The 68,822-nt window shown below is 51.6% G+C and overlaps 3 protein-coding genes across 3 annotated transcripts; 2 read left to right on the forward strand and 1 right to left on the reverse strand.

The window, feature by feature from the left end:
- The first annotated feature begins 271 nt into the window (after positions 1 to 271).
- On the forward strand, positions 272 to 27,800 carry RAD18 (RAD18 E3 ubiquitin protein ligase). Its single transcript, XM_062500696.1, has 13 exons — positions 272 to 325; positions 490 to 571; positions 2,515 to 2,576; positions 3,473 to 3,543; positions 7,212 to 7,558; positions 8,774 to 8,873; positions 11,139 to 11,323; positions 12,405 to 12,481; positions 13,135 to 13,195; positions 15,475 to 15,609; positions 18,697 to 18,853; positions 25,699 to 25,761; positions 27,373 to 27,800. The coding sequence occupies exons 1-13, from the start codon at positions 272 to 274 to the stop codon at positions 27,473 to 27,475; spliced, it is 1,497 nt and encodes a 498-aa protein (XP_062356680.1). The 3' UTR covers positions 27,476 to 27,800.
- A 7,587-nt stretch (positions 27,801 to 35,387) lies between these two features.
- OXTR (oxytocin receptor) lies at positions 35,388 to 40,501 on the forward strand. The gene is made up of 2 exons (XM_062500697.1): positions 35,388 to 36,318; positions 40,260 to 40,501. Exons 1-2 carry the CDS (start codon positions 35,388 to 35,390, stop codon positions 40,499 to 40,501), a joined length of 1,173 nt encoding a protein of 390 aa, XP_062356681.1.
- Positions 40,502 to 44,382: 3,881 nt separating this feature from the next.
- CAV3 (caveolin 3) lies at positions 44,383 to 47,515 on the reverse strand. The gene is made up of 2 exons (XM_062500843.1): positions 47,402 to 47,515; positions 44,383 to 44,724 (listed from the first exon to the last, which is right to left on the reverse strand). The coding sequence occupies exons 1-2, from the start codon at positions 47,513 to 47,515 to the stop codon at positions 44,383 to 44,385; spliced, it is 456 nt and encodes a 151-aa protein (XP_062356827.1).
- Positions 47,516 to 68,822: the final 21,307 nt, after the last annotated feature.

The raw sequence follows: 68,822 nt of genomic DNA on the forward strand, positions 1-68,822 counted from the left end.
ATCCCCGTTCCCGGCCGCCCCCGGAAGCGCGGGCGGAAGCGCGCGGCGCTGAGCGCGCGGATCCGGGCCCGCCGCGCTCGGAGCGGGGCCGGGGCCGTGGGGCCGCACCGCACCGGGCCGGACCGGACCGGACCGGACCGCACCGCACCGGGCCGGGCCGGGCCGGACCGCACCGCACCGCACCGCACCGCACCGCACCGCACCGCACCGGGCCGGGCCGGACCGCACCGCACCGCACCGCACCGGGCCGGGGCCGTGGGGCCTCACCGCCATGGCCCTGGCGCTGCTCGAGCCGCCGTGGCCGCCCAGCCTGGCCCCGCTGAAGGTGCGTGCGGGGCCGGAGGGCGGGCGGGGGTCCCCGGGGCGGTTCCGCAGCCGGTGCCGGCACAGCCCCGCTCAGCCCCGGGCCCTGGAGCGGCCGCAGCGATCCTCGCTGCCGGGGCGCCCTGCCCGGCCCCGCTCACCCCGCTCACCCCGCTCTCGTTGCAGGCCGTGGATGACTTGCTGCGCTGCGGGATCTGCTTCGACTACTTCAGCATCGCCGTGATCATCCCGCAGTGCTCGCACAGCTGTGAGTGCCTAGGGGGACTCGCGTGTGAGCTGCGAGGAAAGGCCGGGCCCGTCGGGGTCGTTCAGCCCGGCCAAGAGAAGGTTTTGGAGCCTGTAGGAAAGATGGACAGAAACTATTGACAAGGGCCTGGAGTACCACCGCAAGGGGGAATGGCTTCCTGCTCACACATTAGAGATTCGGGAAAAACTGTTCCCTGGGAGGGTGGTGATGCTCTGGCACAGGGTGCCCAGAGAAGCTGTGGCTGCCCCATCCTTGGAAGTGTCCAAGGCCAGGTTGGACAGGGTTTGGAGCACCCTGGGATGGTGGAAGGTGTCCCTGCCCGTGGCAGGGGGTGAAAGTGGATGCGCCTTAAGGTCCCTTCCCACCCAAACTATTCTAGGGTTCTGTGATTCTCTTTGTGATGGGAGCTGGGAGGAGCAAGATGGAGGGAGCCAGAACCTTCCCTTGTGTAGTTCCTGCTGTAATACAAACATGTGGCATCTGGCATTCTTCATTTAAATATCTTTCTTAACATCTTGAGGGTGGTAAAAATGCAAAGCTCTATGTGGAGCACATTAAGAGCTCAAATTTTCCATGCTGCTCTGCCTGCCCTGGGCGATATCTGCTGAAACTTGGCCCCAAGTGGTCTGCTGAAGCCAGATTAGGAGGAAGTACCTTGCCTTTTCTTCCGTTAAAATAAATGCTTGTGATTGTTTGGTTCAGAAACTGTAGCACTTCCTTCCCTGAAGGGGGAGGGACATTGTAGTTTGGCAGTGAAGTTCAGCTTGGCAAAGCTGTCACCATTGAAAGCAGTGTGGGGAGCCACAAAAGTGGGAATTCTCTGTGCTTGCTGGTGGTGCAGCCTGCCTGGGGCACAGTGGCTCCCAGCAGCAATCACTGCCCAAAGAGCCTGGACCATGGAAGGTGCTGCTCTGTCAGATGCTGGCAGCCTGGATCTGCCACTTCATTCGTCTTCATATAGTTAAAGTTTGTTTCTTTTTTTTTATGGGTTTCTCACTTCTTACTATATGTGTAGTAATTTTTAAGCATTTAGATGGATTTGTGATTTTAAGTGTTAATTGATGTGTTAGACCAGGTTGGATTTGGCTTGGAGCAGCTTGGTCTAGTGCAAGATGTCCCTGCCCTTGGCAGGGGGTGGGATGAAATCTCTCCCAACCCAAACCATTCTGGGATTAATTAATGCTTCTGCTCCTTTTCAGAGGTATTCCCAGAGGGGCTGTGAAGTATAGATCTCTTTCAGGAGCTGCTGCTGTGTGTGTTCAGTGCTGAGACTCTGACCCACCATGGTCTAGTGAGGGAATGTCTTTTCCTGGAGCATGATGAGACTTTTTAAATCCTTAGTTGGCTGTGATGGTGGATGGATAAATGGACAAAGTGTAACAAAAGCACAAATTCACTGTGACAGTGTGAAGCTCAGGGAGTGTTTCACCACCCAGTCTGTTGAGGCATCCTGTGATGATGAGATGACATTCAGCTGTCTCTCAGCATTTCAGGGCTGTCTCCCTTCCTTTATAACCTCTTCTTTCAACAAGTTGATATTGTTTTGGAAAGGGGCAGAAAAGCCTAGGAAGATGAGGGGGTTGAGTTTGTCTGTGCAGGTAGATGCCAGTGGTGAACATTAGTCATGTCAAAAGGCCAGCCTGGTGAGGGAGTGAGCAGTGCAAACCCTGCTGGAGTGGTGGTGGCTGACCAAGGCTTTCTTGGAAAGGAAACAGACATCCGCTGTAGGTGGAGAAGCTGATACTTGATATTGAAACATGCTTGCATAAAATACAGGTTCTTTTGTAGCAATGATAATCTCAATTCCATGTAAAAATAGTATCTTTTCAATATTTGTGTGGTGTGGAATAGCTTGCAGGTATTGTACAGTAAGGAAATACACAAGCAAGGATGTAGAACTGCATTTGGAATAATGCTCAAAATCATTCTTTTCCCTTTTTCAGATTGTTCCCTTTGTATCCGCAAGTTTTTGTCCTACAAAACGCAGTGTCCAACATGCTGTGTGGTAAGTGTGCTTTTTGTTTTTTCCCCTCAGTTTATTTTTTATCTCTTTTCAAATCTCAGGAGCTTTTCCCTTTGGACTGTGCCAGATAATCAGTTCTGGTTCCACGGCAAAGCATGGTGCTCTTGTGTCTGGAATTCTCCTGTTTCAGAGGTGCTTTATCAGTGCAGGCAGAAGGGGATGGAGCATCAGGCCCGGGCTTTGGCTCGGGGCTGTGAGTACAATCTGTTACAAAACATTTAACATTCATTTGTTAAAATACTCCAACATTTAAACCAGAAGTGCTGGAACATAAGCGCTTAATTTTCTGTGTGTGAGTGGCCCCATTTAATCTCAAAATAAAAATAAAAAATAATAAAAGCTTTGTTAAAAAGAAGGGCAGAGAGAGTTGCAGTGAGGTTAAAATCAGAAATTGTGTAAAAAGAATGGGTTGGATGCACAAAGCATCTCATAATTCATATTTTCATTCCACAACCAGAAGATTAATGTTTCCCTTCATCAGTTTTCATGCTTTGTTGCTTAAGGTTCTCACCACCTTCAGAAGATCTTTGGTTTGGTTTTCAAAATTATTAGACCTGTGCTGCAAAAAACCGTTGTTGGAGCTTGGGCACACTGGGCTTTGTTGTTTTAGCTTTATGCTTTGTTTCTACCTATTACCCTTAATATCCCAGAATTAAGTCCTCAGGCAGTGATTTTAATATGAGATATTCTTGGGGAAGAAGTGTTTACCCTTTAAACATCTTGATTCCTGTAGCACTTCAGTGGGGGAGTTGAGGCATGAGCCAAGAAGCAAGTTATTGATCACTTGAACATGCTGTTTTCACTGCATTTGAATGTTTGTTTGGTTAGGTTTCTTGGGTTTTGTTTGTTTATTTTTCTTTTCTTTGTTTTTTCAACAGGCAGTCTCAGAATCTGACCTGAGAAACAACCGACTTTTGGATGATCTAGTGAAGAGCTTTAATTCTGCAAGGTATTTATGTAATTTTATGGCTACTCTCTCTGTTTTGGCATCTGGAAAGGTGTGACTGTGTGTGACCAGCCCTGGAGAGGAGCACTGTGAGAATTGAGCAAAAAAAAATTGTGGTGTTACAGAAACACTGGCAAAGATGAATGTTTACACCGTGGAAAAATCCTGCAGTGTTCTCGCTGTGCACTCCAGTGATGTGGAGGTTTTAAAAGCTTGTTTTGGGTCTGCTTCTGGTTGTTACTTGCTCTTTGGGCTGTTCTGGAAGTTACTGGAAGTCTCTGCCAGTGTGTAGGGTCAACAGATATGTCAGGATTCTGTGTCAGGGTGGTGGTAAAGATTTTCTTCAAGATCCTTCCTGTATGTGTAGGGGGGATTGTGAATAGAAGGTTTTGTCAAGTGGTAATGCTCACCTTGCAAGAACATTCTTTTGGTGAAGTCACTGGCTAGGAAAAATACAGGTACTGAAAGACTTAAAAATGGGACTTTTCTTGAGTAAGGAAATTAATAGCATGCAGTGCTTTCAACTCAATTTCTTATCTGCTTTTCTGCTTGTCTTAAATTAATTTTTGAGCTTCACATCCCTTTAAAAGAGACGAACAACCAAATAAATATGACTCGGTAAATTCTCACAACACTAGATACATGAAGCTCCTTCTATTATCTGTCTGTTTTCTTTTGATGAGAAGCTACTCAGTGATTTTTGGGGAATTCTATGGGTGTTCCCACCTCTATAGGAGACAAATGCACTTTCATCTTTTTCTCTGAAATTAACTTGGAGCTGGAATCGGTGAGACTCTTGGCTTCGTAAGTGACAAGAAGCACAGTTCAGCTGATGGCTTTGTTTCATGAGAGAATTTTTCTGATGAAGATCATAGAATGCAGATAGATCTAATCTTCTGTATGACCACTACTAAATTTAATTGATTTATTTGAGTAATTTAAATCCTACAGTTCCACTGTTTCAGTTTGAATTCTGGTGTTTCCTTGTGATAAATGGATTACTATTTTTTTGTTAATGCCTAATTTTGTAGGGAACAAGTAGTGCTGACTTGGATCCATTATGATATTGAATCTTAAATGTTAAATTTTTTTTTGACTGCTTTAATGGATCAGTATAAATCTTACCAGTGAGAGTAGTTCAATAACCTTTCCTTTTGTGACTTGGAGTTCAATCAATTCCTCACATGGGGCTGGATTGGGAGAGCTGTGGAGCCCAGTGTGGCCTGGGTGGAGGGGAGCAGTGCAGGGTGTGGGTGGGAAAGGTTCCCTGCTGACTGCTTGATGGCACAGGCTGCTCTGGGAACGCAGGAGTGCTCAGTGAGGTGTCCAGGCTCTGTCCCCTGGGGCTGCATGTGCCCTGGGCTGAGGGGACACTGCTTATGTATCAAAGATCATTCACTCAGAGCACCAATGCTCTTGGACAGGAAAATCTTCTGTCTCCCCACTCCCTCTCCCTCTGCTTTCTTTCCTCTTGGCTGTCCCCAAAAGCGAGTCCACAGTCCAGGGGCTGAAGAGCTCAGCGTGTTTCAAAGATCAAGTATGTTCTAACTTGACTTTGAGCCTTGGGTAGTTTGATGTTTATGAAAATTAGGCTTTAAATCTTCTCAGCATTTCACGAAGTGCAAACCCATTTCTTAAGTCAGGCCTGGAGGGGAAGAAAATGGTAATGTTGGTGGCACTTAGCAGAGTGAAAGCTGTGCTCCAAGGTCAGTGCATGCAGGGAATGGGAATCATTCCAGCCAGAGCAAGAGCTGATCCCATGCACACTCTGCTCAGCAATGGGTGTTTGCAGGGTGAGCTGTGGTGATGTGCTCAGGGGATGTGTGGGACTGCAGCTCCCTCCCTGTACAGAGGGTGGGCTCTCAGTGGAAGTGGAGATGTCCTGTGCTTCCTTGAGGCCGTGGATGTTTGCGTGAAATGGAGAGGAGCAGTTCTGAGCAGGCTGCCCTGGTGTGAGTGTGCAGTGCCTTGGTGAAGGGCAGCCCTCACCCAGCAGCTCAGGAGCTTGGGGGCATTGCCATGGGCAGTCTTCTGTCCCCTCACCTGTCTGTGCTCTAGGGATGAATTCATGGCTCTGGCCAGGCCAGGAGAGAAGGGTGAGGAGCAGTATTTGCACCAGCTGTCCTTAATGCAGAGTTCTCTTAGCAGTTGCAGTGAGGCCAGTACCTTCAGAAATAACGGGAAGTTTTGTGTGACGTGTAAAGAATTGGTCTCATTGCCCTCTACTAAAGAGATAATTTTGAGAAAATTTGGCAGTTTCTGCATCACCTTGTTAGAAAACTTAGCAATAGAAATTAAGAGTTACACTTGCTTAAGTAGAAAAGTAGTAGTCCGTGCTGAAAAGAATTTCTGCTTTTCTTCATACATAGGGAAGAAAAATGGTTTTACTGTCAAATTTCTCCCTGTTGCCTAATCAGGGTTACTTGACAGGTAGTGAGTCAGAGGAATAAACACATCGATTTTGGGTGCTCCAGAGAGCAGGTGCTGTCATTGCTGATACACTGATTGAGCCTCCAGCAGGAATGCAAGAGGAATTTCAAGGAGATCCATTGCCTTTAGTGCAGTTGGGACTGTTCTGTGTGAGTTGTTCCTAGGAAGATTCACAGCTCTGCCTCTTCCTTGGAATTTATTTATGTGGAAGCCCTAGATTCCCAACAACTCTGCTTCATTGCTGCTTCAGCAAGAGAGAAGTAAATGGAAAATGGGAATTGTAAGATGGGAACCAGGAGCCTGATGAAGGACACTTGGTTTTTGTGAGTGTTACAGATCTGAAGAAAAAGATGTGGGAAGCCCTTTATGCTGTTGTTGAAGCAGAGGGAGGGTGCTGGAGGGAAGGATATGAAGAAATCATCCATCTTTAAACAGGTGGTTTTTAATGCCCTGCCCCATCTCAGCATCTGAAGAGGGTTTGGGTCGTGGTGTTCTACTGGATCTGGGCTTGCTGACACCTGGTTGATTCATCTCTCAGCCTTCCAAGGGAAGGATGCTGCTCTGCTCATAAACTGAGCATTGTCAGCTGTGCTGCAGTTACTCCTTTGTGCTAGGAAGGTAAAATTCTGTCAGCTCAGAGCTCACAGCTGCCTGTTCAGTTCTTAGAAGGATCACAGATAAGAGACCATGCACAGTGCACAGAGGTTTTTGAACATCGTGTAGAACTGATGTTTGCTGTAGGATCAGCTCCCAGGTGAGCTGGCCAGGCTGGTGCTGCCAGGGGCTGGACCCTTCCATCACTGCCTGCTTTCTCTGGGCTTGCTGAACAATAGATGAGCTTCCAGTCTACTTGTGCAAATCTCTGTAATCACACCTGTCAGAATTTCTGTGATTAGTGAGAAATTTGAGTAATTCACTCTGGTGCTGAGGGAGGGGATGGTAAGTGACAAAGTGCTGTTGGAGAGCCCAGGGCTGTGCCAGGAGTGTCTGCTGTGCCCTGGCTCTTCTGTCCCTGGGGCTGGGGCGTGGGACCATGAGATGTCATCACCCAGCTGCTCATGAGCCTAAGAAACCACATTCTGGGAGAAGCCAGTGTGGGACTGCTCCCTTCTCTTCTGCCCTCAGTCCTAGCATTTTCTGTATTTTCACACCTAAAAAAGAGTGTCTGTTGGCAAACAAGTTTCTGGGTTCTTAGCACCATGCAGTGTACTAGCTGAGTGTTTTCCTGTGGATGCTTCCAGGCAGCAGCTGCTGCAGTTGGTGTTGGATGCTGCCCCAGCTCCATCCCCGCTGGCCCCTGGCCAGTGTCTGTCTGCAGAGAGCCACAGGAGTCCTGGTGCTCAGCCAGAGCCTGGAGAGGGGCCAGGGATTGACAGCCTTGTAAGGAAGGACAAAATCTGCACCTCCACCAAGACAGGACTGGCATGGACTGGTCAGAAGAATTTCAAAACTGAGGGGCACCATGACCTTCACAGCACTTCTGCAGAGGTTGGTGGTGAAGACAGCAGAGTGGGGTCAGAGGAGATTGCTGGGTGCACCGAAAATCATGAGAAGCCTTCTACATCTGTGGTGAAAGGAGACAGGAAAGGTGAGGTGCTTAATTTCTGGTTCTGTCCTGCTCTGTTCCCCACATGTGGCTGGCTGTATGTGCTAGAGGAGCCTCAGTGTGTGGCACTCATCCTGTTTCTCTGAGTGGTTCTGATCTGTGCTGGCACATTCAGCTCCTGCTCCTTTAACTGGCCTGTGCTCCCTTCACATCACTGCTGGTGTGGGACTGCTCTGCTCCAAGCATGTTCTTCACAGAAAGCTTCAGCTGCTGCCAGCGAATTCAGTGGAATTCAGCACTTAGGGATTCCTTTGCTTTGTGTAACAATACTAAAAAACATTAGTTGTGCAACAGTCTTAGTAAAAGTGAAGTAATTTCTCTTCTCCTTCCCCCTAATGACTAGACAGACACTGGCATTTATTCTGCTCTCATATCCTTGAGTAACCAGATGCAGGTTATTTTATAACATGTTTGTTACTTGAGGGGTGAGCCTGAACTCAAAATGAGCCTGGCAGCAGTTCTGTTAACATTTCTGTTCACACACTCTCCAGAAGAATCATTTGCTTTATTCTTTTGTAATTCTAGAGACTTAGGGTGAATTTACTTTGAACCATGAAAATATCCATTTGTACTAATCACAATAAAATGGCAGAATCCTCTTAGTTCTGACGTGCTGGCAGCCATCCTATTGACCCAGCTAAAAGCCTAAATTTAAACAAAACACCATGTAGGGATACACCCCTGGCTCCTATTAGTTCAAATTTAGCTGTTGTTTTGTTTAATTATTTATTCAATCTGGAACTCTGAAGTTCATGTGTATTCATTAGCTGGATGAATCCTCCTTACCACAGTCAGGAAAGGAGCCACAGGAAACCTGCTGTGGTTTTACACATTAGACCTGCTTGCATTGATAATTTAAAACTCACGTGACATTTTACTGCTTGTTTATTTTTGAGCAATTAAAGCTTTCACCTGCTTCCTATTTTATGATCTTTTTTTGAATCTTTGAGCATGCATCACGTGGAAATTATTTTGACAAATGCAAAGTACTTGGTCAGACAGTATGTGTGAATCACCTGCAGTGAGAGGGTTTAGTGTTATTTGTTCCTGTTTTGAGAACTCAGACGTAAGTTCAGTACAGTAACAGCTCGGGACCATTGTGTTTTGTTTCTGTCCCAGCCATTAGTTTCTCAGAGGAAAACATTCGCTCTTTGCTGTAATATCCACACTAGTAAATTCCTTCTCCCTTGCTTTCAGTGGAATGTCCTGTTTGTGAGGTTGCTGTTCTAGAGCAGTATATCAACAAGCATCTGGATAGCTGCTTGAGCAGAGAGGAGAAGAAGGACAGCCTCCGAAGGTAAGGAGCAGCTCTGGGAGCTCCCAAATGCCTGTGGCAGGTCTGCACTGCTGAGCAGGGAATGCTGGCTCTTAGGGTGTAGTACTAGTGCTTTGTGTTTGTTTCTGGCTTCCCTGCTCTGTAGAGCACTCTGAAATCACTGTGGGGATCGGATCCCCTTGGGAAAGTGTGTGGATTGCCAGTGGTAAGAAAAGTGGCTAATGCTTTAAAAAATTCAGCACAAGAAGAGCTGAGTCTGTGCGTTGTTCTTGTCACCTTTCTGCTCCCTGGCATTAAAATTCCCTTCAGGTATCACTGATTCCCATTTTTCATTTGGTGAATGAATTGCTTCCTTTGGTTCAGGTGTGCCAAGAGACATTTGCTTCAATAACTGTCAAGTTAAAGAATAAGAATTGCACCTTTCTCTGCTCTCTGTGGGGCTGTTGAAATTTCCTGAAGATCTCGATTTCCATAAGATGAATGCATGCCTTTGGCTTTGTGCCCCTGCCCCAGCATTGGTCACGGTCACCACATTCGCATCAGAAGTGGAGTTTCAGTTTGTTTTACTTAAAGCAGAAATTGAGGCTGTTATTTCTGACTGATCAGACTGAAGAACTGGGAGGATCTGTACTTCAATGCTTGTTTTTCCGATTCCCCTGAACCTTTAATTAGAAAGTAATTTTATGTTAAAGCTCTTGTTTTACCCAGTCATGCTTAGAGTGCAGTCTGTAAGCTAAAGGACTTTCAAGATGAAAAAAGGGTAAATGAATATTGAAATCTGATGTTACATTTGATATCCATTTGGAGTGGTTTAATGCTTTCTCTATTCCTAATAAATGGGAAAATAAGCCAGATCTGTCCTCGGTGTCACGCCCATGTCCCCAACAGGATTTTAAGTTCTGCTTGTTGAATCTCTAGAGTGCTTAGGCCTTCAGCAGCTGTCCCAGCAGGCACTGCCTCTGGGCACTGGCACTTCTGGGGCATGCTGGCCCTGGCAGTGCCCAGCTTGTGGCACTGGGCTTTGGTTCCATGGCAGCACATCTCTGGTTATTCTCAAACCCAGGCTGTGTTCAGGTTCAGCAGAACTGAGCCCTAACTGAGCCCCCCAAACCTCCACTGGGGTAATTACAACATGGAATGTGTTTCCAGAGAACACTGTTTCTCAAGCGTGGGGAAACCCAAGTAGCACTGGGATTTAAACCTGTTGGGAGCTGTTTTCCTGTGCCTGGCTGCTGGAAAGCTGTCAGCACACTTTAGGTCATGCTGCTGGTGAGCTGGAATATGCACCAAGCTTCTGTAGGACTTTCAAAAGGTTTGATGTAATTATTCAGTGAAGTTTTTTTCTATTTCCCAAAAGAATCTAAAAAAACTTTCCCTGAAGAGTGTACTGTGGTAATCCATCTTTTTTTTTTTTTTTTTACCAGCCATGCTACAGAGCTGGATGAAAGTAAATGAATTATTGACAGTTTTTGTGTGAGACTTTTTTTTTTTAACCTTGACATTTTCCATGGGACAAGTCAAAAGTGCTGAATAGTTTTCAAATAAATCTCTTATTTTCACAGTGGAAAGCTGTTAACTGCTCTCTAATCCAGAGTAGTGCAGCTGAGCTTTATTTTGCCGCAGAAAGAAAAATGTCTAATTAAATGCTGTTCCTCTGTGAATTACTGCAGTTGCAGGGGATGAGTGAGGCAGTAGATGGGTTTTTGGCCCCTTTGTTTTTCCTAGTTTGAGAGTATTTCACCAGGAGGTGTAGGGAAGCCTGAGCTAATTTGACAGGAGGAAATGTTCTGCTAATTTTAAGTGACAAAAGTTGTACTAGGACTTGAATTTTCTCTGGCAGTTTCCTGTAATTAAGATGTTTTCCCCATCTGTGCCAGGAATGTTGAGTGCTTCTGACAGAAAGCAGTGGAAAGCAGTAAATTTTGGCTTTAGATGCTATTCCTCTGAGGGCGCTGGTACTTATCTTAAATGTCTCTGTCTGTATCACCAAACCACCCTTCTGTCAGCTGGGAACTGCTGCCTTCAGGTACATGACCATGTTTCTCAAAGACATTTTTCCAGAAAGCTGACGGGTTCTCCTAATTCAAGTTTTGGCTTGATGTTTTAATGCTTTTAATATTTCTCCAGCTGATTTAAGTAAGCCATGGTCAGGACTGGGGTGGAAAACCCAAATTTCTTTCATGTGCACGTTATCCTGAGTGGGTGAAGTACCCTTAAGTGATTGTAAATACTTTGATTTTCATTAAGACTGTTAATTAAATGAAGTCTCTTGTTTTCCTTTGGCAGTTCTGCTCACAAAAGAAAGCTGATGTCTAAAGTTGTTTATAACCTGCTGTCGGACCGGGACCTGAGGAAGAAGCTCAAGGAACATGGTCTGTCCACCTCTGGGAGCCGCCAGCAGCTCATTAAGAGACACCAGGAGTTTGTGCACATGTACAATGCTCAGTGTGATTCCCTAAATCCCAAATCAGGTAAGTGAGACGCTGCAGGGAGGTTGCTGCCATCTCAAACAATCTGCATTTCCCCTTCTGCTACCTCTTGGGGTAGGTGTAACACTGACTCTTAGGAGAGCTGGAGCTGGAAGAGTTTATCTTGTCTAAGTAGAGATCAGTGCAAAATCCTTCTTGAAGCAGCTGGGGCACTGGGGGTGAGCTGCACTCAGTGCTGTGATGGGGTGGCAATGAGTCTGCCTCCTTCAGCCAGAGCAAAGGAGGAGTTCTGGGCTGTGTGCTGTGCACTCCTGCTGCTCTCCCTCAAATAATGCCCAGCTCTTCCTCTGTTCAGAACCTGTGCGCAAAAGGTGAATTATTAAACCCACATTTGAGATGCAGACGTGCATTTTGGGTGGTAGCAGGGAGCCTGAGGTCACTGTAATACAAATAGCTGAGCTGCTGAGGAAGCCCAGGTGCCAAATTCCTGGAGTGTGCTTAAACCAGTTTGGAGCAGGTTTTATTCTTTCATAGCTTAATAAGCTTCTGTTCTCTCTGCTTCTCTGTATGGTGAAGTGTTTGTTACAATAACTGCCCACAGCTGCCTGGCAGTGCAGTGGAGATGATGAATTGCAGAAAAGGATTTGTAAAAGTAAATGTCAAAGTAAACTGTGCAGGGTTCTGCACAGCCGTGGCTCTAGTTAAATGTTAGTTATGTTGTTTATAGGCTTTGGATGTGTCTGACAATTGTTGAAGTCAGTTGTAATTCCTCTGTGGGCTTTGCCTTTGCCTGCACATGGTTCTGTTGCCCTGGAAGGTGGTTTGGGGGACAGAGTAAGATAAACAGTAGATGCAATTATTGTCTTCCATTGAAACATCCAGTGTAAAATGGAAAGTCTCTGAATGATGGCCTGTGTGCCACAAGCACAGTTGTGTGCAGGAGGGAGGTCTGGTAGGATTTGGAAAGACAGCAAGTTTGCCTGGGATTGGAGCCTGAGCTTTCCCTCTCGGAGAGCTAATGCTGTTTGTGTTTTAAATTCAGGGTAGCTTCAGTTTTCAGCTGTTACCGCTTTTTATTGCCCAGCTCCTGTCTCAGTGATCCCTTTCTTGTATTTCCAAACAGTTGCAGAGGTTGTTAAAGAGCTGGAAAAGAATGAGAAGATTCGGGTTCAGCTAGAGTGTAATAAACCTGGTGAAAATGTAAGTGACTGATCTTGGGTCTCACAGAGGGGTGGCCAGCAGAAACTGCAGAGTGGCCACTGAGAGTGTCTGCCTATTGCTTTATTGTGTGTGTTAGAATTCACATTCAGCATCCTGTGATTTTTCTCACACCACACATTTGTTGTGGGCAGTCCTGGGTGCCCTGCTGAGCTTCATGCCCAAACCCTTTTAATTTGGAGCAATTTTTGACTGCAATAAAAATCTTTGAGTCATGTTCTCTTTGGCCATACTGGAAGATTCTGTCCCTCCATGGCAATGTGGGGAATGTTTTGTTTCCTAGAATTCTCTAGGATTTAACTAGCAAATTCCATGCTTGCGTATGGGCAGTAGCATGTTCCTTTTCCCATGACACTTGATCCTTTGGTGACTTTTGGAGCCTGTTTGTTGCACAGTGTTAGGAAATATTTTATGGCCCACATGTGCTGGGTGTATATGGGGTGGCTTGGTCCTAGTGACTCTGTGGAAGCAGGGCAGGACACTCTGGATATGTTCTGTAAATGTAGATTAAAGTGATGAGGTACTGAAAGCTTCGGGGGAGAAACAAAGAGTTGCTTCTTCCAGTTTTAAATAACAAAACCTGCAGCTTTATCATCTTTTTGTTTATGTTAAAAACATTTGTGTGTTTTCTGTAGAGCTTGACCTTCACAAAGGACCAGACAGAGGAAGAAATAGATGATATCCACACTGAATATCGTAAGTAACATGCAGATTTCACCTCATTTTGCTTTTAAATTCTTTTTCTTTGTGCTAAAATGCACGCACTAATTTCCTCCAAAGGCATCTCTATTTATGCACTTGTTTTTTTCTGTGTCCTGCCACGTTTGCTGGACATGTAGACAGTAGAGCAGGGTGTGGGATATGCAGTTGTGTGGTGTCACTGGAACCCTCTGCAGCAGAACTGCTCTGAAAGGCTTTCCTGAGCCCACCAGGGGCAGGACTGACCTTCCTGCTCCTGGTTTTATTTTCTTGGCCTGTTGTACACATCTGGACCAAAAATATATTAAATACTGTCTTAATCAAATACCTGTCCTTAAAAGTTGAGTTTAGATTACTAAATGGGCGTGGCTACAAAACTAGTCACTTGGAGATTTTGATAGTCTCAAGCAGATTAACTGAAAATTGAACAGTTTAAAAAAATAGGAAAAAGGGGAAGATATGGTTTTAAAATTAATAAAAAGTACTGACCAAGGAAGCAAGTGGTAACTGGTGTCAGGTAATTATTTCTCATAAAATAATAAGGAAGAAATCATAAGCATGAAAAAAGAACTGTGTGTTAAAATTCAAGAACAGTTTGAGATTAAAGAACTCTTACCAAATGCCATTATTTCACTGTAAAACAGATGGACTTTAGAAAGCTTTATTACACAATTAAGCATTTTTTTCCCTTTTATTTTATGTCATTTGCACCCCAGACCCTAATTGCCAGCTGAATGAATGAACTCTGGTGTAAATTCTGAATAAAACCCCCAAATGTACTTTTGTTCTTTTCCATATGAAAAAACACACAGGACAGGGAGTGTGAACAGCCTTGGGGAAAGGCAGGACAAACTGTTTGGGAGAAAACACTTTTCTGCTTCTTTGCACATTCCCAAGCTCTTGGCAATTTGCACATTGCACTGTTGGCATTTTTTTGCTGTTTATGAAATGGCAATTAATACTTAGGCTTGATGAAGCTGAGGATGGGAGCTGGCTGGGAGCTCTGCCTGGCAATTACAGCCACTGTCATTTCCTTCAGCTCTGCAGGACTTGGGGACACCCTCAGCCCACTCTGCTTTTTTCATGGTCTCTATTTAAAGAGTTAAAAAATCTACAGGAAAGGAAATACATCTGTGAAGAAAAAATATTCAGTTGCCTTTTCTGCTTATAAATCTTTTTAATTTGCCACGTTCTTTGGAGGTCTGCTGCTTTGTCTTGTGTTTTAAATATTTGTCCTTGTGTCTGGGGCTGGTTTACGTTGCTGCAGTTTGGTGGGATGTGCTTGGGGTGTCGTTTCAGCACCACACTGATTTACAGTGTAGCTGAGCAATGCTTTATGCCAGGACATATCTTTTCAAAAAGCTTTGTAGTTCTGCCATGAGCCAGAACAACAAAAGATAATAATGCTGGAAAAACTGAAGCACCAAAGGAATTCTGTAATGAGAGTGCAGCGACTCAGACACGACATCTGGGACAGAACTTGCTTTTTATTAACAGAATTTTTGGCCTTATGTGGTGTTTTCAGCTGCTCAGGGAAAGGGAGTCGGTGTCAAATCTGTTTCCTTCTGTGGGGCAGAACTTGGTGTTGTTTTCTCATAGAATACATCAAAGAATTTCTTCACTGAAAGGGTGGTCAGTCACTGGAACGGGCTCCTCAGGGAGGTGACACAATGCTCGACAGTCCTTTCTGAGAGGAAATTCTTGCTGATGTCCAGCCTGAGCCTCCCCTGGCAGAGCTTGAGGCTGTTTGCTCTCCTCCTATCCCTGTTCCCTGGGGCCAGGGGTGACCCCCACCTGGCTGTCCCTCCTGGCAGTGGGTTCCCTCCCTGCCTGGCCAGGGCTGGGTGATCCACAGTGTCCTGCTGAGGACATTGGGTGTTTTCCTAGCCTCTGAGTAAAGCTTTTGAAGTGTCGAGGTTAAACAATTCCATTGCTTTGGCTGAGTACCAGAGGAGTGCTTAAAACATGATTGAAAGGGCAGAGAGTATTTGCATTATTAACTTGCTTAAAGGATGTGAATCCCAGCAGTGTAATGGGCATGGCACAGAGCATGGAGTTTTTATCTGTGCCAGTGCTCTGGGCTTTGGCTAGCTCTATAAAAGCACAGATTTGGATCATTGATAGAATGTGGGACATATCACAGTGCTAGGTTGGTTTTACAAACCAAAATGCTTCCCATTCAGTTTTGTGTGTCCCATTTCTGTTCACGTCCTCTCGGTGGTGGTGCCATACCTTAGTCCTGTGGGGGTGGTCAGTGATGCTCTGTTACCTTTCAGGAAACAAGCACAGAAGTGAATTCAAGCTCTTGGTGGATCAGGTAAATAAACGGTGGAAGAAGATAGGTGAGAGGAAAGCAGGAAGTGCTCAAAACAAAGAGGAAGTTGCTGTCAAGGAGCTGCCAGCAGCCACAGGTCAGTGACATTTAGTATTGTCCCCTCTTGGAGCACACTAAGGAGTGTGGGATTCCCAGAGAAATGGTCTTTCATCTGTTGTTCTTCTAGAACCTTTAAGGAGAAAAAAAATCCAACAAGCATAAAGATCAAACAGACCCTAAAATGATCTACTGCTATTGATTTTAGTGTGGAACATAAGCATGAGCCGTAATAAATATTTGTTTGGTTTCTGTGTGTTGTGTGTGGATGTGTCTGGGGCACATTCCAGTTGGTTGAAAAGAGTTGTCAGGTTCTGGTCCAGGCTTGCTGGAGGTGCTGAGGGTGGCCACATGCCCACTCTGGAATGAAGCTGAAGGTGAGTGCTGCTTGCTGCCTTTCAGCCTTCCAGCATCCTTACTGTGAGGGGGGTTTGTAACTGGGAACTGCAGAAGTATTTGTGGGGATTGGATTCAGGCATTATTTGTCCTGAGACTGAAACAATAAAATCCTTGGGCTTGTTTTAGGCAGTTCATGTATGATGCTGCCTCTTAACTTTAACTTGCTGTGTTTTGAGTTCATGTAGTGGAGCACAGGGAGAAGTGTGAATGCATGGCTGCAGTTCCTCACTGCTTGGGGCAAGGAGCAGCCTCCAGCCTGTTCATTCTCCTTCCCCCCAGCCCCAAACACCACCCTGGTGTGCCCCAAGCTGCTGCCTGGGGGACCCTTTGGTCTCCTTTGGGTTGTGTTTCCTGGCTGCTTGGGCAGGGAACATCTGTCTTTGAATGTGGGGTTTAAACAAGCATTCCTCAGCCTAATAGAACTTGTGGATTTCTAATCTAAGAGTCTGAGTGTTGGCCAGAATCCCACTGGCCAAGCTGGGACATGCTGTGCTGTTGTCTGTGTGCTCAGGAAAACATGGCAGAGTCGTTTGTCCCAGCTCTCCCAAATCCCTGTGCTCTTGAGCTCAGTTCATCTGTGGCTCTCTCCAGTGCTGGCTCTTCCAGCAGAGCTCTGAAGAATAAAAAGAAATGAAGAAAACAGTATAATAGTATGAATTTTATCCTTATTGTTTCCTGCAGACCTCAATGCAGTGCATAATCAGTTCTGTGGGAAGGGTAAAAGTTAAGGAGTCTCAAGGATGAAAGATTTTAAGCTGTTCCTCTTCTATAGCAGAAGCAAAGGCAATGTGTTATTGGATAGTGGGGTCACAGCCTTGATTTCCAGCTCTAGAAGGGAGGGATGGGCTGCTGTGGATTTTGGGGTTGTCTCTTGTGTGAGCTGTCCTCTGTGTGTGCTGCCCTGCAGGCTCTAAGAGCTGAAGTGAAACCATGAAGTTTTTCCAAAAGAGTGATCAGGTAGAAAATAACTTGGACCAGATGTATCATCCTGCATCATGTTCAGAATGTGGCAGCACCTCGTTTGGTTCTGGAAAACCTGCACAGTTTCCATTACACTTTGTTCTCTGAGCTTCCAATAAATCCCTGGAATTTCAGTGTTGAGTTTTATACACAACATCTGCAGGAGGATGACTGTTTGTAAACAACTGAAAAAGTAAAAAGGTGATTCACAGGGGAAGGAATAGATGCCTGAACCCTGTTTCCCAAGGGTTCCTTGTTACCAGCACTTGCCATTGTGTTACAGTGGGAATTGCAGCATGGCAAAGGAAGGATCCAGTACTGGCCTGATGGTAACAGCTGGTAGAGCCGAGGCTCTGTCTGCATTCCTTGCCCACTTCCCTTGGCTTCTCATGAAGTGGTGGAATTGTACAGAATTAAAACAGATCATTGGTTTGGTTGGGGTTTCGTTGGTTTGTTCATTTGTTTTAATTTCCCCCTCCATCTCTTCCATTTCCCTCTACTTTACTATTGGTTGATGTAATTTAACCTTATTTTGTTTGTGGTGACATTTTAATATTACATCATCTTGCCTTTCATCTTTAAGCTTAAAATATCTGTTTCCCAATCTTTATAACTTAAACATGGGGTTATGCTTTGCCTAAGGGGAAAGTTCCATAAGGATTTGTTATATATTGGTGCTAAATAATTTGATTTGGTAAATATTAACTATGCTGGGCTGCATTATTGCACAGGCCTTTGCTATTTTTACCCTGCTAATTTCAGAGTTGTGTTTCATTAGCTGGACAACCGACTCACTGGGATCTGGTGGTTGTTTTCAGCAGACAAAAATATGCCCCTGATATTTAATTGTGCCAGTTAGCAGGAGAGAAAGGGCAAGCTGAGCTGAATTCCAAGATTGTGAAGGCTCTCCACACTCTAATTAAAGTTCTGCCTGGCCATTTCTGTCCAAACCATTGCTGGAGGGGCACGAGCATGGCTTGGGCCCTGAGATGGAGGCAGGAATGTCTGTGGCTGTCACCATCAGTTAGCAGTGAGATGGAGCTGGGGAGTTTTTGAATTAAGTAACTCACTTGCAAATATTCGTGGCTATGGCATGAGGGCAGTCTTTATTCTCACATCAGATTTTTTAACCCAAATCTATTTTCTCTTTGGAGGGGCAGAAGGTGTCTTTTCAGAGAACTGTTCATCTTTTCATTGAACAAAACACTTGACACAAAACCAGCAGAATGGTTTTCAGTTTTTGTTTGTTGTGTAGTCTAGAAATTATTTTTCCTGTTGAAATGGAAATGTCAGTGCATTGACCTTGTCTTAGCTGCATAAGGAAGTAAATCACAGCTGAAAATAAACCTGTTAGCTGGATCTGTAAAACTTAAAGCTCAAGCTGTCTGATGCAGGGGCTGTAGGGAATTGGTAGCATAAGCAGCCAACAGAACACATTTAAGTGTTTGCTAATTTCTGAAATAAAGTTCCATCTTATGAAATGCATAACACATCCTCACCCTTTATTTCACTCCTTGTGTTTGAAACTCAACAGTGAAGCGTTTCTGGTTCTCAAGGAGTTGTTGGTTGGTTTCTTTTTTTGAATATACAGGAAAAGTAATTCAACCTTTGAAACTGTCAAAGTTTTGGAAAGCAAGTATGTGGGAATGAGATGTTGCTATTTAAATGTTTATAACTTACTTTTTCTTAAAAATATCTCTCAAGGCTGTAGAATCCTAAATAGTATTTTTCATTATCATTCCTTCCAATCTGTCTTTCCTCTTGGTAGAACCTGGGGAAGAGCATCACACATCTGTTGTCCCTGGAAAAGCCCAGACACTCCAACCAGAAATTCTTGATGGCCAAAGAAGTGGATCTCATTGCTTGAAGGAATACCAGAGATCAGCCTCTCCTGAATTCTCCCTCTCATCTGGCTCAACAAGCAGGTTGGTGATGGAGCCACTTCTGTCTGTGAGCAAAGCTGTGGTAGGAACCTGGAGCAGTGCAGGCATCCAGGAGAGCTGCTGAGCTCTGCTCACAGATTCCTTCTTCGCCCTGTTCCTGGGGGTTCAGGAGCTCCAGGAATAGAGCTCAAATACATGGAGAACTCACGTATTAGTCTGTACTACCTTCACAAGGGACTGCTGGTGTACATGTTCCTTTTGACACAGAAACAGGGAGTGGAATGTCTGGGGAGTCAGGACAATGTTTGGTGAGTCCCTTCCACTGCTTCACCTTCCCATCTGCTGGAAGTTTTATTTAGAGAGGTTCGAAAAATTGATATGGTCCCAGTCTTTTAAGTAGCACAGCTCTAAGGACCTGTGGCCCCAGTTTCTGGAGCAAAGGCAAAAAGTCATTGAAGACAAATGCAGAATAATTGAGTTTTTCTGTGTGTCTAAAAGCAAGAGAGCTAATCTTGCTATCTTGTTGATAACAGAAATAAGAGGAGAATTCAGTTCTGCATTACCAGGAACAAAAGGGTTTCCTATGTTTTTAGAAGTGGGAGATAATCAGAAGAAGTAGCTGAAGGTCACCAGCTAGGCTAGGAGTGGCATTTCTTTATTTCCCACCCCTTAGACCCATAGTATCTGCCTCTTCCTCCTTGTTCTGCAAATACTAAGAGTAAAGTAGTTCTTGGCTTCATTATTGGTTATTAACAGAGCAATCTAATTGAAATATTTCAACAGAAACCTATTTTCCTAAAGTCATTTTGGTTCACAAAGAGCTTTTAAAAGCCATGATGAGGGTTAAAGAGATTTAAAAGCGTGATGAGGGTTAAAGAGCTTTTAAAAGTCATCATGAGGGTTCCTTATCCCAAAGGGAAATGTTGAACTGTGAGTGAAAGCCTAGGGAGACTTTGGAACGGGGGAGTTCAGCTCGGGGGATTAGGGAGCATCAAACAGAAATGTCTTTGTTTTACAGGATCAAGCTTTGCTGCCTGTTTCCATTTACTTGAATGAGTGGGAGCATACAGTAAATATTTGTCAGTAAACAGCAATATGCTGGCTGGCAGAGCACTTGGAGGCAGGAGGGGTCGTTGTTGCCCTTTCAGAACATCACTGCATTTCTGTTTGACTTCATACCTGCCTTACAGACCAATAAAACCCTTCCCCTCCTGTGGCCTTTCCCCTCTGTGCTATCTGTGTCTTTCTGCCTGAGCTGGTACTGTAAAACTGATAAAGGCAGCAAATCAGTTTATTTGCTGTTCCATGTGTAACGAGCCTTTAGGGTGAGCACTGGACTAGATTTATCTCAGTTTCTCAGGATGGAAGTGATGACAACAGTTTTTCCTTCCCTGTGATCAGGGAGCTGTTCTCCTGCTGGTTTCTTGGTCCCTCCCAGTGCTCTGGGTTCACACAGAACTCACACATTGTCACGCTGGATGCTGGAGTGTCTCATCTCCAGGTGTGGTGTTAGAGCAGAGTCCCCAGCTCCCAGTGGGACACACTGACCTGCAGGGCTTGGGTGACCCTCTGATCTGCCCCTGCCCAAGGGCAGCTGGAGAGGTCCAGGAAGCCTTGGGACATCCCACCCTGCAGCTTCTCCTCCTCTGCATCCAAGCCCAGCGTTTGGACTGCACCTAGAGATGAGAGCAGCAGCAGAAATGCAGTGCAGGCTCAGCTGAAGTGCCAGATGCTGCCTGGGTGATGGAAGGTCCCTCTTGTCTGACCACAGTGTCCCTCATGCCTACCTGTGGCTTGCTGAAGAGCACTTCAGAGTGTTTTCCCATGTCATCTGTGATATAAAGAAAGGTTGCAGGGAATCTCCCCCTTTCCCAAGGCTGAGGCAGAGGAGCACTCACTGAAAAGGGTCAAATGTGCTCTTTGTCTGGGCTGTTTGTGCTCCTGGTCACTGCTCTGGAGGGCTGGGAGGGCTGCTGGGCTCAGTGCAGTGCCCAGGTCCTGCTTTTGGACCCTCTGGGGTCCTGCAGTGCCCACGGAGCAGCTTTGGTCTGTGCAGTTCTGTCTGGGACTGCAGCTCTTGCTCCCGCAGAGCTCTGTGTCCAGAGGGGCCCTGGATTATGGCAGCAGTGGCAGGGGCAGCAAGCAGGTGTAGTCATTCACAGTGCACGAAAAAAAGACAATTTATCACTGTGTGCTTACCGTGGGGCTGGTATTTTGTTAATTGTAGTGAAATAAATCCAGCACAAATCAAACAAGAGTGATGGTTTTAGTAGCATTGTGGTATTGTATCAAGTAATGGATTTCTGAGGCTTGTGTTTTTCTGATAACGAGAGGGTATCCTCTGCCAAGAGTAAATGTTTTTCACATTGAAATGTCAAAACTGGAAATATATTTGGTATTCCAAATCTGCATGCTGTGCTCCTGTGAGGAGGGCACTTCTAAATGGAGGGCTGTTGTTCTGATGAATTAAAACAAAATGAGAGTGTTGAGTAGCATATAAAATATAACAGAACAATCTGTAACTCAGAGCTGAAGTGTTTGTTCTGCAAAAAGATGGTGCAAACAAATCAGTGATTCTTCTGTTTCCTCCTTCATAAGGTTTGTCCCTTTTCAGTCTCATGTCAATACTTCTAAGGGAGTAGTTGGTCAAGACTAGAAGCTTATCCATTGTACGCTGATCATTTATGAACTGATATTATTCAAAGGTCCATGCTAAAACTGAGAAAATGAGAATTGTAGTCCTGCTGGAGACCAGATCCAGGCCACGTGTGGAGGTTGTAGCAGTGCCCCAGACATGCTTGTGCCTCAGAGGGATTGATGATCCCGCCAAGAGAGCACACTGTGTGTTACAGATAAGCACTAAAACACAGCCGTGCCTTTGAAAGGGTTATTTTTCAAAGCTCTGAAGTCACAGTTGCACAAGGCTTCCACAGGACTGCAGTGCTCCATATGAATAGTCCTGTGGTTTTCTTTGACTTTCTGGAACTGAAGCCAAATTTTACGCAATTACTTAAACAATAGGAAAATTAGAAAAGAAATTAGGAGGAACAACGATAAGCTAGTTAGTGAGCTATGTAAAGGAAATATTCCATTATAAGTATTTTATATAATGGGGATAATACGCAGTTTTAAAAGCCAATTATTTTTTCTTAGAACTGTGTTCAACACAAGTGTTAGTTCCTGATGACTAGAGTGAGCCTTGAACAGCAGACAAAACCCAACATTTGCCTTGTCTGAGATGCTGAAGCACAGTCAGAATTTTGAAATCCTGGTGGGAAGGTGCTGTATGCACAGCCTGTATAAATCCCTGTGCTGCTGGAATACCCAGAGTGACTGCAGTGTCTGCCAGGAGGGGTTCATGCCCAAGGAAGGGACCTCGTTTGCAACATACGGGGTTTTTTTTGGCAGTGAGTTTAGGAGCCATTGATCAGGATCCAAGATCTGGATTTAGCAGGTCACTTATCCTTGGATTGATGTGCTTTAGTTCATGAGCAGCAGCAGAGATAGCAACAGGAGTGCACTGGATGGCAGCAGCCCTCTGCAGTGGGTGACACGGGCTTGGCACAGCTGGCAGGATGGAGTGCTTGGAAATGCTTTGTGAGCTCCTCCTGGGCAGCTCCTCAGCCTGAGTTTGAAGGCAGCGTTGTCCTGTGCCCTGGCCATTGCTGTCAGATGAGAGAAGTGTATGAAAATGTGTTGATCAGTACAATAATTGCCTTTTTTAGTTCTTCAGGACTTTTTTACTTAATAAATCCTGCAGTGCTTTGGCTCAGGGATGATGTATATCACAGTGTTAGACAGGAGTGTTTGATCTGTGAATTTTGGCCTCAGATATGGGTTCATTGTGAAAGGATGATGATACTTCTCTGCTATGCTGTTGATTCATTCTTTTCTTCCCCAGACTGTGAGCTGTAACCAATGGCAGGAGCTGTGAGGCTTGGTGGTGAGAGTCCTGGGGACACTGTCAGGTAGGGGCAGCTGGTGGTCTTGGCTGTGCATGGTGGATGCTCTTCCATACAGCCTGTGTCCAGGAGAACGTCTGGCCCTGGTCAGGAGCTGTGGGGTGTGGACATCCCTGAGCCCTGAAACCAGGAGTTGTGGTAGGGAGGTGATACAGCCACCACATCCCACTGCTGCCAGGCTCCTGAGAGAAGCAGTCCAGGTGGATGCAGCAGATCTTTGCCTTTTTACAAGTCACAGCTTCCAAGCTGTGTTCTTGGGCTGCAGAGGGGGCTGTGGAAAACTAAGGAAGGCTGGAAAGTCAAGGAAAACAGCAAGACAGTGGGACCTGTGGAGGGTTTGGTACAGACGTTTGCCCTGGGGGCCTGGGCAAAGCCAAGGCTGCAGACTCTCCAGAGACAGGAGGGTGAAACCGTGGGGTCTGAAGAGGAGGGTGTGGATAGCCAGGGCAGATGTTGTTGCACAGCTCATCTTGGACGTGGCACGGTGCCTGGGCTGCTCCAGCAGCGAGCTCATCCTGTTTGCTGTGGGGGGAACTGTGCAGGCAGCATTGCAAGGGGGAGAAAGCTGCTTCCCCTCCCTCCTGGGGACTGGCATTCACTCCAGGTGACGCTGGTGAGTGGGCTGGGGCTCAGTTCTTGTGCCAGCACTGAGGGAAACGTGCCCAGAGCCTGGTCCCCAGCACATGGCAGGATGGATGGATGGATGGATGGGAGGATACTGGCTGCTCACACGAGGCCAAGGAGGAACTTAATCTGCCTTAAAATAAACCAATTCAAAGAGCAGTTTGCTCCTCTCAGTTTTGGAACAAGACATGTCATCCACACTTACATCAGCTTTTTTCTCTTTGTTTTAGGGTGGTGAGTTTATCTTAAGTGAAAAGATAAGGGGAGTGGTGGTAAAGAATTGATGGTGAAGAAGGGAAGAGTTGGTGCTTGGTTGTCTGTGTGTAAGGGATCAGGGAAGCCAGTCCTGCAGGAATATGGACTTGGACAATTGCCTGAGTCACTGCAGCTGCATTTTTCCCACTGTGGAAGCATGAACAAGTGCATGGTCACCCTGCCACAGGATGCTGGCTGCATCTTGAGCAGTTCAAGTGAAGAACTTTAATAGTTTTGCTCTAAAATTGACTCATCTGGAAATGATCTGTAAGATAATCTGTAAAAAGATTAGTGACCTTTAGTTAAGAAAAGGACAGAAAACCTGTTGTGGGAATTTGTCTTGAATTTGGAGTCTGAATAAAGTCTGAAGGGGTGTTTTGCTGTGCCTGGATGCAATGTAGGTAGATACCTCTGGGGCACTGAAAAGGCAGAAAACATTAGACAAGTGAACAAAACAAAAACTCTAAATTCTGTGATCTCTTTGGCCTCTGTGGGATAAAATTTATAGGAAAAGACCCTTCAGAATGAGGCAGCTGTTTCTCTTATTTAATTCACAATCTTCAGTTCAAGGGTTAATCATTTGATGCTAAGAAGAGGGAGGAGTTTTCTTCAGAGAAGGAAAAAGTTAATTTAAAATACAAATTCAGTTGGTGGTCAGAGTTGCTTTTGTTTAGTCAACAGTGGTTTTTTTATAATTGTTTGTTAACTGTGGCGTATTTAAGGTTCTTTTTTTTTAAATTTTACAACACTTTTGTCCCCTGGCATGTGTCAGAAAGGTGTATAATTACTTCAGCTCCAAATCCAGCCTTGCTCAGGCTCTGGAGCTGAAGTTGGTGTCTGGGAGAGCTGGGATTCAGAGATCTGCTTGGGTCAGTGGAGCAGTGGATGCTGGAAGAGATCCTGGAGCAAAGGGCTTGTGGCTGCAGCTGGAAGTTGTGAGCCCTGCTTTGTTCAGCTCCTCAGTCCCACTGCAATTAGGGCACAGGAGTTAATTGGGGTCTCTGGGGACCGTGGCTGTGGCGTCAAGGGCCCCTTCCCAGCTCCATGCGCAGGCCAAAGGTGGAACCCACTCCAGGACCTTTTGTACTTGGTTTTGAAGAGCTTTGCTGGGCCCAGCCCATGGATTCCACATGTGAATTCTGAACGTGCGTTACTGGTTTGAGCCTTGGCCAGATTTGTTCAGTTTTATTGTTTTGCGGTGACAAATACGGCGGGTGATAAATGCTGCAGTTTTCAAGGCAGGGAAGTACATCATGTTCAGGCCTCAAACCTGTTCTTCTATTTTAGGGGACTAAAAGCACATAAATAGCCCTGTGTCCTCCCCAGTTCTTTTTAAAAATGCAACTGGAACATCAGAGTGGGGTTTGGAAATATGATAATTCATTCCCTGGGCGTCCACTTCGAGCACCGAAAATGAGCTTTTGATGGACTTCTAATTCTGCGAGTAAAAACAGTGTTGACTTGCAAAACATTCCCCATCCATTTTTGGTATCTTTTTCCTTTTTATCTGTATGACTGAATGTGCATGTGTTGGAGGTTACTCTAACCTGGTGTTATTTGTCCAGCCAAATTCCTGTTGGTTCTGTAGTTATCTCCACAGTAAGAACTGAGGACTCTCACTTCACAGGAGACAGAATGGCAAAGGGTGAAAGAAAATCCTGCTGTCTTATAGAAATTTTGTGTCACCTTGATTTATTTAAGAGAGACTTTAAATAAAGGTGGTACACTTTACTCCCCAAAACATCTTGCAGATCCTCTCCAGAGAAACTTTCTGGTGCCTGGGAAGACAGAGGTGGTGTAGTTACCACCTAGCAGACATAAACACAGAATTGTCTTGTGTGTTAAATAATGATAATGGGACGCCAGGAATAACTAAAAATGGAGTGAGACAGAGAGAGAAGTTTCTGGACTGTGCTGTAGGTTGATGTTATTTCTCATTGCTGCTGCTGGAGGGGTTGGTCTCATCCAGGGATTCTGCTGAGTGGAGCCCTGCATTGCTGTAGGTGTTGCTGAAATAATTTCCATCCCTTTTATTTTCTCCTTCAGCACCAATTCGGACATTCTGGCAGATGTGGAAGGGTCTGAGACGTGTTCAGCGTCCTCTGACAGGTGAGTAGAATATCCAAGAGCTGAGGTGGGTTTAGGTCTGTAGTTTGCAGTTGGTGGAATCCTGGACAAGCAAATGCCTCAGGCAAGTCAGATCCTTGGAGAATCCCCACAGTTCTGGGAAGCACAGTTTGGTCAGTGAATGTAAATGCCTGAAAAATGATACCTGGGTCCTCCGAGAATCCACAGATGCCCAATTGAGTATCTTTATCTTAAGGGATATGTAAGTATATATTTTAATTTAAAATGAAAAATAAAGAGGAAAATGCTTTTTTATGGAAAATTAAATCTGATCTTCTAGGACATTTGAAAATTCCGTTGTTGGCATAGCTGTAGGTGAGGTGACAAGTTGAACACGCTGGAATCAAGCATCTGTTTTGATTTACTTCTGTTTGGAATTAGAAGAGCACTTCCTGGTTGTTAAAATCTCACTGTCTGCAGGTCTCAGTCATGTTTCTGTTTCCCATATGAAAACCCATGTGAAGGGACTGGGGAGAGCTGCAGAGGGCCCTGGGGATGTGTGTTCAGTCCCACCACCAAAGTCCCAGCTGGCTCTGCCTGCTGGGATTCACAGGGATCTCAGGATGATGAGCTTTTCCAGGGGATGCAGGAGCTCCATTTCCATGGTGGTGCAGCTCTGAAACACAATTCCTTCCTGCCAGTATCTTCAGAGTGCATCTGCTGGCAGTCAGCAGATGTGGACTTGAGCATCTCCGGGTTTTGCATTGTTATTTTCAGTTGTCAGTTCTCAGTTGAAGACAAATGAATAGTCCCTGCAGGATGGATTCAGCCTAGCAGATAGTATAAAACAGAGTGCACTTAAAAGGAATGTTTAATTAGCAAAAGCTGTTGACAGATTAGTGGCATCTTTCATGTCAACACTTTGTGGAATTTTCAGCTCCGAGGCTGAATGATGGAAATCAGCTGCTTCATTTGCATACAGCTAGTTTACGAAAATTTTCTTTAAAATTAACTGTGACTAAAAATAAAACAGTTGTTGAGTTTTCTGTGGAAAATATTTTGTCCATAAATGAGGAAAGTGCCTGGCAAGGCTGCAGGCCCCAAGCACTCCTCTGGAGATTATGCTGACCAGCCTCTCATCCTGCTTCTAGGTGCTGTGCCCCAAACTGTCTTTTCTGATAGAACATCCCTATGGTTTTGTCACTGCCTGGGCTTGTCCTCAGTTATAAGGAATCTGGGGGGTTGCTGCTGTTCCTTGGGTTCCAGACTGGTCTCTAGGGACAGAAGGAGAGGCATTGTGATGACCCTGTTCCTTCAGGCTCAGGGGCTGTGGGATGATTTGTGCTGCTGTCACCTCCTTCAAATGAGAAAACAGAAATATTGCTCCCCCCATCCTTGGAAGTGTCCCAGGCCAGGCTGAACAGTGCTTGGAGCACCCTAGGGTAGTGGAAGGTGTTCCTGCTGTGGCAGGGGTGGGATGAGATGATCTGTAAGGTCCCTTCCCACCCCAACCATGCCATGATTCCATCACCTGTAACACGTACGTGTGCAGCATCAATGTCCTGCTCACAGTGCTTCTGCACAGCGTGGGTGTGTGCTGTCTTCAGGGCACTTGCAAACCCCTGTTGCCCTTCTTGTCTTTTCTCCCCCCAGCAGCAGCTCCGTGGCTCTGACAGGGAACAAGAGGAGGCTGCGTGGGTCACGAATGGCCGGGAAGGATGGAGTGATGCCCCAGGGCAAGCGCAAGAGGAGCTAGTGCTGGGAGCATCAGTGCTGGCAACCACCTCCTGGCCTCTCCCCGTTCTCCGAGTACCTGCCTACTGAGTAAAATGCTCCCTTTTCACCTCACTGCCATTCCAGCTGCCTTAATGACCAGGCTGGTGCGTTTGCCCACAGCCCTGTGGGCCACTGGTGCCTGAGGCTGGGCAAGGAGTGTCAGAGCCCTGCAGGAGCCTGGCCTGGCTCCTGTGCCCCGGTTCCCTTGCTGGTGCAGCACCTGGGTCTGTGTGCTGCCACTGCTCCTGCCTGCACCCCCTGGAAGCCTCATCTGGCCTCCTGGAAGCAGCTGAAGGACAGTTTTGTGGGGGAGTGGGCAGGTACTGGTGCCCCGGTTCTGTCAGCCAGGGGAGGGAGGGACTGAGGAATGGGGGGAGATTTGTCCTACACTAATAGGCTTTTTTATATATGTCTGTGTAAACTTAGCATTGTCTGTCATTATTTCAGTTTGAAGTCCTGAAACTAGAAAGAAATCAGAAGGTTGTTGGGCATGAAGTATTCTAGCTTCCAAGCAAATAGTTATATTGAAAGGTCTGGTCTTCTTTAGGAGCTGGTGGTATTTTGTGATGCAATAAAGCAGTGCAAGAAAATGAGGGAAGTCCAAGAAACCTGAACACCAGGGAAGGCTTTGTAAAATAAAGCTCGTAAGCAAAATATGAAAAATACTTCAGGTGCTTTTGCTGAGCCCTGAAGTTTTGGTCAGAGCCTGTCAGTGGGAGCTTGGCAGAGAAGGCACAAAATCTGGGTAAGATTGAGAGTTGTTGTGTCTTGACTTCAGACTGTAGCTGGGATTCAGAAATAATCCTCCTCAAGCCATGGTTCTAAGGAATATTTGTGTTTGGAGCAGGCTAAATCGTGGCAGATGTAAACTATCATAAGTGCATGAGGCGGAGAGCTGCAGAGGCAAAGCAGGAGTCTGGTTGTGTTGATTTGGTTCTTTTTTTTTACTGAACCAAACCTTTTGAAAGACAAAAATTATTGATGTCTGCTTTAGGGCTGCCCTTTTGTCACAGCAGCTCACATCAGGCATTGGAATTGGTTGCAGTTGCCAGTGAATGGTGATAATATTGGAAATCAGTACCATAAGGGGCTTTCTCCAGGTGCCTGCAGAGCAGCTGCTGTTGTGGTGAGGGGACACAGGGCTGCTGTGGCTGCAGGTCCTGACATTTCCCCTGGGTCTGCAGAGCCACGCTGCCATGGGAGCTGTGGCAATTCCATGGGGCAGAAGGGAGACAGCAGCTGACACTAGGGCCTGAATCAGACTGGTTTGCTGACAGCCTGTGAAGATTGTTTTTGTATCACTTGTTGTCATCACCATTTCAAGTCCAAACTGGTGACGTTTGCCTGAGGTGGAGCTTTTCCCCTCCCTTTGTAGGGGCTGTGGGTCGGTGCCAGAGGAGGACAGTGGCATTTGTGGAGCTCACAAAAGAGAGTGGGGTGTGTGGCCATGAGACACGGTGGCCAAGGTGCAGGGGGGAGGCTGCATGGAGCAGACACACTGGGCAACGTGGAGGCTTAGGGAAAGAAGTGGATTTGATGGTCTGATGCCTAACAGAGTGGGTGCCTGGGCAGGATCCAGCCTCTCCTGCCAGACCCAGGGCCGGCTCCAGCCCCAGGCAAGTTGCCAGGGTGCTGCCAGGTCCAGGAGTAGCTGCTGATCCCACGGTGCCCTAAATTATGCTTGCTGCGCATCTCACCAACCCAAGATTCACAGGAACTGCATAACATAAGGGAAAAAAACAACAGGGAAGGAAACAGAGTGTCCTCCCCACGCTGTTCTGTCCCCTGCTCCCCTGGGCAGCTCTGCTCCTCCGTCACTGAGTCAAGGGGCAAGGGGGAGCAGTCAGGGGCTTGTGAGCAGCCAGGCTGGGGGCACGGGTCACAGCCACAGGAGCCCAGGCAGTGCTGACAGTGCTGATGCACAGGGTCCGGCTGGGGCTGAGCACGGCCCACAGCCCCATCGAGGGGGAAACCCCACCACTGTGTTCTCCAGTGAGTATCATGAAGTTACTGCATCCTCCTGGCACCTCCTCATGGGGCTGATTGTGGCTGACGTTTGTCACATCACCTGCAGCTGCTGCCTTGTGCTGGGCTTGGCAGTGCAGGGGTGTGAGTCCCAGGGACCCTCCATCCCACCCTGCAGTGGGTCCAGCCTCTGCAGCAATTCCCCGAGTGGATCTGAGGCAGATTCCCAATTACTGTGGCTCCCTGGAGAACTGGGAATGGGGCAGAAGCTGCCAGGGGGACTGATACTGGCAGCCAGGGTGGTGCTGGGCTGGGCTGCCCCTGGGAAGCTTTGGGAAGGGCTGCTTTGGGCAGGGAATCCATTCAGGAGGAAATGAATTTAGTCACGGAGCAGTCCCTCAGGCCGGGGCAGAAGGGCAAAAGTGGAAACAAAATAATCAGAAAGTAAAAATGTCCTGATTCCCCAGCCCAGCGGCAGAGCCGTGAGAAAGGCAGAGATCCTGGGAATGGGGGAGAAGCAGGAGCAGAGTCACCCTGCTGGCCATGGACCTCCCTGCTGGCTCCCAGCACGGGCACCTCTGAAAGGAGCAGCCGGGGCTTGAACAGGAGTTTGGGATGGGAGGGCTCACCTGGTTTTCTGTTTGGCTTTGCAGATACCAGGGAGCTTCTGTTGGATTGTTTTTGCCAGGCAGAAATGCCTTTGAAGGCAAAGGGAATTTGCCCAGACTGTGGTGGCTGTTCCTGCCTGCTCAGTACAGCTGCTGCTGTTTCCAGACTTTCCATGGTGGTTACTGAGTGCGCTGTGTCACCCAGATGGGCACGTGGTAACTGTGTGCCACCCAGATGGGCACACTGGGCTGTGTCACTGTCACCCAGATGGGCACATGGTAACTGTCACACCCAGCTGGGCACGCAGTGGGTGAGCTGTCAGTGCTCTGGGCTGCCCTGGTGCTGCCCTGGCTCTGCCCTGGGCTGGAGAAGTTCCCACAGCCAGGACCAGACAGTGTGAGCTCAGGACACGGGGTGGGCTGAGCACCCCTGGCATGGACCTGGGGACAGGCAGGTGTCTGGGTCTTTCAAGGCCACTTCTCCAAGGGTGCTGTGTTTGCTGGCAGGAGTAAAAAATAAAGAATCTTTGGTTGGAGGGTCTGTTTTGATAGAAGAGCGGATATTCTGGAACTGGAACACCTCACACAGAGCAATTGAAGATGAATCTCAGTTACCTGCTGGGCAAGCCCAACACCAAGATCTGTTCCCAGAGGAAAGAATCATCGTGGTTCTGTCCCACACCTGGCATTGGAGGAGCCAGAGGGCCTGAATTCAAAATCATTTGGACAAATTGGCTCCAAAACGGCCACCTGGATTTAAATAAAGAAGAGGATGAATTACCAGCTTCATAAAGAAGAAGGTAAACACATTACTGCAAATGGGAAGTAATTAGTGAGGCAGAAAAGTATATATAAATCTAGCTGGGCTTCATTTCTACTGTGAAATTTCACTGCTCAGGTTAATTATTTGGTCCCACAGAGGTATTCCTGGAGCCTGGGCTGGGGGTTTCATTGCAGGTATTCAGTGGGACAGAAATGGGGGCTGTGTGCAAGCACCCTCACCTGTGTGAGCATTCCCAGATACACATTGCTTAGGTACTCACACATGTACTGAATTTTCCTGAGGACTGCAGCCTCCTTCCTATCACTTGGCTGAGATTTTGTTGCAGTGATGAGCACCAAACGATTCACTTTCCTTTATATACATGTGTAAATAAGTGTAGAATTTGCACATGAGTGTATATTAAAACAGACTGCGTTCTGGTTTTGTTGTGGCTCTTCTCTCTTTACCTAACAAAATCTCAGATAGCCCTTGCTGTTTATATTTGGTTCAAACAGAAAAGTGCCTCACTTTATTGGACAGAAGCATCAGTGTGTGTGCAGGGGTTGCAGGCAGGGCTGTGCATGGGTGCCTGGCATTACCCGGTGCCTGGCTCCATACCTCTGGCTATGGAAGGGTTTAGTTAACATCCCAGATGCCAGGAGGTGACACAGTGTGTCACTTGGGTGTGCAGGTCACTGCTGCAGGTGTGAATCCCAGCCCCAGGGCTCTGGGTCTCACCTGCTCTGCTTGGCTTTCTGCTCCTTGATGGTGAGTCAGAGTTAAGGGCGCTGCAATGAACACCTTGAAGTTACACACAGATGTAGTGATGCTCCCCAAAAGTATCAAAATTATTGGATTGTCTCCCAACAGCTTGAACCTGAAGCATCTTTATTAAAAACCACATGGATACATATTTCAATTTTATTATCCCAACTTGTTACTCCCAGGGTCTGGGCAAGCTCCATTGGTGTTACGGGCTTCGAGGTCATAATGGGATGAAGCAAGGAACATTTTAGCACAGAGACCTTGGGAGCCCTGTACAGACCTGGCTCCTCAGGGAGGTGCCTGGGGAGAGCCTCTGCCAGCCTGTGCTTGGTCTGGATGTGCAGGGCAATGGGAGTGAGGGAATTCCCTACAGAAACCACGGCCATCCATCCACCCTGTGGGCTCTGCCCAGCCTGAGTGGGGCTGCGTGGGGGATAGGACCAGCTGGATTATGGGGTCAGCAGGTCCACATCCTGCTCTGGTCTGTGGCTTTGAGCTGGTCGGTTTGATCACTGAGCTGTGATCATTTGAGCACTGCTGCTGTGTCCCAGCTCAGCCCAGGGCAGGGGTGGCAGCCCAGCGTTCTCTGGGATGTGTCTTCAGGGGCTCTCATGTGGAGGGCCAGGGATGGTGGGGATGGAAATGTGTACTGGCTTAATGCCAGGAAATTCAGGCTCTTTTTACAGGATTTAGCTCCCAAAGCTGCATGAGCCTGACTCAGGCTCCAGTGCTGGTGTGGCTTGGAGGCCATGGGAGCAGAGGCCAATGGATTTCAGTGAGTTGGGGATTCAAAGGAAATGGTTTGAATCCCAAAAACCTTCCATGGACATGAGGTGAGAGGTTCTCTAACACTGGGTAAGGTTAGTGTGTTCCCAGATAATCCAGGGGAAGAGAAATGAAACGATCTTTATGTGCATGAACTTGTGTAAATTCTCCTTCTGCTGTGAATGCCCTATAGAGCTCAAGACTGCAGCATCCAAGTTGTTTAGGACCAAATAATTCTGTGCATTTCTGGTATTTCCATGTTCTGTCTCCAAAGCCTTGTTTCCTTTGGTGCAGAACATTTTAAAATATTGGTTCTATATTTTCCTGGAAATTGGCACACCAGCTGATGAGCCATGGAGGAACTCAAAACCAGACTTGAGAATTTACTCATGTGCACATTTAAGGAAGACATGGAAAAGTTGAAATTTACTGTGTTCCCAAGCCTGATTAAATGCCCACAGCATTCATCAGCTCTGTACTGAAGCACAGATCTGCCTTTTCCATGGAGATATGTCCATGGCACTGCTCATCTCTCTGCTTTTAGTAGATTTACCAAAGCTGGGCTTCCAGCAGGCTGAGTGCAAGAGGAGAGGACTAGGAAAGAATTCCAGGATGAAGAGAAATTCCCATTCAAGAGCAGGCAGGTAGCACATCCAGGCTCTCCAGCCTGCAGTGCCTGCTCTGGGCTGCAGCCATGCACGAGTTCATGGGCAGCTGCAGCTCCATCTGCAAAGCTGTGGCCTGGACTTGACATTTTGCCAGACCTCTTCTGTCCTGGGGACCATAAAGTTGTGATTCCAGATAGCTATTGGAAAACCAGCTATTTCAGATCCAGCAGTAAACCAAAATGCAATTAAATTTAGCTTTATTTAGTGTTTGTGCTTTTGATTATCCCAAAGTATGTATTTTTAAAATAAAAATGTTTCCAGCTCTATGGCATCCCTGAACATTTAAAGCTGGAAAACGTAGGGGATGACTCAGAAAACCCTTTGGTTCTCACAGGATTCTTTGCTGCAGAATCACGTGTGTTTGGGTTTTAGCTGTGGAGCAGCTGCAGCTTTGCCTGAATAAGGACTGGGGGCTGCGAGGGGCTGTGAGCACCTCTGGCCCAGCCCCAAGGGGCTCACCCAGGGAAGGGCACTGGGAGCTAGATGTTATCCTGAGCTCACCCAATTCCCAAATGTGTGATCCTCCCCTAGCTGCTCCTGCACTCCAGGCCAAGGCAGAGCATGTCAGAGGATGGCCCTGGGAGCCACATTGTGTGACACTGGCATGGGCACAAACAGGGTCAGTCTTGGGCCAGCTCTCCCCCAGCTGAGCTCCTGTGCCTCATTACTGACCCCAACAACACTTCAGAGCTGCACACCAGTCCTGCAGGTGCTCAGCTGCCATGGGGCTGCACGAGGGACCCTGGGCCCTTCCCCAGTTCATGTCGGTTCTGGAAGGGACCTGGGTTCTGTGCAGCCATGAGTGGCACCTCAGCCAAGGGCACAGAGGAGCAGGAGCTGCTCTGCCTCACCTTGGGCACATCTCACAGGTGCTGCTGCCACACCTGACTCCCCAGGGACATCCCTCAGTGCCTACAAGATGCTCAAGGTACTGAGCAGAAGCCATGGATAAATCTTTCCTTGCCTTCACTGGAGTCAGAGTTTCAACCCAGTCACCTCCTCCCTTAGAGCTCTCCCAAAACCAGCAGAACAATAAAAAAAGCACTGCACATGGTGAGCTGTGCTCCACAGCAGTTCCCACAGCAGCTTTAGTGCCTGATGGAGGAAGAACGTGAACCCTGGAGGGAAGAACGTGCCAAAGTATTTAATATTTCTACATCTTGCATGGAACTAAAGCTTCCCAAAAATCTTTATAAATATCTGCAGGGATGTTTGTTCAGGGCCTAAGGCCAGCCTGAGGAGGATTAGAGATATGACTTGAAGTGGTGATGCTGGGGGACTTCAGAGCTACTGGACTGAGGGGTGAACTGGGAAGGTTCCATGCTCTTCTGAACATCCCACCTGCTCTTCCAGGTCCTGGATCCCTTGTAGGGATCCTGAAAGTGGGGACAACCATTGAGCTGCGCTGATGAGCTGGTGACAAATGGTGTCACTCGTGGCCACTGCTCCTTCTTTTATAGCAGTTATACTCTGCAATCTTCCTCCTGGAAGACAAGGGAAGCTCGCGGTGGGTGTGTGACCAACGCCTGAGCCTGCTCCTTGGACGAGGCCGGGCTGGCATCTACGGGGGAACCTTCCCTGGGCGTCCTGCTCCAGCAGCTCGGGCCGGGCCGGGCCGGGCTGTTCCCCCTCCGCTGTCTGCTCAGAGACGCGATGCCGGAGGGCTTTGGGCTATCGGGGGCGCTGGTCCCCTCGCCCATCACCGCAGCCTCGCTCCGCCGCTCCGCTACGGAGAACCGGGACACGGGGAACCGGGACACGGGGAACCGGACACGGGGAACGGGACACGGGGAACCGGGGCTGCCCGAGCGCAGCGGGACACGGGAAGCCGGGGCTGCGGGGAGCCGGGGCTGCGGGGAGCCGGAGCCGCCGGTCGGGTGAGCTCCGGGGAGGGCGCGGGGGAAGATGCTGGAAGTGCTGGAGATGCTGGAGGTGCTGGAGGTGCTGGAGATGCTGAGGCGGGTCCGGGTGCGGGGCCAGCGGCCGCGGGCGGGCCCCGAGGGGCCGGGCCGGACCCGCCTCTGCCCGCCGCCCCCGCCACTCGGCCGGCCCCTGCGCTGGGGCTGGGAACGGGGCAGCAGCCGGCGGAGACACCGAGGGACCGGCGAGGGGACAGGAGCGGCCGCAGCCGGGACGCGGGGACAGGGAGCGGCGGGAACCGAGGGGCGCGGCGGGGAGGGAAGCGCCGGGAGGGGACACAGAGCCGGGGGGACACGGAGAGAGGTGGAATATTGAGAACCGAGGAGACACGGAGAGAGCGCGGCGGGGACGCCCAGCTTCTGCACAGGAGCTTCGGCGGAGGCTCTGCCCGCTCTCTGCCCTCACCTGCCCCAGGCTCGATGCGGGCCGGCGCTGGCCATGGAGAAGCTGTACCTGGCGGGGAGCAGCACCTGGACCATCAACAGCTCCCTGGGGAACGGCAGCCTCCGGCTGGAGAACCTGAGCGCGGGCAGGAACAGCAGCGCCGACCCCCTGAAGAGGAACGAGGACATGGCCAAGGTGGAGGTGACGGTCCTGTGCCTCATCCTGTTCCTCGCCCTGACCGGCAACCTGTGCGTGCTGCTGGCCATCCACACCACCCGCCACAAGCACTCCCGCATGTACTTCTTCATGAAACACCTGAGCATCGCTGACCTGGTAGTGGCCATCTTCCAGGTGCTGCCCCAGCTCATTTGGGACATCACCTTCAGGTTCTACGGGCCAGATTTCCTCTGCCGCTTGATCAAGTACCTGCAGGTCGTGGGAATGTTCGCTTCCACCTACATGCTCCTGCTGATGTCCCTGGACCGCTGCTTGGCCATCTGTCAGCCACTGAGGTCCCTGCACAGGAGAGGTGACCGGGTCTCTGTCCTCCTCACCTGGCTGCTGTGCCTGCTGGTCAGCATCCCTCAGATCCACATATTTTCTCTAAGGGATGTGGGGAATGGGGTTTATGACTGTTGGGCAGATTTCATCCAGCCCTGGGGACCGAAAGCTTACGTTACCTGGATCACCCTCATGGTCTATATCATCCCTGTGTTGATGCTGAGCATCTGCTATGGTTTAATCAGCTTCAAAATCTGGCAGAACGTGAAGCTGAAGACGGCCCACGGGCCCAGCGTGGCTCTGGGCTCAGGCTCCCACGGTGGGATGGTGTTTGCCAGGGTCAGCAGCACCAGACTCATCTCTAAAGCCAAGATCCGGACAGTCAAAATGACCTTTATCATCGTGCTGGCGTTCATAGTGTGCTGGACTCCCTTCTTCTTCGTGCAGATGTGGTCTGTGTGGGACAGCAACGCCCCGCAGGAAGGTACAGCTCCCCTCCCTCGCCCTGCTGGGCTCTGCTCAGCGCCCCGGGGACACTCAGGGCAGAAACTGCTCCAGGCTGGGCTTGGGCAGGTGGGAGGGACATGGGACAAAGTCCTGGGCACCGAGAAAGCCCCGGCAGGCGGCAGTGGCTGAGCTGCAGCTGTCCCGGGTCAGCTCTGGCAAATGCTGGGCCACTGCGGCTCAGGGCTCAGGCGGTGCCGATGGTGGTGGCTGTCCCTGGGTGTGGCTGTCCCTGGGTGGTGGCTGTCCCTGGGTGGTGGCTGTCCCTGGGTGCTACTCCCAAAGATTCACTTCCCATCCTGGGTGCTGGGACCTGCTGTGGGCTGTGTGGGAGCTCAGGAGAAAGCTGCACAACCTGACTTCCTTCCTTTCCTTTGTTATATTGGTTTTTTCCCCTCACTTTTTACTTTCTACTCTTGGCCTCTTCTTCCTCTCCTCCCTTTCCGTCCACCCTGGACTAAGCTGATGTTATTTTATCTCTGACTGGAGCACGGTTCCTGTAGAGAAACCCTGATTTATGAGCAAAATCTTTTCCTAAAAGTGTGGTGTCACAGATTTGCCATTTTTAATATTTGAGCTGGCTGCTCCTGTCACCACTGAGGTTGCAGAGAGAGCAAAAAGTATCACCCTCCCTGGTGTGACGTGGCTGGAGCTGTGCAGGTCTGTGCTGTCCCCCAGCAGATGGGAGAACCACCTGGAACACCTTAAACAAAAACTCTTCACGACTGTGAGGTGGGAGAAAGGGCACCCAGGGATGAGAGTGTCTTGCATAGACTGACCCAGGCTCAGCAGAAGTGCCAAGTCTGGGGGTGCCAAAGGCCCAGGAGGAGCTGCTCCCTCCTTGCCCCACAGCCCTGGCATGGCCAGGGCTGGGCACAGGGCAGCTCACAGGGCACAGCTGCTCAGCCCAGCACTCGCCCTTCCCAAACCCTGCCCTTCCCAAAGCCTGCCCCAGCTGCACAGTGCCCTGTGCAAAACCCACAGGATGCCTCTGTTCCCTGGGCTGGCCAGGGAGCAGCCAGGCAGGCAGGCTTTGCCTCTCCTGCTTCTCTCTGCTCCATTTATTTCGGGAGAAGTGGAATGTGGCTTTTGCAGCTCCCTGGGTGCTCCAGGGGTTTTCCACCTGATTCAGGCTGGTCAAAACTTCTCGTTCCTAGATGGGCTCTGGGGTGAAGCAGTGGCTCTCTCTTGTGTTGTATTTTAATCCTGCAATCTTGAGGACTGCCCTTCCTTTCCCAGTCCACAACCCTCAGCAGCACCCAGATCTCCACTGCTTTGCTGACCCTTGATGGATGGGATTTGTCCACCCCAATCCTCCTGGCTGCATGGGGAACCTTTCCCTTGCTCACCCTGCGCAGTAGGCCTTGCAGCACTTTTTCCCTTTCCCTTTCCCTTTCCCTTTCCCTTTCCCTTTCCCTTTCCCTTTCTTTTCTCTTTTTTCTTTAAAGGATCGAGGGATCTCCAGCCCCACAGAGCTGTACCACAGTCCCCATTCCCACCTCCATCCATTCCTGTCTCAGGGCAGCCCGTGGCTGCAGCACAGGGTGGGAGCTCTGCCAGGGCTCTGCCTGGAGGCTTTCATGGCTTGGGGAGTAAAAGCCTGGGGTGGATGCAAGTGTTGGGAGACCCCAGCCCTTCCTTTCAGGCTCTCCTCCTCCTTGCTGGCTGCCCAGAGGTGTGAGGGGGGCAGCACAGTCAGACCTCTGTGCAGAGGACACGGGCTTTGCCTACAGCATTCCCACAGCCTTGCCCTGATCCCAGATCCCTTCCCTTGACCGAGGCCAGGCAGGCGGTGGGGTGCACGAGAGGTGTACCCCGTGCTGGGAAGGGAACGTGGCTGTTCCTCAGAGCAGGGTAGGCACAGCCACAGAAAGGGCAGGGGGTCCCTGGGTGCCAGCAGCACCCGGAGCCCAAAGAGTGCACTGGGGATGACTGGCCAGGCAGCAGAGATCCCCCCTCAGGTGGTCACAGCTCTGTAAGGTGGGTTGGAGCTCCACATTATGATTCAGGTGCTGGTTTAAAAGCTGGGGACCCTCCATGAGATGAGGGGTTGGAAGGAGGCTCCTGCTGCACACACTTCACAGGAACACCTACGGGATTCCAGCTCGGATCAGAGCTGGCTCATGGCCCCTGTGAGGACAAGAGCAGGGCAGTGAGGCACCAGGGCTGCTCTACCAGTCACTCCCCCTCGAGGCAGGTGCCCTGACACCTGGGCTGTGAGTGATGGCCCCAGTCAGTGTGTGGGAGTTAGGAGTCCCTCATCCCATCCCATCCCATCCCATCCCATCCCATCCCATCCCATCCCATCCCATCCCATCCCATCCCATCCCATCCCATCCCATCCCATCCCATCCCATCCCATCCCATCCCATCCCATCCCATCCCATCCCATCCCATCCCTTGCTGGGTGTTTGCAGCAGAGCCCCCACAGCCCTGCTCGGGCACAGCCTGCACGTCTGCCCACTGCCCTGGACATCCCCAGGAGCAGGGGGTGCCTGGGGACAGGGGCCATCCTTGAGGGAGGGCTGTCTGGCTGCAGCACCTCTCGGGGGTCTCTGGTGTTCCCACAGGGAGGGCAGGGATCCACGCTCCGGACCTGCCCTGCAGCCTGCTCCCTGGAACTCAATTTGCTTCCTGCGGAGAGGGAAGAGCTGAGTCAGCCATGGCTGGGTGTTTTCAAGTGGGTAGAAACACTGTGATTTATTTCAGGTCTTGTGCCTGGGATTTGTAACTGCTCCGCATGGAATTAGCTTTTAGCATATGCTTGAAATTAAAAGTAGTTGGAGCAGACATCACAAGAGTAGGAATTACGCATCCATTGGCTAAAAGTGAATTTGGAAGCTAGCATTTAGAGTGACATTTCTTCACTGGTCTAAGAACTGCCAGTGGATTTTTGCAGAGGCACGAAGGGGCCAGGAGCAGCCAAACCAACGGTGCTCATCCTCGCTGCTGGCACGTCCTCCGGGAGCAGAGGGGCTGAGGAGACAAGCTGGAACACAGGGAACTGGAAAAAGGCTCCAGCTCCGCCTGCAGCCACCCCAGGAAGGGGACGTCCCCCCTGTCCTGGTGCCATCGCAGGTGCCAGCCCCACCATCCCTTTGTGCTCTGGGGACAGAGAGCAGACAGAGACTTGATGTCCTGGCACTGCCCTGCCACCATTCCCAGCACCGGGGGGTGCCAGGCTCCGGGCTGCAGCCGTGATGTGGGAATGGCTGGTGTCCTCTTTCCTGGCACAGCCCTGTAGAACCCGGGGGGAAGAAAGATGACTGGAGAAAGGTGCTGGGAGAGCACCGGGCAAAGCGCTCAGACAGGGCCGGGCTGGCAGTGGGGACAGCCCAGGAACAGGGGACGCCCCGCAGCCCAGGGACCGCGGCTGTCCCACAGCCCGAGCGGCTCAAGGTCGAGAGTCTGTCCCAAATCAGCCGCTGCTGTGGAAGAACGAGCCCCAGGCTCTGCTTGTTCCCAGACCTGCTCTTTGGATGGCAGCTCCAAGGGTCGCGGAGAGGGTGCTCTCTGCTTTGGGCACCTTAAAGGGCGACTTAAAGGGAGCTGCTGGGGCAGCTCTGCCTCCTGAGCCCGCACTCCAGGGAAACACAGTGCGGGGAGAAAACAGAAACACGAGGGTCTGGAACTGGGACTCGCCCCCCTCATTTCCCAGCTCTCATTTCCCGTGGTGTTCCTGCGGCGGGCGGCTCATCCCTGGTGGGGAGGGCTATTGGTGTGTCACGGTGTCGGGGTATTGGGGTGTCGGGATGCCGGTGTGTCAGTGTTTTGGGGTGCCGGGGTGTCGGTGTTTTGGGGTGCCGGGGTGTCGGTGTTTTGGGGTGCCGGGGTGTCGGTGTTTTGGGGTGCCAGCGCGGCTCTCAGCAGCGGCCAGTTCGGCGTGTTCTGTGCCCTGACACCGCCGTGCCTCTGTCGCAGCCTCCCCCTTCATCATCGCCATGCTCCTGGCCAGCCTCAACAGCTGCTGCAACCCCTGGATCTACATGCTCTACACCGGGCACCTCTTCCACGACCTGATGCGCCGCTTCCTCTGCTGCTCCACTCGCTACCTGAAGTCGCGGCCGGCGTGTGACCTGAGCAAGAAGAGCAACTCCTCGTCCTTCGTCCTGAGCTGCAGGAGCCCGAGCCAGAGGAGCTTCGTGCAGCCGTCCACGACGTGAGGCACTGGCACCGGGACCTCGAGCGGCTGCTGCGCTGCCCCCGGTGCTTCCCCGCGGACAGCTGGACCCGGACAAGGAGGGGTCTATAAATAGGTGTATATATGGCTGTCAGCATGTACAGGGAGTTATTTAACTGGGGCGGGAGTGCGGAAGAAATTCTGTGTCCAAGTTTCAGTGCTGCTTGGGATTAGACAGCAGGAACCCGCTCCTGAGCTCCAAACCCTGACAAGCAGTGGTTCATGGATGCCACCGAGAGGAACAAAAGATCCGGTGCTGCTGGGGCAGGTGCCGTGCATCCCTGCGGGATGGAAGGGGATGCTGCGGCACAGGGAGATGGGTGTCACCCCGGGTACGTGGCTGGCACTGCCCCACCTCCACCTGCAGCAGGATCCTGCAGGGTGCCAGTGCCTGGTACCACGCTCTCTGCACAGGAGCACTCACTTCGCTTGCAGCCTGTGGGGCAGAGGCAGCCCCGTACCTGCAGCCCTGCAGCCCTGCAGCCCTGCAGCCCTGCACTGTGCCAGCCCTGTCCCTGCAGCCCTGCACTGTGCCAACCCTGTCCCTACAGCCCTGCACTGTGCCAACCCTGTCCCTGCAGCCCTGCAGCCCTGCACTGTGCCAGCCCTGTCCCTGCAGCCCTGCACTGTGCCAGCCCTGTCCCTGCAGCCCTGCAGCCCTGCACTGTGCCAGCCCTGTCCCTGCAGCCCTGCACTGTGCCAGCCCTGTCCCTGCAGCCCTGCACTGTGCCAGCCCTGTCCCTGCAGCCCTGCACTGTGCCAACCCTGTCCCTACAGCCCTGCACTGTGCCAGCCCTGTCCCTACAGCCCTGCAGCCCTGCACTGTGCCAGCCCTGTCCCTGCAGCCCTGCACTGTGCCAACCCTGTCCCTACAGCCCTGCACAGTGCCAGCCCTGTCCCTACAGCCCTGCAGCCCTGCACAGTGCCAGCCCTGTCCCTACAGCCCTGCAGCCCTGCACTGTGCCAGCCCTGTCCCTACAGCCCTACAGCCCTGCACTGTGCCAGCCCTGTCCCTGCAGCCCTGCACTGTGCCAACCCTGTCCCTGCAGCCCTGCACTGTGCCAGCCCTGTCCCTACAGCCCTGCAGCCCTGCACTGTGCCAGCCCTGTCCCTACAGCCCTGCACTGTGCCAGCCCTGTCCCTACAGCCCTGCAGCCCTGCACTGTGCCAGCCCTGTCCCTACAGCCCTGCACTGTGCCAACCCTGTCCCTACAGCCCTGCACTGTGCCAGCCCTGTCCCTACAGCCCTGCACAGTGCCAGCCCTGTCCCTACAGCCCTGCAGCCCTGCACAGTGCCAGCCCTGTCCCTGCAGAACTACAGCCCTGCACTGTGCCAACCCTGTCCCTACAGCCCTGCAGCCCTGCACTGTGCCAGCCCTGTCCCTACAGCCCTGCAGCCCTGCACTGTGCCAGCCCTGTCCCTACAGCCCTGCACAGTGCCAGCCCTGCACCCTGTGTCCCCCGAGGCTGTGCAGTCGGTCGCCAGGAGTTGGAGCTCGCCTGGGGCCGGGGATGTGGGTAGTGCCGGCTGATCCACCAAATCTCCCGCGGCTCCGGCGCCATTCGCTTGCTCCATAGCGCACAGGGCATGCTCACGGCATGGATTTTTATCGTTAACAAATACTGTAAATAAAGTTTTCTGACTGTGTCTGGTGGAAGGCGGGCGGGAGGCGTAGGGCAGAGCTGGGCTGAGGGGATGAAGGGCCCGATGGGAGCAAGGCTGGAACACCAGGACCCCCAGGAGCTGTGCTCCCTGCTCCCCCTGCCCCAGCCCCGGCATTGCGCCCGGCGGCGCACAGCTGGCTGGGCACGGGCACTGGGGGGACACGGCTGCACCCCTCAAAGGGTGGTGCAATTTGGCCTTTCATGATGGGAATGAACATGAAGAAAGCATTTAAATGTGTCCTTTATTTTATCACTCTCACCATCGGGTCCATTTGCACCTTTCCTGTCCTGACATTCCTATGAATTTTTTTTTTTTTTTTTTTTTGGTGGGATCTCCAAGTGAGCTCTCAGCACATTTGCTGACTGGTTGAAATCCTCAGGCACCATAGAGCGTTTTCCTCCCACGTTCACCTTCCTTCTCCTTGAAAGTCACAAACTCCTGCACAAAACAAGGAAGGAGAGGTCTCCTTTTCTGGAGAGTCCGAGGTGCATCCTCCATCTGCCAGGGAGGAACGATAACAGGGCAGTGGAAGTCACCAGGATGGATGCACGGGGGATAGAGGGAGTTTTGGGACACACCGGGAATTGCCCTCCATCCCTGCTGCAATCACTGGGGGTGTCTGGGGGTCAGGCAGAGCCGTGCCCCACTCCTGGAGATGCTGCAGCCAAGTGGTGCCGTGGCTGAGCTCCTGCACCCTCCCCAGGCTGAGCAAAGCAGGGACAGGGAGAGCAGCTGGGGGAGTGTCCCAGGTGAATGCACTGGACAAAAAAGCCAAAAAGGAGGGTCAAAAGTGGAACAGAGGTGCTGACAGGTGAGCGGTGTGCGCCCCAAGTGTTGGGAGCCCAGGAAGCAATGTGGTGGGGACATCAGCATTTCAGGGTTTTTTGGGTTCAGGCAGTGAACTACTAGAACAACAACAGTAAAAAACTAGTAATATAAGCTCATTATACAATTGATTTTAATTATTTTTATTCCCACAAAAGAAAGTGTTTTTTGAGACCAGTACATGCAGGTACTGTTCCTTTACAGAACCATGGAACCATTTAGGTTGGGAAAGCTCTCTTAAGTTCACCACCCCCCCATAATTACCTAAGTACCTTTTTTTTAAATCACTCTATTCTTCTTGGGCCCTGACATTGCTGGAGCTTGGGTACCACATTGCTATGGAATAGCAGCAGTATAGAATCCCAAGCCCTTGGAAGAGCTCCAGGAAAACCCTGGCTCTCTCTCATCCTTGGCATGGTGCTAGAGGAGTCTTTGGCTCCAAGTCTTTGTTGGAAGCCAAGGAAAGGCGCACACGGAGACAATTGAGAACAGCCTCTGAACAACGAGACCTCCTGGGCCCTGCTTCAGCAAAGCACTTAAGGCTGGAGCCAAAAGAGAATTCAAGGGCCTCAAAGTGAAAGTGCAGCTCCATGGAAGAGGGACCGGCAAATTAATTGGCATTAATTGACCGTACAGGGCAGGAAATAACTCTGAACTGCACCTCTTGCTCCTCACTTCTCTTTTCCCTGGAGTCCTGGCAGAGGCTCCTTCCTCTTCCCTCCCCATCCCTTGGGGTGACCCCAGGGTGCTCGGGGGGGCTGGCTGGATGTGACCCCTCCCGCTGGGCAGAGCCTGGGGGTCAGTGCCATCCTGCCCTCCTGCAGCCTCTCACTCCATCCCAGGCCACAGTGGATGCACACACTGCCGTGGCTGCAGCTAACCCAGCACTGACTGAACGTGTGTGTACTGAGGAGTGTCCCTGAGAAATGAACCTAAGCTTAGCTTAGAGCCCAGCTTGTCTCGCAAGTGAGGTTTCCAGAAGCTCTGTGTCCCCCCTGCCCTCCTCAGCCCCAGCACTCAGGGCTGGCTCCCACCTGCCCTGGACCCTGCCCTGGATCCCACCCACGGCTCTTAACGATGCTCCACAGTTAGTTACATAATTGAGCATCAAAGTGCCATCAGTGGGTTTGCAACTGGCAGTGGCCCAGGATCAGCTCAGGCTCTCAGAGCAGACACAACATGTCACACATGGGCTGGTCTGGCTCTCACAGCTCGGCTGAAATGCAAGTACACAGGGGTGTCCATGGGCAGGTCCCTCACAGGACAGGGGTGTCCATGGGCAGGTTCCTCACAGGACAGGGGTGTCCATTGCCCAAAGACAGGCAGCCTGCACAGAGGACGTTGTGCCAGGCTGTTGGGGCAGCTTCCAGGACCTAAATCTCCTTCCGGACAGCAACTCGGATGTTGCTGCAGATCTTGGAGAGCGCCTCGAAGAGCGGGTCACAGAAAGTGTGGATGCAGAGCGAGTAGATCCGGCTGACACACTGGATCTCGATCAGGTAGCTCTTGATGCAGGGCACCACTGCCCAGATGTGGCAGAAGGAGATGAGGGCAAAGAGGAAGCCCCAGACGACGGCCAGGGGGATGCCCAGGATGGCGGAGAGCAGCCGGTAGCACCAGTACTTGCTGACGGTGAAGGTGGTGTAGCTGGTTTTCCAGACGCCGTCGAAGCTGTATGTGCCCACGGGCTCAGCTATCACATCCTCAAAATCCACCTGGGATGAGAGCAGATGGACACAAGGGAGGTTTGGGAGTCAGCAAGGATGAGGGTCTGCAGGAGGTGAGAGCAGATCCCAAATGGAGGGGCCTGGGGAGAAGGGACTGTGCTGGGGGTGGATCCCCCAATCCCTGCACCCCCGAGCAGGGACAAGCCCCTGCAGAGATGGGAGATGGCTCAGGGCTCCCAGCACTGCCTGGCCACAGCCTGTGGGCAGCAGAGTGGTGCCTTAGCCCATGGCTGGGACTCCAGCATGAGGGGTCACAGTCCCCATCCCATCCCATCCCATCCCATCCCATCCCATCCCATCCCATCCCATCCCATCCCATCCCATCCCATCCCATCCCATCCCATCCCATCCCATCCCATCCCATCCCCTGGGCTGGGGAACCGGGTGTGAGGCCAGGCAGGAGCCCCTGGAACAGGAGTTGTGTGTGGGAGTGCTGGCTGCAGAGGTGGCCAGAGCCCATTCCTGCCCTTTTTTAGCATTCAGGGATGTGGCTTCCCACTCAGCAGGATGGTGTTTGTGCTAATAGAGATCCAGCAGTCCTCTGGATTTATGGATTATTTATTTACACCCATAGGAAGAGGTGCTCAGTGCTGTCTGTCTGTGTTCCTTCTGGGGAAGGGAGCTGGGGCTCAGCCCTGCCCTTGCTGTTTGTGCAGGTACTGCAGGTGTCTCTGAGTGACACACCCTCCCCAAAGCTCCAGGCACAGATCCCCTTGGGGTGTAACTCTCTTCCAGGGAATATGTAAGCTGAGCTATTTGTCTTGAAAACCAGCCTGGCCTCCCCTCCAGCAGCTGACGTGTGTGTACATTCACGTTAAATAAAAATATTCATTCTGCTTTTAGAAGCACTCGGATCACAAAATCACTCTGTGTCATCTTTAATTTCCTGGAGGGAGTAAGGGGTGCTGAGACAAGCATTGACAATGAGGAGACAGCAGCCCCTGGAAAGCCCAGGTGTGCTGGGCACTAGCCCAGGTTACTGCCCAGCTGCCTGCTGAGTTCATCAGGGATCAATTAATGCAGGGAGCAGGGGGATATAAAAGCAGAGGCTCTGCCCCCATGCTCGCTTCTGCTGCCATGACACTGGGAGCATCTGGAGGAGCAGTGGAGGCTCAGAGTCAGAGTCTGGGTGCTGGGCACTGCCTGGAGGAGCTCAGGGACCAGCACATGCAGGTACTGTTCCTTTACAGAACTGTGGAGCCATTGAGGTTGGGAAAGCTCTCTTAAGAACAGCCAGTGTAGCCATGCATTGCTCTGCTGCTGTGCCTGGATGAGTTTTGTGAAGCTCTGTAAAGCCTCTGAGGCCAGTGTCACTTCTGGAACATGATCCCAAATTCTGGCTGCTGCTTTGTGATGCTCGGGGTGTTTATCCAGAGCCAGGTGAGCCCTTCATCCCCTGGAGCACGGAAGCTCTCTGTTACCCTGCTGGCTGGCTCTCTGCTCCCCGTGCTTCCAGAGCACTGCTGCTGCCATGTCCTGGGGGTTTGGATGTGCCTCTGGCTGTCCCTGGGATCAGGGGAGCAGCAGCAGCAGGGTGAGCTGTGCTCCTGGCCCGGGCTGGCTCTGCCTCCCTCCCCAGCCCTATCAGCCAGGCTATTTTAGGGTGGAGGAATGCTGAGCTCTGAAGACTCCTAGGGCTGCTGGAGCAGCAGCGTGGGTGAGCTTGGTCTTTGCAGCTTTGGAGATTCTAGAGCGGGAGAAGGGAGGGATGGCTAGGATGGTGCTGGCATTGGCTCCCAGGAGCCCCAAAGCCCTGCCTTGCCCCGGGCTGAGGGCTCTCCTGGTGCCTGCTCCCCTGGCCTGGCACCTCTCCAAGCCCCAGGGCTGTGGGATGCTCTGGCAGGAGTGGCAGCTGTCAGGGACAGGTCCCAGTGCCACCAAGGAGCCCTCGGTGGCTGCCCCTGTCACACTCAGCCAAGGGAATTTGCTTTGTCCACACCACGGTTGTAGCTGTAAAGGTGTTTTAATGCCCAAATTCAGGTTTGTGTTTCAACAATGCTGTCAAGGTCACGGCCTGTTACAAAGCCTGTGTGAGCAGCTTTGTGTCCCTTCTGCTGTGACAGCCACAAACATGGTTTTAACAAAACCCTTCCACCTCCCCCTGTTCTCCTTTGGGCTGGAATTACCTCTGGATAAGAGACAAGTTCTGTTTGCAATTCTAAGGGAGTCTAGAGGAAGACCAAGAGTTAGAGTGGGAATTCCTCTTGGTCAGAAATGGAGGGAGGCAGCTGGGGGCTGCTGCACCTCTGGGCTGCCCTGGGAGGAGCAGTCACCCACAAACATGACAAGACACATCAAACAATCTAGAACTGAGACTATGGCGTCTTGAAGGCCAGCAGCCTTTCCCAATATCCCTTTAAACTGGTTATATTTAATTTCTGCGTTGTTTTTGGCTGCCCACTTGCTGGTACAAAGGAAGGCGTCCCCATAAATTTTTGAGCCACAATGAAAGCGGAGAGCCCACTGAAGGAATGGGAAATACGGCATTAGCTGGAGCCAGGCACACCACCCAGCCAGTGTCACTGTCACCTCCAGCCCTGGGGTGGCACCTCTGGGGGCACACGGACCAGTAGCCCTGGCTGAGCCGAGCCAAGCACACACCGGGGGTGAAACCCCAGTGCTGGTCCCAGCGGTGCTTCCGCAGCACGGTGTGGGACAGCCCTACCTTCACCACGTCCTCGTTGATGTGCTTGGGGTCTCTGTTGACCAGGTCGATCTCCTTGGTGTGCTGGTCCTTGATGATGATCCGCTCCTCCAGCTCGCTCCGTTCCTCTGCCATGCTGCCGGGGGACTGGGGCTGTGCTGGGACAGCCAGGGGACAGCACTGGCCCCTCCTGCAGCAGCTGCCCTGTGCCCCTGGCACTGCTCCAGGCTAAAATTAATGTCCTGGCTCCCGAGGCCGCCCTGAAGTGTCCCTTAAAGGGGCTTTTCTGGGGCCAGCCCCTGCGCTGTCACCTCAGGGGGATGGCATGTGTGTGGGTGGCTGGTGGCCTTTGGGCCGGGGCGGGGGTGGCAGGGGTGGGTGCAGCCCCCCCAGCCCAGCTGTGCCTGTGGGATTTTACCCTTGTGTGGGAGAAACAATGCCCAAATTGGGGCAGAAGTCCGCAAAAGCCTGAAAGAAATTGTTGTTAATGAGTCTGAAAATGAAGCAGCTCAGGGAGGCAGGAATCACATCTACAAATATCACCCGGAGGAGCCACGCTGTCCCGGGATGGCCGGCGCTCCTCAGGGTCCGTTCAGAGCCCAGGGAAGGTTTGTGGTGCTGGGGGTCCTTAGCTTCCAGCTTCTTCCTCCACACGAACTCGAGGAAATCCAACACCGACCAACAGAACCACAGTGGCTGGAATATTCCTCCAGGGATAATGAGTATATTAATGAAGACTTATTGAACCTGGGCTGTACTTTGCTAATCCTCCTCAGTGTCTCCTGTGAGCTCTTGCCTTTCATGATCTGAAGTTTTGTTTCAAAGCAATGCTTCTGTGAAAAAAGCATTTCACAAAGGAGGGGTAGAGGGGGTGTTTAGGTCCCTAAGGATGGGTGGAGAGGGAGGGATGTGTGTCCCCTCCAGGACTGGCAGCTCCCTAAGGAGGCTGGAGGTGCCACACAAGTGCAGAATGTGGAAGTGCCCGTGCTGAGCCTGCAGGGGAGGTGTAGGAAGGCAAAAAGCTCTGCTGCCTTCCCAAACCATCAGTGCCTGGCCAGGGCTGCTGCTATCAAACCCTGTGCTTCGTGCCTGGAGCTTCCAGCCCTGTAATGGGCCGTGCTGGTGCCCTGGGCTGTGACACATCCATGAAACCCAGGGGAATGCAGCTTGTCAGAGACCTCCTGGCTGCCTCTGTGGGGACAGAGAGGGCAGAGCTGGGGTGGGAAAGCGTCTGAACCTACAGGATCCTGCAGAGACACACCAGGCACCTGTGGAGAGGGGACAGACTCTGCAAAGGGCTGGGAGTGTGAGTCTGGCAGGTTGTTTCTGGAGAGGAGTGTTCTGGGCAAAAGGACACTGGGAAACCCTTTGATGGAACCAGTTCCACATCCCTTCATCTCCCTCTGCTATTCCACAGGAGCTGAAAGATCCCAAGCACAGCTCAGGCTGGTGTTGGAGGTCAAACCCTTCCATGCTCCAGGATTTTGGATGGCAGCTCTGAGGCCAGAGCTGCCTGGTGATGGCTGGATGCTGTACCAGAGCTCTGCTGCTCCGTGCTCAGCACTCCAGCACCAACTGTGCAGGCTGTTTGAGCAGAGCCAGCTGTTTGAGCAGAGCCAGCTGTTTTCCCTGTCTGGGGCTGGGAAAGGCTGGGTGTGAGTGAGAACAGACCTGCTGCTGTGGGCAGAGCACGGCTGGCCTGGCCGGGAGCCAGCCCCCAGTTCAGGAGGTGCAGCTGCTCCACAGGGCTGTCCCTGCTGGGGCACTGTCACCTCAGGCATTTCTGCACTGATTTTCCTGGCCAGTCCCTCTGGAAGGCTTTGCCTGGGCAGGGGCTCTGGTGTCCTGCCCTGCCAGGGCCGGGGGTCCCCAGGGGTCCCCAGCCCCAGGGCTTTGTGCTGAGGGACACTCACCCTGCCCCTGCTCCCAGTGGCATTTCTGGTGGCATGAGTCACTCCCTGTCTTTAGGGCGACCCTAGCTGTTGTCCCCACCGGGTGGGTGGCTCTGGTGTCCTGGGTGGGAGGAGGAGAATGAGCACCCACGGGCAGGTAGGGAATGTGTCCAGCAGCCAGGACAGGCAGGGGGATATTGAGTTGCACTGTGGATGCTATAAATAACTGCATTTCCCAGTACTTTCTGTGAGTGGGACACCGTGTGAAGTGGAGAGTCACACACACAGCACAGGCAGGGCAGGGGAACCTGCTCAGGCTGCTCTGACCCATCCCTGCACAGACCTGCCCCAAATGGATGCCATGGGTTTGGTTTTTTTTCACTGAAATCCAAGCCTTCCATTGTGAGAACATTTGTTAAGAATGGTGACACGTTTCCCTCGGCAGAAACAGGCAGTGACCATTACCCCCACCCTGACCAGCCTTGTGTGTGCTCTCAGGGGGAGCACTGCTCTTGGGAACAGATTGTCAGGACCTGAGCATGTTGTAGGACTGGGGCTGGGCACCTGGGAACCTTCTCGAAGTCAGATAAACAGCCTGCTGCTAGGACTCAGCAAGCAAAATAGGTTTATTTCTCTTGAGCAGAGAAGAATAAAGCAGAAATAAAGCTCAGGGAGATCAAAGCTCCTGTGAAAATGAGCAGACCAGAATTGCAGTGAAGGAATATTAAAGGAGGAGAAATTGGGAGCGTGGCTCTCCTCTCTGTTAGCATGGCTGAGGAATCCAGCCTCGCTGCAGCAGTTTGTGCAGAGCCCTTGGGTGGAGTCGTGCCTTGGGCATTGTCCTGGCCCTGAAGGGCCATGGGGCTCCTGTGTTTAGGTGGTCCCTCAGCCCTCCAGGGCTGGAGGCACAGAGGATTCTGAGGGCAGGGATGCGTTTGTGTTAGCTCTGCAAAGGCAGCGGAAATCGTGGCTGGCAAATGTGAATTTGAGCAGAAGCTCTGTCATGTTTAATATCAATTAAAATTAAATTTCAAAGAGGAAGTACAGAAGAAGGGTAATTTATCATTCAAGTTGTTGTCCTAGTTTGTTTCTATACAAGGAGTCCTGCCCTTTAAAAGAGAGAGAAAGTCTATGAATATCAGATTCGTGCCCCTGTGCCACACAAGTACCAGTCTCTGTGTCCTGGTCTCTGTTGTGAGTGCTGGGAGAGGAGCTGGGGATCCTGGTGGGATGCTGGGGCTCCTGGTGGGTGCTTCCTCTGCAGTCATGAGCCCATGGAGCAGAGTCTGGGCTGTCCTTGTGGAAATCCTTCTTTATTTGTTATTTTTTATAAATTCTTTGTTTCTTATTACGCCCCACAGTAGATCAGGCTGGGAGAGCTCAGCTGTGACACCATAAGAGGCTGCATTTCATCCCACAGTCTGTGAGCAACAATTCTTCCTTTTGTCTTAATTTGACCCGTGAGCTTCTTGTTGCCCTGGACATCTTCCTTGTGAGTCCCAGGGATGCCAGGGCTGCATCAGCTGCTGTCAGCACCCTTGGGCCTGGGCTGCTGCTCCCTCGGGAGAGCTGAGAGGAGCTGGAACCCCATTAATCACCCAATGGCACCATGCTCTGGGTGCCACAGGAACCATCTCCAGCTGCTGGTGCAGCCCCTCAGAGCCCATTCCTTCCCCCACAGGTCCCCCAGGCTCTGGGCTGAGCTGGCTTCCAAAGGCTGGACAAGTGGCAGTCCTGTTGGAAGGGGGGATGGAGCTGTGCTGGTGCTGGAGGAACAGCCACATCTCTGGCTGATGGTGCTGAGACTGAGCAGGGCTGGGGGTGTCTGTGGGGTCTCGCCAGCCCCAGCCAAACCAGGTGCTCCACAGCACTGCCCTGGGTAGTGCCAGGGCTGCTCTGATTAAAAACAGCTCTGGGTAACTCTTGGGATGCTGCTGTTCCTCTGCTGAAGGCTCAGGACAAATCTGGAGTGGTGTCTTTCCTTGTCTTTGTGTCACCTCCTGCTCTCAGCTCTTCTCTCTCACACTGGCACTCTGAATTCCTATGGATTTTAATTTTAAAATAGCCTCGTTTGGCTTTTCCTTATCAAGAGACAGTCTTGCCTTGATTTATCGGTCGTGACATAACCAGCAGGGTATTCTGAGATAACCAGAGCTAACCAGTTGTGCTGCTGGTTAGAACAGGGTCCCTGTTTGGGACCTGCCTTTGGCTGTCCTTTATCCTGGCAGCGTTTGTTTCCTCTTGCCTCCAGAGCAGGCAGCAGTGCAGCGATGCTCTCCCTCCCAGCCAGCAGGCAGGAACCAGCCATGGCTCAGGGAAGGGCTCTTACCCAGCTCCAGGGAATGCAGTGGGAAACCAGGGGGATAAAGGGGTCTCGCTGACGAGAAAATGAGCCCGAGCAGGGGCTTTGTAGCACAGGCTGAAGGCAAGAAGGGGTGAGGGTGTCTGTGTGCTCTGTGATGGGCACCCTGAGTGGGGCTGGCTGCTCGCCTGGCCTGGCCTCAGCCCAGCTCCAAATCTCCTCCTCGGGACCAAATTCCCCCGTGGCAGTGTCCAGCCCTCTGTGAAGGCAGAGCTGGGCTTTGTGTGCCCTGGCCCTGGGTGAGGTGAGTGAGGAGAGGGAGTGCAGAGCAGTGCCTGAGTGCTCAGCACGAAGGAAAGGCTCTGCCCCATGGCCAAGATGTGCAGAGGTGTTTGACATTCCCTGGCACAGTGAGGAGGCTCCTGATGTCTGCAAATGAAATCCTTTTGAGCCCTGGAACAGGATGAGTCTCATAATAACCCAGCACAGAACAGGGATCCTATTCCTAGCACTGGAGTTTTGCACGTGGAGGTCTCAGCTGCTCTTCCCCATCCTGCTCTCCTTGTGACCCATTGTGGTTCTCTTCTCTCTGGCACTGCCTGTCTAAAACTGAGTCCTGGGCTGGGCTCAGGCTCCAGAGTGGCTGCTGGCCATCTTCCCTTTCCAGAAGAGCAGTTGTGGTCTGAGGCAGATGGCCAGGCTGTGTTTCTGTGGTGGCTGGGCTGGGGGGTCCCTGGGGGCAGCCTTAGCCCTAATGTGGCAAGGGGGGTACTTTAAGCCAAAGGCAAAGCTGACAAGTCCGTGAGCACCTAAAATCCCAGCTTAGCATGCTGACAGCTGCTGGAGACCAGGGCTGCAGAGACCAGTAAATATAATAACACAAAGGGAGCTTCCTGAACCCTCTCCATCAGAGGAAAGCTTCATGTGGCAGTGTGCGAGATGATGTGTGACTGGAAAAGCTGCTCTGGTACAGAACAGCAGCCCCAGCAGGCTGCCCAAAGCCCACCTGCAGTTTCCTGCTGCCCTGGGCTCTCCGAGGCAGTGGGTGCTGCTGCAGAGCAGAACCAGAGCTGTGCCTTCCCTGGCCAGGCTTTGCCTGGCTTTGCAGCATTCCCTGGGGATGCTGAGCAGGGGGTGGTCTCTTCTGGCACCTTTTCTGCCCTACCAGCCCAGAGGCCATTCCCAATCCCAACAATGACCAATACTGACAGGAAGCATTACCTCTACTTTTTTTTTCCCTTTTTTTCCCCCCTCCCCCGTCTAGACCCTATTTATTGAAAGCAAACAAACCACGTGTCTTGGGCAAATATTATGACATTTCATTATTCACACTTGGTATGATAAGTGAGCTGGTTTAGGGGCTGTGGTTGATGATTTATTTAGTTTGGATGTGATATAAATCCAGTCTGTGGAGGAAGAACTGTAACTGTAGGAATGCGGATGCTCTCGTGTCCATTGGCACATTGCCAGTACCCAGTACCTAATTTGTGGTGTTTTAATGCAAATAGAGTGCACCAACCCGTTTGTAATTGGGTTGTAATTGTAACCCAGTTGTAGGAACCAGGTGATTTCAGCAGTGTCCAAGATCTGAGCAGTGGAAGGTGCATATTGGCTTATTAGATGGAGAAGGGAAATTCCATTTAAAATAAACATTTATTTAGTGTACAAAGTTATTGATTGCTCTGGTCAGGATAAAGGGGAGAAATAGAATAAATACTCTTTATTTTGTTCCATTGCCTTTATCTTGCAGACAGGCTTTGGGGGTTTCAGCTGTGACTGTTTATTGTATGACTGGTTCATACAATAAAATCCATGGCAGTGGGTGTCAGGCACAGGAGGCTGCACGTGGAGCTTGTCCAGGTGGTGACAGTGCCAACCCCAGTCCCACTGTGGTTCCCCCTTGTCCCACTGCTTCCAGGTGAGCTGCCTGTCTGGGCACAGCTCTCCTGGGAGTGCTCTCCTTGTGTGGGTGCCTCTGTGGGGTCAGGGCACACAGTGTCAGTGCCCAGGACTGGCACAGCTCCTCCTGTGTGTGATTTACCTCTGCAACTGAGATGTAATTCTGGCTCAGAGCTTCCTGGGGTCTCTGTGATGGGTGTAACTGCTCTGCATGACAAGCTGTGTTCTAGGAGAAAAAATGTTTTAGCTGCCAGGCTAAGGGCTGGAAAAACCAACGGGTTCTGGTTCCCCTTTGAGCACACAAGAGCCAAACCTTGTGAGGTGCTGCTTCTGCTGTGGGTAAAGCTGCCCAGTGACCCCAGTGGGGATTGGCCATGCTGGGATCTGTGAGCCTGTTCCAGCTCTGTGCTGGGGCTCTCCAGGAGTTAGCCCTGAACTGTTTGTGGTTTTATGGCTGTTGCTGACTGGGACTATTTATGGCAGGACTAAAGGAATTCATATCCATATCCTCCCCTGGCAGTGCCATATAAATCAGGAGTGGCTGTCACAGCGGGCCCTTGCTCCAGCCACGGCGTGGCAGTGGCTCAGATGTGGCTGCACAGTCCTGGAGCACAAATTAAAGCTTTTGGAAAAGCCTCTGCTGCTGCCTTCAGCCCTGGCACGCTGCTGTGTGTGGCACAGTGGAACAGCCGTCGTGCACCTGGTGCTAAGATGAGCCTCATCCCCTGGCCAGGTATGGATGGGCAGGAGATTTCTGGGCTGTCCAGTCCAGACCTGCACATGCAGGGCAGCACAGAGGGGCTGTGCAGGCTGAGCTCAGGTCTGGAGGACATCGTGGGGTGGCCACACGTGTTGGGCACTGCACAGGGGAGGTGGCCCTGGCGAGGCTGGGAATTGTCAGCGAGCCCTGGCTGAGCCATGGCAGGGCTGAGCCCCTCTGAGGGGCAGAGGAGGCAGAAGGGAAGGTAAAGGGGGGTGGGAGAGCCTCCAGCACACTGCTCACACAGCACTGAGCCTCACTCAGAGCAGAGCTGTGCCCTCGTGGGGATGTCCAGGGGAAGAGAGGACGCCTAGACGTGTCTGGGCTGCAGGGACGTGGAGATGTGGCCACCTTGCTCTGGGGCTGGAGAGCTGGGCTGGGGTGTCCTGATGGCCCCATCTGCACCAGAAGAGGCTGCAGGGGCTGGTGGAGAAACTGGCTGAGCCACACTGAACTCGAGGAAAAAGATGGCCAAAAAACGAATGAGAAAATTAATTGTTAATGATATAATAGATGGGGGGGGGGGGGGGAATATAGAAGAGGGCCAACAAGATCCCAGCTATGTCAGAATCAAAAGGGATTATGTTTGTGTGTGTAAATCCCCCACCAGAACTGGATTCCACATGTGGAAGAAAAGCAATGATGCTTTTCTCCTTCCACACACTATTTCTGGTGCTCCGAAAGTCGTGGCCCAAGACTCGATGGCATTGCATGAATAACCTGCTCAACCTTCAGGGAAAGCAGTGCCAGAGTCCAGAGAAACAGATGCTGCAAGAACCACGTGACTGAACAAATGTTATCCTTTCCCTTGTTTTTATTAGAAGAAAAAGCATTTGCTGACAAGTCTTCAAAGTGATGAAGCTGACATCTTCCATCATGTAAGCCCTACCTGTTAGATATGGAGAGGGGAAGCTGCACATCCCTGGAGAGAAGCAAGGAGTGCTGGAGGCCCTGGAGGGAGCAGGGACAGAGGCTGAGGCTGTGCCTGGGCTCACCTGTCCTGGGGGATGTGCAGGTGTGTCCCTGCACTGGCAGGAGCTGGGGCTCAGTGGTTCGGCCTGGCAGTGCAGGTGGAGAGCTGAGGGGTGCAGGGGGGTGCAGGGTCACATCCTCACTGGCCTGAGGGAACTGACCATTCCTCCCTCCTGAGCAGGAGCGAATGGTGAGCTCAACCAATCCTGTCCCCAGTGATGAGGAGCAGCCTCAAGCCCTGCTGTGATTGTTGATTTGGAGCCCATTCCTGGAAAAAGCCAAAATTATTTGTCCTCAGGACATGATGGTTATAAGCAGAGGGCAACATTTTCCAACATTCTTTTCCGAGAGAAATATAAATACACGTGAATATTTCGTGTGCTCATGCCTGGTTTGACACGTCCTTGGCTGCAAATGCCCTTCCCTCACTGAACCTGAGCAATCAAAAACCTCAGACTGACATTTTCCACTCAGTTTTCCCCACTGATACTGTGTGAATGCTTGGAGGGTGGATGCAGGGAGGAGGGATGGCTCTGTTTGCACATCTGTCAGGAGTTCCAGGTTTGCTGTGGCTCATGGGCAGCTTGAGGGGGGATCTGCCCCAGGGCCAGGTGTCAGCTCAGAGTCCTGTGCTCCCTGGGTTTTTACTCCATGTGTTTGCACCCTGCCATCCCTTCTCTTTGACTAAAACAAGGCTATTTGTGACCACCCTGCTGCTGGGGATGGTCTCAAACAGCCCTGGAGCTCCCGGCAGTTTCAGGTCTCTGCTTTGGGAATCCTCATCACACATTTTGCAGTTTGGCTTCAGTCTCCAGTTCCAGCAGCTGGAGCTAGAGCAGAGGTCCCAGGCTGCTCTGTGCTGCTTTGGATTCAAATTCTACTGCCATTGCTTTGGAGACTGTACTATCATAATTTGCTGGCTGTTAAATGGCTGTAAAATGGAAATAAGAGTGGCCCTCTGGTGCTTTGCACCTCCAGTGCCTGCTAGAGGTGGAGCTGGCAGCTGCTGCAGTAGCTCCTGGTTTGCTTTGCTGTTTTTTGCCTATAGAAATGTATGGCAAAGATTCTACCTTGGAAAATGCAGGAGATGAGGAGGGGGAAGATGCTCACCTGGGCCTCTGGGGTTGGGGTGTGCTCACAGCGTGAGAAGGTGATGGGAATCACAGAATGGTTTGGGTTGGAAGAGACCTCAAGGGTCATCCAGTGCCAGCCCCCTTCCATTAGAGAGCACTGCTCCAAATCCCACCCAGGATTCCCCGGAGCACTTCCAGGGATGGCTCAGCTCAGCTGGACCCACCTGGGGTCCCCTCTTCAAGCCTGGGTTGCCACAACAGGACTCTGTTCCTTTAGGAAGAATGTTTGTGGATGTGCAGAAGCCCAGAGAGCTGGGTTTGCTGCTGGGATGTGGCTGCTCTGGAGTGAGCAGTGCCTGGCTCTGCAGAGGCTGTGCTCAGGGATTAAAATAAGTTTAAAATAGCATCGCCCAGGTCTGGAGATGGGACAGCTCCTGGGGCCTGAGGTGAGGCTTAGGAGGAATTTGAGCTGTCAGAAGCAGAACGGGGTGTTTGCAAACACAGCCCTCAGCTTTCCCAGGCGCTGTGGAACCACATCCAGCCCGTGCTCCCCAGCAGGCCAAGGCTCCTTTTATAGTAAAAGCAAATATTGGAGCGGCTTGGGGCCAAATGGCACTTCTTTGTCAATCTGCATTGCTGATTTCCAGAGCTCTGAGCCAGTGACTCCAGCGATTTCCAGAGCTCTGAGGCCTCAAATCCTGACCAGAGGAGGGAGAAGGGATGATGGCTGGCACCTTTTGGAGCTGGGCTGTGGCACCACCAACCCCCAGGGTCTGGGGTGATTTCACCTTCCTTGTGGTTGTTACATGGACACAGCTCCTCTTTTAAAATGTCCTTAATGAACTTAATATCCCAAAGGACTGATGCTGCCTGCAGCGTTACATCCCTCCAAAAGCAAATGGTTGGGCATTTTCTGCTTGGTGTGGGACACAGAGGAGAAGAGAAAGATGTAAGCACTTCTGGCTTTACACTTTATTTTAGACAGTTTAAATGCAGTGGTGGCTGGAGCAGGAGTCTAGAAAATCTCTTTGCACATGTGAAGAGTAAGGGCTGGGAGTTGAAACTTTCTCCTGTGTAGAGCTCTGTGAAATCGCCTTTGTTTTAGATAAGCTTTTGCACAGAACATTTGAAGTAGGTGAAAGGAATGTTTCATAGAGGTGACTGGAGAGCAGATCTGCTCCTAGGAGCCTTGAGTAAAAAATGGATGTTGCAATCAAGATGCCAGCCTTGAATATTTTATCAAACTGGAATTATTTAACTGCAATTTTGGTCTGGCTCAACAGAGTATGGAGCACTGGACATATGGGATTTTTTTTTTTTTTATGCTGCTGAGACAGGCAGCAGAGGGAGATGCTGTCGTGCTGTTCTGCTGTCTCACAGCACCATCTAGAGAGGGCTGCCCGAGAAAGAGCGTCCTCCTCATCCTTCTCCTGAGCCACCTGGGCACCAGAGCAGCCTCCTCCTGATCCTGGCTCCCCCTTTCCTCGGGGAAAGTGGGATCTGCTGGATTTTCCCCCTAAAGGGATCAGCTGAAGCTTGCTGTCCCTCTGGCAGGGATCCCCTCCCCTCTCACCTGTCCTGCCAGGTACCCCCGTGCAGCTCCTGGCACTCCTTTGTCACTTTGGGGGCATCTCCTGGGGTCTGTCCTGCCCAACCCCTCTCTCACACCAGCACCTGACTCTCCCGTGGGACCAGAGCTTGGCAACATCCCGATATTCCAGCTGCAAATGCCAGAGCACACGTTGCTTTTAAACTCCCTGGGCTGTTACTTGTGTTTCTGGGGATAGTTCCTGCTCCGTGTGCCTGTCCTGCCAGAGTTATTTTTACAAGCAGTTATTGGAGTACTTTTATGTTTATTGCTTCTTTCCTTCATGGTTTAATGATAAGAAAAGATAACTCTGGCCCTGGCATGAAGCTCTGCTGTTCTGCTTGGACTAATAATTGTAATTTAATGGCCCCAGATAAAGGGTTACGACTTGGTTTTGGCAAGGAGCTGCTTGAAATACTCTGAACTGTGCATTTTGTATGGGCAAGTGTCATTAAAAATTATTTATACCCACCCAAAGGAACAAACCCCAACTATTTGTACTCCTGGGATAAGTCATCAGGAGGTGTAGTGCTAGGACAAGGAGCAGTGGCTTCAAACTGAAAGAGGGGAAATTCAGACACTGGGGAGATATTCTGCCCACTGTGTGACTGGGTCAGAGAAGTCAGGAGGGCAGCTGGGCTCTCCTGGGGCTTCGGGCAACCTGGTGGCCAGCCCGTGCTCCTTTGGATGGGATGCATTGAAATGGAAAGATAAAAGAGCCACGTCACTGAGCAGATTTCAGTGCTGATGGCTGGAGCAGAGTGTCAGGACGTGCCTCAAGGTCTGTCATGTGAGAGGATGCTAAGATGTTGACGAGGGCCAATTCAGCCAGTTTCATGCTGAAAGTGCTTCCCTTGTATCTGTAAATATTGTTTTAGTGAACTGTCCATCTGTAGTCAGCTCAGCGTTGGGTTTCTGAGCATCCAGAAAGGTCAGGTGAGGTTTTTAGTGCTGTGTTTGAATGAGGAGGTGTTTTTCAGCTGTTTGCAGGGTGGGGGTCAGTGCCACTGGGCAGGGGACATCTGGAGAAGGAAAGGGCTGGTCACAGGGGCAGAGGGACCAGGGAGAGGTGACAGCACCTTGTGCTGCTGGGTCTGTGTGACTTCTGCCTGCACTGGTGTCCTAAAAACCGGGATCCACAGGTCCTTCTGTACAGCTGTGTTTTCATTTGTACCACACTATTCACATGCACTTAAGGGTGTGAACACTCCTAAGCACTCACGGTTTCGAGCTCCTTAGTGCCATTCTCGGCATTTCAACTGTTCTTCAGGGCACAAAAATAGAAAAGCAGCACTTTCCAAAAGTGTCTCCAGCAAAACAGGAGCTGCAGCAGTCAGCCCCTGGCACTGCCATGCGGATGCCACGCTGACGACTCTCTACTATTTTTGTGCGGTTGTGCTTCTTGACTGAGCTATTCATAAACTGTGCTTTCAAGTTCTATGTTAGAAAGCGTTTCCAGGACCAACCCCTCTCTCCAAGTGTCAGTGCATGGGCTTGTGCAGTCGGTGTCAGTGGAAGGCGATGGAAGGGTTGGCACAGGGCTGTGCCAGGGCTGTCACCTGGAGGTGTTACACATGGCAGAGCCCAGGGACCCCAGTGCATGAGGGACTTCAGCCCTTCCAACCCGAACCAGGTTCCCATTGTCTGTGAACTAATTCTCAGACGGCCGAGACACTCTCCCTACCCCTGGAGGATGATGTTCCTGTTTGGTCCGGACGTGACCGAGGTGTTGAATTCATTTCACTCATTTACCTTTTTCACTGGGAAGTTCCTGAAAAGCTTTCTGCTCACCACTCCTTGGGAATCTGTGCTCCTACAGCTCAAGAGCAGCCTCTCCTGCACCAGGGATGTGACATTTCCAATGAAGCTTGTGGGGTTTTATTTTCATAGGAAGAAATAACGGCACCATTAATTTTGCTGGTCGTGCTCTCAGAGGAAAAATCCAATAAATCAGTCCGTGGATGACACCCTGAACTTCTCCCTGTGCCATCAGACCGGGTACTGTGGCCAGGCTGTCATTTTCTGGCTCCTCTGTGTGCTCTTTTCTTGCCTAGATGGAGTTTTTTTAATCTGCTGCAATATGAAGGTCACTTCCATAGGCTGAATAACATCAAGGAGTTTGGACATCAGGAGGACTGATTGTTCCTAGTGGTTATTTTTAGAGTGATACCTGAGGAAACAAACAGCCCGTGTCCCACGAGGAGAATGAAAATGAGTTGGAAACTTTAAGGAAGAGGCTGATAGAGCCAGCCCTGCCCCTCAGCTCCACGGTCCCCTGCCTTCCAGGTGTGTGTGCGGTGCTGAGCTCTGCAGCTTCTCACCCGCAGCTTCTCACCCGCTTCCAGACCAAGGGTCCAGGGCTTTGGGAAGCTCCCGGAGCCTTTCTGTGCTTGGCTGCTCAGCCCAGCCCGGGCTGTGGCTCCGGGTGTTCCACCCCAGCGCTGCTCCGAGTGCAGAGCTGCAGATGGGGCTGGCGGCCCCGCTCGCCTCCAGACCCGCAGCGCTCGTGGCCACCGCTCCAGGGCTCAGGCTGGCCCTGCAGGGCTCTGCCAGCCACACACGAGGTCAGTGTTGCTCCACTGCAGCGCTGGGCTGGGCAGGGACAGCTGGGCAGGGACTGGGCAGGGACTGGGCAGGGACAGCAGAGCCGGGACTGGGCAGGGACTGGGCAGGGACTGGGCAGGGACAGCAGAGCCGGGACTGGGCAGGGACTGGGCAGGGACAGCAGAGCAGGGACTGGGCAGGGACTGGGCAGGGACAGCTGGGCAGGGACAGCAGAGCCGGGACTGGGCAGGGACTGGGCAGGGACAGCAGAGCAGGGACTGGGCAGGGACAGCAGAGCAGGGACTGGGCAGGGACTGGGCAGGGACAGCTGGGCAGGGACAGCAGAGCCGGGACTGGGCAGGGACAGCAGAGCCGGGACTGGGCAGGGACTGGGCAGGGACAGCAGAGGCAGTTGTTGCTGTGAGCAACATCTGCCTGGGGTTTAAGCTGCCTTCCACCCCTTGGTGTCATTTCCAGAGGAGCCAAACCCCTGCCGCTCCCTGTGGGGCAGGTGGGTGACCAGGACACCTTCGCGTGGCACAGGTGAGCAGCTCTGGGTCTGTGTTCAGGCACAACCAGGGCAGGCTGAGCCCTGGCACCAGCCCCAGGCTCACAGGGACCCCCAGGGGTGGTCACAGGCACCTCACTGCAGTTCTTATCTTCTGGCTTTTTCCCTATTACCTGCCAGGTAAAATAGTCAGAGATCTCTTCTTCCTGTTGCTTTTTTCCTCTGTGAGTTTGAGGACAGCTCTTGCCACAGCCTTATCCAGAAACAGTGCTGGATAATCTTTCCTCTTTCAAAGGAAATTCCTTTTCCGAGATTAGCAGAACATTTGTTTATGTGACAGTTCCCATTTAGCTTTTGACAAGCTCGGTAGCTGGTCAATTTATTTTACTTTTTAAGTGAAATAATTAATAAAGGAAAAAAAATTGCTTTATTTTGCCAACCCTACAGAGACATTTGCCTTTGTGAAATAATTTTTATTTATGACTCCTTTAATGGTTGCACAGCACAATTTTATGGCTTTGGATTGTGTCCCATTAGGAGCAGGGTTTTGTCGCTGAATTTAGATGCAGGAAGTGTGTGTGTGCATAATGCAAGATGTCCCAGATCCCCGGGCAGCTCTGTGCAGGAATGATCTCCTGCTGTCAGGAGTGCCACATCTTTGTCCCAGTCCGGTGTGGGAGGTGCCACGGAGCAGGTCGGGAGGGGCTGGGCAGGCTGTGTGCTCCTCTGGCTCTGGGTTTGGGGTCACCTCTTGTTACGGGGTTTGGGCAGCTGCGGGTGCCACCTGGTTCCGTCTTACCCTGCATCTCCAATCCCTCGTGTGGAGGCTGCTGAGCTTGCCAAGGCTCTGCCCTGGAGGAATGTCCCTTGAACGGGCTGGGGACACTGAGGAGCTTCCCACAGCTCTCCCTGGAGGCATCCCCTTAGATGGGCACGTCCTCTGGCCATCGTGAGCTCTCCCAAAGGCTTCAGCTATCCCACCGCGCTTTGGTGCCCACGTTAATCCTTTGTAACCCATTGGTCTCTCCCCTTTCGGTGCCACCCTTGCTTTCCTCATAAAACCCCAGCTTTCCTCCCAGTTATCCTGGGAGCTGTCATCCCTGGCCCCCTTCACGGAGCTGCTGGACAATAAAGGAACCTCTGTGGAATTGTCATACAACCCTTCTGCCTCTGTCCCTGAGTCAGCCTGGCAAGGCAGAGACGAAATTCACTGCTAAGAGCTGAAATTCACTGCAGAAAGGGGAAAGCTGGTCCAGAGCCCTTCGGGAAGGGTGTGGGGGGTAGATCTGGACAGAACTGACCGGGCGGGGGGTGATGAGGGTGGGATGGACAGAACTGACCGGGCAGGGGGTGATGAGGCTGGGATGGACAGAACTGACCGGGCGGGGGGTGATGAGGCTGGGATGGACAGAACTGACCGGGCGGGGGGTGATGAGGGTGGGATGGACAGAACTGACCGGGCGGGGGATGATGAGGGTGGGATGGACAGAACTGACCGGGCGGGGGGTGATGAGGGTGGGATGGACAGAACTGACCGGGCGGGGGGTGATGAGGCTGGGATGGACAGAACTGACCGGGCGGGGGATGATGAGGGTGGGATGGACAGAACTGACCGGGCGGGGGGTGATGAGAGTGGGATGGACAGAACTGACCGGGCGGGGGGTGATGAGGCTGGGATGGACAGAACTGACCGGGCGGGGGGTGATGAGGGTGGGATGGACAGAACTGACCGGGCGGGGGGTGATGAGGGTGGGATGGACAGAACTGACCGGGCGGGGGATGATGAGGGTGGGATGGACAGAACTGACCGGGCGGGGGATGATGAGGGTGGGATGGACAGAACTGACCGGGCGGGGGATGATGAGGGTGGGATGGACAGAACTGACCGGGCGGGGGGTGATGAGAGTGGGATGGACAGAACTGACCGGGCGGGGGATGATGAGGGTGGGATGGACAGAACTGACGGGGCGGGGGATGGATCCAGCAGCTGCAGCCACCCGAGCTGCTCCTCGAGCAGGCTTCGCAGCGCCCGGCTGTGCTCGGAGGTTTCACGGCCAGCGCAGCCGGGAGAATTATTACCACCCTCTGTTTTATCCAAACAATGATCTTTACGGGAGGGTAAAAAAAAGAAGGGACCGTTCTAAAACTGCTTTGTTTATGCGGCTCCATTAAGTTTGGAATAACAGAGATGGTATCGCGTAACCGAGGCAGTCACTCCAAAGCATGAATCCACTGGGGCTAATGATGGCTTGAAGAGCCTCAATGAATCACTTGTTAACTGCTGCTAATCCGCGCTGCTGGGATGCTGCTGCATCTGTCAGAGCCCGGGCAGCAGCGTCTTCAGAGCCGTATCGGGGGAGCTGGGATTGTCCTTCATCAGATGTGCACGTACCTTCTTTGACTAATCCCGCATTTACAAACAGATTTGAGGCAGGCATTGGTCATTTGTTTTTCCCAGCAAAAGCGTTGCTTCCTTCCGGGCAGGGCCCGGGGGATGGTAGATCAATGGTGAATGTGCCATCGCTGGCTCCTGCAGCCCAGCCCAGCCGCACACACAGATCCAGGGAATCTCCGCGGATCCACGGAGCTCTGCGAGCGTGCAGTGCTTCCAATCCCATTTAAAATTCCGGGTTTCTGCATGAAGAGGGGCGGCACCTCTGCTGGCCAGAGCAGCCAGCCCTGTGTGACCTGTCCCGAGGAGAAGCAGCTCCAGCAGCTGGGGGTAACCTGGGTGGGCAGGAGTCCAGGTCAGTGCTTTTCATTCCTGATTTTCTTGGAAGTCTCGAGAGTTCAGCTGGGCTCCCTGGGGGGAAGCTGCCAGGGGATTTATTGCCTTGGGTCGCTAATTTGCCCTCCAACAGGGGCTTGGAGAGGCAGCTTTATTCCTTAGGGGGGACAGTCTTGTGGTGGGAGCTGAGCTGGGTTCAGAGGTAAAGGATGGTTCATGGTTCAGAGGTAGGGGATGGTTCATGGTTCAGAGGCAGGGAATGGTTTAAGGTTCAGAGGTAGAGGATGGTTCATGGTCAGGCAGGAGTTCAGGGATGGAGCCTCTGCCCACTTCAAGCCCCGGCGCCAGGGCTGAGGTGAGGCAGTGCCTGACTCCTTTTTCCAGGGTTTCAGTGCCAGCTGCTGGAGCTGGTGTTGCTCAGGCATTTCCCTCTGGGAGCTGCAGTGCAGGAGATCACAGAGAGGGTAGAGGAATCTTGTGAGGCTCAGGCAAAAGTCATCAGTGTCCTGCTGGGCGCTTCCCGAGCACTTCCCATTCCCACAAAGTGCCTTCAATTACTCGGAGAGGAGGCTTTCCTTTGCCAAAACACATCTCTCTCCATCCCGAGAGCTGGCAGTGGTCCAGCCATGCCCACCACACCGGTGGGGCACTGGGGGTGCAGGGGCACCAGGTCAGCACAGCTCTGCCAGAGGAGACCCTCAGCTCCTCTGGGACCACCAGCCACAGCCAAGTCCTGCAGGTAATGGAGCAGAATGGTTTCTGTGCCTTTGGAAAGGGAACACAAGACCTCTCCCACTGCCAGGAGTTAGCAGGAGGCTCTGGAATCGTGGTGATCCCCGTGGAGATCTCATTCCGGGACTATTTATGCAAGAGTCATCTGTTACAAGGTTATTAAGAAGCTAATGTGGGAGCGCACATGAATCAGGCAGGATTGGCTATTGTCCTTGGAAATCAGGGAGTATTTGAACGTACTCAGGCCTTGGGAAAAGAGCCTGGAGGCAGTTTCAGAGGTTTTGAAAAAGCCTTTCCGATGCAGCAGCAGGAGAAGCAGCTGCTGGGGAAAGGTGCCATGGATCCTGTTGGGGCACAGAGTCAGCAGAGCCAGTTTTTAACCCAGCCTGGCAGCTGGGACCAGCAGCCTCTCACCCGTGGGTGCTGGTTTTGGCTGGGGTGGGGTGGGTTTCCCTCACAGGGGCCGGTGTTTGGGGTTTGGATTGGGATGGAGTGCATTTTTTCTCAGTGGCTGGTTCTTAATTGCCAGCTGGGGTTAAGCCATGACCCCGAGCTGCCCTGCACCGTGGCAGCAGCCGCCTCTCCCTGCAGCACGGAGCCTGTTTTGGGCCCTTGTGCATCGTGTGGAGTGGGATGGACATCTTTGGGACTTGGAGTTCTGCATTTGTTCTGAATATTGCCCAGGTCTTGTTGCAGTGTGCTGGGAGCGGGAGTGATAAATGTGTTGGTGCCAGAAGAGCGGGGTCTCTCTGAGCGCCTGCGTTTGTTTCTCGCAGATGTTCCCCATCGTGGTCTTTTGGAGCCCGAGATGTCACAGAGCAGCACTCCCACCTCCTCCTGCATCCTGCAGCGGGTGAGGGGCAGGTCCTGCTGCCCACCCTGCCCCTGGGGGTGATCAGTGAGCTTGGGTAAACACAGGAAGATGCTGACAGCAGTCACCTATTCAATTTGTTATTTAGACTTTAGATCTCTGGCAAATGGAAAGGAAATTCTAATTGTCACAGAAATCTCAATTACCAAGTTAAATACCAGCAAAATAATTTTGTAGAAATGTATTGAAAGATGAAGGAGACTGTTGTTATTGTTCCTTTTGCATTTTCAGAGCCTGGGCAGACATTAATTATTACCACTATTTTTACCATAGTCGTTGATTTTGAATAAACATTAGGATTCTACTCCATCTGATCCTCACTGGAGTGTTGCAATCTCTGTTGCTGCTGCTGTTGTAAATGTGATTGCAGATGCAAGAGTTCAGCTAGAACATACCGTCTTCACACACAGGAAAGAGAAGGTTTCACAGGAAAAATGCCAGTGAACCAGAAGACCAAAATAAGCTCTAAGTGTGATGGTTGATTTTCCGTGTGGTCAGTCAGAACTCATTCTTTGGCGAATTTCTGGCATCCACTTAATTGCAGGCTCAAGCTCTGTGGGGCTCCTGCCAAGCCCAGCTGCCTCACCTGGGGATTTTCACCCCCTCCCTTCAACGACCTTCTGATTAAAAATCAGCCTCTTTTGGAGAAAGCTGGGTGGTGGTTCTCTCTTGGCAAACCCTTGGCTTCCAAGCTTTGAGAGTCCAGAGCACAGAAGAAGTGGGGGCAGGTTTTCCTAAGCAGCAAAAGATGCCCCTGCAAAGTCATTCCTTCCCATCTATTCAACAGAAATGCATGAACTTGTAATTGTGTGCTACAGACTGGAGTTGGCCCCTGGGGCTTGCTCTTGTTTGGAGGTTGAACCTTCACACCTTGTGAATTGTTTGGAGGGTTCAAGTGGCAGCCCCTGAGCCCCTGCCCCGGGCATGAACCCTCAGGAACACCTGAGCTTTGTCTTGGTGCACCTGCAGAGCTGGAATTGGTGAAAAGAGCAATGGAGAGCACAGAGAGAGCTGAAAGGGGCTCCCATGGGTCAGGCAGTGAGGGGTGGTGGGGAGAGGGGAGATAAGGGATGAGGGTGGTGGGGAAAAGGAAATAAGGGATGGGGAAGGTGGGGAGAGGGGAGATAAGGGATGGGGAAGGTGGGGAGAAGGGAGATAAGGCAGTGAGGGCAGTTCACCCCCAAATGCTGTGGGCACAGGGGCAGGGTTGGGGGTAGCAGCAGTGGCCAGGCTGAGTCCCAGGGCCCTGTCCTGGCCCAGGGTGCCCAGGCCAGCAGTGAAATGCAGCTCACAGCCATCCCAGGCAGGGAGGGCTGGAGCTGAGGCTGTCAGAGGGTCCCTGTGCCATTTGGGATGTCGACACAACACCGGCAGGGCAGAGGAAACCCAGGGAGTTCTTCCCCTGAGCCACCAACAGCGAGCGCCCAGACAGTTTGGACAAGCTGTTGAAGCTCTCCAAATTGCCTAAATAATCATCAGGCCAGATTCCTGCTGGCCCCAGCAGTTGCTAGTGGTTGTTCCGAAACAAATACAAACCCAATTTGCTCTCACAGAGTCATTCCTGAAGCACGAGATAAACTTCAGATAAACTTCATCCTCTCCACTGCTGCTGCCAGAGGCTGAGCACTGACCCTTCCAAGGAGTGCCCTGGTGGGACAGCCCTGGTGGGACAGCCCTGGGCTGTCCCTGCAGGAGCCATCTCCTGCTCTACTTCTGCAGAGCACTCACAGCTGCCCACGTTCCTGTGCTTGGGGACAGGCCATGGCCACCTGTGTCTTACCTGGGCACAGGTAAGTGGTGTCATCACCCCTCCCCACAGCCCCTGCCTGTGCCAAACCACCACCCAGACAGCAGGGATGAGCATCCTGGGATGGAGGCACACGTGGAGAGGGACTGGCACCCAGAGCTGTGTGTCACCTCCCTGGTGCCAGCTGTGGGGTGGGAGTCCGGCCACTCCTGGCAGGTTTTAATAGAACTTCAGCTATATTTAGATGAAAAATAAATACATTCTTGGCTTGCACACACTTTTGATGCCTGATGAATGAGCAGGACCTCTTTCACAGGAAACTATCACATTGCTGGGGCTCTGCCTGCCCGTGGTCGGTGTCGTCACTGCAGAGCACTGCCCACGGCTGTTATTAATAGCTGCACTCTGCATTTATTATTAGTGCTGCATGGGAATCAGGAGAGGAGCTTGGGCACGCTGACATCCTGAGCCTGTGTGTTTGTGAGGGCACAGGGACCCTGCCTGGGCTGGACTGTCACAGGTGCTCCCTGGGGACAGCACCTGAGTGTGGCCCTCTCCAGCACCGTGACTAGCGATGCTCGTGGGCCTTGGCTAGTTCCTGAATTTCTCTTTATGGACTTGCTGCCCTGGAATTCCCCCAGCGTGGTGCTGAGCACACCCACCCCACGTGTCCGCACAGCTCCAGGGGTGCAGATGGCACCGAGGCAGCTGCAGCTGGGCACAGCTGTGGCTTTCATTAACCTGGCTGTTATTCCAGAGCCTGAGCTCTCTCTGAACCCCTTGGTGAGGCCCCATCTGTGCTTAGGGGAGCAAATTCTGCTGGGTGAGTCCAAATCTTCCCTCATTGCCCCCCCTGGACTTGGGTCTTGAGGGATGGGTTATAAACCAAGTTCAATCCTTTGACTGAACACTAAATTCTGTTCCATCCAATGAATATGGAAAGCCAGCAGTGCCCATGCTGCCAGCTCAGCCCCTCCTGCTCGGTGCCAGGGGAGTGCAGCACCACAGAGGGGAGGTGGGCAGGTTCCAGGGGGTTTGGCCAGGCTCCCCGTGTGGTATCCCTGTTCCCAGGGTGCTGAGCACACCAGGATACCCCAGAGAGCTCCTCGGTGCCAGGAGGGATGGAGCCTTGCGCGGATCCCAGCACTTCCCAGCGGCTCCCAGCAGCTCCTGCCCAGCCCTGGAGCTGCTGTAGGATCTGCGTTGCTTCCCTTCCACGGAGTGGTCCACAGTCCTCCCCGGCTGTGGCTTCAAGCCCCTTTAAAATCACATTTCTTCTATTGCCCAGAACAAGTTCATTGCTCTGTGTTGAAAAGCTGAAATCGTGCTGAAGGAAATCCCCAAAATCCAGTCTCTTCCCAGGAAAGCAGTTCTCATGGCACTGATGTGTCCATCCCTCGTAGCCCTGGGATCCCTCCCACGCTGTGTCTGGGGAGGAAAGAGCTCTGACTTGGGCTGATTTTCTCTCATCTTCCCAGGTGCTGGAGGGATTTTTCCAGCGCTGGGACTGTGCTGGCTCTGGGCTCTCCACATGGCAATATCATCCCTGTGCTCAATGCTTGCTGGTCATCAGTCCAGCTCCCATTTTAGGACATATCTTCCCCAGACTGCTGCCTTATTTGTGCTTTCCCTCTGTGGTTCCAGTGACATCACCAGCAGGCAGTCAGTTCCAGACCCAGTCTCTGTCCCCAGGGCATGGCACAGCTCGGGGCCAGCTCTGTCCCGAGGGGAACACTGCTCCTGAGGGACGTGTGACAGTGACACCGTGTCCTGCTTGTCATTATTCGCCCCTGGGAACAGGAGTTCTGCACTGGAACTGCCCCTGC

This window comes from Cinclus cinclus, chromosome 12 (genome assembly GCF_963662255.1).
Source record: "Cinclus cinclus chromosome 12, bCinCin1.1, whole genome shotgun sequence".
Classification (NCBI taxonomy): Eukaryota; Metazoa; Chordata; class Aves; order Passeriformes; family Cinclidae; genus Cinclus; species Cinclus cinclus.

Excerpts from the sequence above, each read along its gene's own strand:
- RAD18 (XM_062500696.1), top strand. The coding sequence starts at position 272 with ATGGCCCTGGCGCTGCTCGAGCCGCCGTGGCCGCCCAGCCTGGCCCCG. Across the intron at positions 326-489 it reads CCAGCCTGGCCCCGCTGAAG|GCCGTGGATGACTTGCTGCG; the intron begins GTGCGTGCGGGG and ends CTCTCGTTGCAG. Across the intron at positions 25,762-27,372 it reads TGTTCAGCGTCCTCTGACAG|CAGCAGCTCCGTGGCTCTGA; the intron begins GTGAGTAGAATA and ends TTCTCCCCCCAG.
- CAV3 (XM_062500843.1), bottom strand. The coding sequence starts at position 47,515 with ATGGCAGAGGAACGGAGCGAGCTGGAGGAGCGGATCATCATCAAGGAC. Across the intron at positions 44,725-47,401 it reads TCAACGAGGACGTGGTGAAG|GTGGATTTTGAGGATGTGAT; the intron begins GTAGGGCTGTCC and ends CTCTCATCCCAG.
- OXTR (XM_062500697.1), top strand. The coding sequence starts at position 35,388 with ATGGAGAAGCTGTACCTGGCGGGGAGCAGCACCTGGACCATCAACAGC. Across the intron at positions 36,319-40,259 it reads CAGCAACGCCCCGCAGGAAG|CCTCCCCCTTCATCATCGCC; the intron begins GTACAGCTCCCC and ends CCTCTGTCGCAG.